This window comes from Echeneis naucrates, chromosome 19 (assembly GCF_900963305.1).
Source record: "Echeneis naucrates chromosome 19, fEcheNa1.1, whole genome shotgun sequence".
In the NCBI taxonomy this organism is placed as follows: Eukaryota; Metazoa; Chordata; class Actinopteri; order Carangiformes; family Echeneidae; genus Echeneis; species Echeneis naucrates.
In genome coordinates, this window is record NC_042529.1 from 3,758,378 (window position 1) to 3,830,466 (window position 72,089).

General features: G+C 41.8%; 1 protein-coding gene across 1 annotated transcript; it reads left to right on the forward strand.

Moving 5' to 3' along the window:
- The first annotated feature begins 15,832 nt into the window (after positions 1–15,832).
- Positions 15,833–44,824, forward strand: LOC115059890 (heparan sulfate glucosamine 3-O-sulfotransferase 3A1-like). The gene is made up of 2 exons (XM_029527636.1): positions 15,833–16,613; positions 42,541–44,824. Exons 1-2 carry the CDS (start codon positions 16,105–16,107, stop codon positions 43,160–43,162), a joined length of 1,131 nt encoding a protein of 376 aa, XP_029383496.1. The 5' UTR covers positions 15,833–16,104; the 3' UTR covers positions 43,163–44,824.
- Positions 44,825–72,089: the final 27,265 nt, after the last annotated feature.

Below are 72,089 nucleotides of genomic sequence, written 5' to 3' on the forward strand. Positions count from 1 at the left end.
AGTGCAGGCGTTGGAGAGGTTGACACTGAAAAATGGATGGGAGAAACAGAACAAACCTACAGTAAAAGACTCAAAGTGAAGTACCCTAAAGTAGCTATTACTTACATTAATTAGGGGCGATTACCCTGATGGAGACAGTCACAGAGGCCCCAAATGCTTTGGAGCTTTTGCCTGATTTCTGTGAACATGGTGAAATAGATTAAGGCAAATATTTATCTCCCTCTAATCCCACAATCATTAAAATGTCATTAGACAAGAATAAAATATTGAAAATCAATGCGAAGGCCATTGTTCATCTGGATCAGCAGAAGCAGTGTAAGCACAGAGACATTTTTATTTTCTAATGCTCCCGCTGAACTCCTGAACCCTCATTATCCATTTCCACTCCGTCCAAAATATCATCCCTCTCTCTGATCATTTACATATGCATCAGACTGGTATTATTTCTATTGTGATTATGAGACCCCTGCCTCACAGCCATTCCAAAGAGCACTTAGGGGTAATTAGGTGTAAAGCTTTGCAGGGGAAAAATGCCTTATATGGGGTGATATCAGGCAGTAGGACACATGATTGTATATTAGTGTGGTTTTCTTCCCGCCCTTGCCCATTACATTCTGTATCCGTCTCCATTTCTCTGTCGTTTCTCAGCCTTCCCTCGTTACTCCTCCGTTGTTGAGGAAGAACAATGTATTTCTTTGAGAGTGCTGATTCAACCTGCCTCCAGTGACCCCTCAATCAGCGAGCGAGACAAAGAGAGCGAGAAAAAGCGGCATAGCATCAGTCAGCAAAGAAAAACAGCACTTACACACACAAGAACAAACATTTCTCTCTGGAAAGACTCAAAATCTACTTAAAGCTCATCTCTGCTGTCTCTTAATCACCCTTTGTCACTAGATAGCGAGTAAAATAAACTGATCTACAGTACATCACTAATCCTTTTGGCATTCAACACACCCTGCACTCGGAGAATAACTGTACACAAGCCAAATAAAGCCATAAAGGGGCAGCAACCTCCCTTTGCTGTGAAAGTAAAAGTAGGCCAGCCACAATGGGTAATATCAACAAAGTTATAGAAATAAGAAAAAAAGAACAAACAGCAGAGGCAGCTTGAGCTGACACCGAGGCTCGGAGATGGGCTGCTAAATAGTTTACGCTAGGAACATGGTGTTTCATTTAGCCAGATAAGCTCGGTTCAGAGGTCTTCGCGTGGGGCTCAGCCTCCCTTTGCTGTCAGTACAAAGCCATGCTCAGAGGAGGATAGGAGGGGAAAAAAAGGCCAAGACAGGCTCTAATTAGCTATGCAAATCCCATGCACTGTCGGATTGAGTTTTGAAATGAAATTGGTCTTTTGGATCTTCTCAGCTTTTTTTTTTTCTTTTTTTTTTTAATCTCTGCCAGTGTGACCAGTTTAAGCAGGAGTGGCTTGAAACAGTGAGGAGAGAGGATGGAGAGGTTTTTTTTTTATTAAAATCAGTGAATCCGAGTCTGACTATAAGACCCTTGTGAGCAGTTATCCAAACAAACAACAAACACACGCACACACTGTCGCTTTACACAACATGTACCTAAACACTGGGCTGTCAGGGAACGGAGGTTTCATCGGTTTTCTGTCCATTACAGCTCAGTGATCCCAAGGGGCTCCTAACCAGACGCCTGAAACTGTTGCTGCTTGCTTCTGCAGAAAAACACAAAGAGGTGGAGGTGTGTACGGTGCGGATCTATGCGGCTTTAAAATCCGTGACTGCTCACATCCCCAAAAACACGGGACCTCAAACCATTTCAGTTATTCTACAACACAATGCGTCACCCAACTACACGGGCTGCACGGAACAACTTAATTTCACAGTCAAAACTATTCTCTTTTGCCAAGAAATCATTAACCTCCAGCAACACAGCTGAAATCCTAGCAGTGGCTGTGGTGAGTTTTAGTGTCCTCAAGGGCCAAGGGTTAAAATTAAAGCATGTAACAAGCCAAAATGTGGCTGTACATTAATAAAAAGCGGCCACCTCAATTTTCCCCCTTTATGCCTAATCCTTAATACTTCAGGGCACTGTCTGAGAAACAAGCCTCACATTGTAATAAAAAAAGCTTAAATCCCGGTGGTTTTGAAAGAGCACGCTGTTGCCCTCTCATAAAAGCTCAAATGTAATTGGACCAGTGCGTGTCTTAACCCCAAAAGATCAAGGGTTAGCAAAGCAGGTACTCATTTGGCATGTCAGGGATTAATTGGCTTAGTACGCTGGTCTAGCACATTATACGTGTCTGGATCAAAGTTCTGTCCTAATACATGATTTGTAATTACGGTTTTTCGAGAATAAGAAAGAGACTAGGAGAGGAGAGAAGAAGCATTTGGACTTGACATTGATGAGTTGGAGCTGTGCATGACACGAGGCAGCCCCAGTGGAAAGCCTTCAGGTTTGTTTAGGAAGAACTGACATCTCGAGGAGTTGCCATATTGCAGCATTTGGAGACGTTCCATCTGTCTGCATCACTACACACTCATGCAAGTAATAAAGATTGATTTAAGTGTAATATAAACTGTTATAAGGCGAGGGCACAATGTAAACACAAGCTAAAATGAAAATATATCCACAGTGTACACAGCATATCTCAATCATAATACACAAATGTGCACTAAAACATCTCCTTTGCCCTTGAAGATGTCAATCCCCTGCCAAGCTGCAACATTGTAAAAGGAAACAAAGAGTGTCTACTTGTATTTAATATAAATATTAAGCACAACAGAGGCTGGCAATTTGTCACAAGGGTTTATCAGAAGGTATCAAACATAACAATGTTATGTATGTTGGTTAAACCATATTTGTAGTTAATTACACATCGGGTCTTGTTTTTGTAGTTCTGGCCATCGTTTCCATTGATAATTATAACACTGCAGTCACCAAAGTCAATGCAAAGGCATTTGACGGGGCAAGAAACAAGCAAAATGTATTCTGTACACCGATTAAACAGAACTAGGGCTGCAACGTTCACTAAAATGCTAGCATCCACATTCTAATGTTCTCACAACAATAATGCCAATCCTTTTTAGCATGTTAGCTAATTAGCATCAAACACAAAGTACAACTAATGCTAAAGGAACGGTTGTGAGGTTTGGATGTGTTGGATTGTAGTATTGGGCAAATGTTGACGTGATGATGACGGCATTTGAGGAAAAGACAGCGATCACCATCGATTAAAGGAATCCACCTTCTGGGTAGTCATAGTCAAAAATGGCAATCCATTAAACCCTCCATCCATTAAGCTGTTGCGATATTAGTCTGGACCAACGTGGTGGGCCAACCAACAACATTGCCATCCATAACGATATGTCACTAGCGTGTCGAAAAAGAGCCTAATTTAAGCTCCGGGCAGCTTTTGGAGCTAAGAGGCCATTTAGCTGAACAAAGCAATCCCACGAGCACTTCGTGTGTGGCAGAATATTGTCTCTGTTGCTACAGTACTTGAGCAACTGAGTTGTAAAATGAGTTATAATCAACGTTAAAAGCACTGCGTGCTGCAATTTCACAATGGGAAATGTAGCCAGAATAATTTACCATGTTGGGATAATATGTGCCTCACCATTTTCAACAGGAATGCAGTAAACAGTACAAATAATACCCCCTCACAGGAGAATACAGAAGAGAGTAATTAGATGTTCGAGAGCAACCCCCAGTGCAGTTATATTTACAATCAGAGGTGATGCACAACCATCCTGAAATAAAAGCCTTAATGTTCTCTCGCCCTGCTCAGTAAGTATATGGCTGCACACAATTTCAAAGGCAAGATGGTAAATCAGCTAGGCTGACAGCTGAGGGTGTGCGTACAAAGGTTCACATTTGCTCTGGAGTGTTTGTGCACGTGTCTATCTGGGTCTGGACTGGGTGTGGCGTCTGTGCCCTGCAGACGAGACGAGGGATTCATCCTGTCTGACTGCGGCTTATCACTGGACTGGCTGTCACCTAATGAGATATTGGCAACCCTGCATTTAAAAGGTGGAGGCCACCAAGATAAACATGCATGCACAGCAGAATGACTGTTGGCTAACTATTGATTTGTCTAGAAGAGTTTGACCGTAGCAAATTCTTAAGTTATAACTGTCCCACGTCGTTTCCTTGATGCTTAGTAGCTGTGCTAAGTTTAAAAAATAATAATAAAGACAGGGATTGTTATCATTGTTTCTGCTCTTCACTTCCACGTTTGCTTTAAATCTTACACACTTTATTGTCACATCCTAGTGCTGGATGCATCAAGGAGCAGCTTACCCCCATCGTGTTGACATTACTCTGAGCTCCCTCTGAGTTTCAAAGCGAGACTACAAACGTTTGGAGCCCAATGAGCCATGTCCTCGCACTAATCTTTCGAATGTCAAGAATGCCCAAACCACAGTGACAATGAGTGACAGTCCACATTTAGAGGATCATCCCCATTAGCCCTCACTCTGCCCGTATCCATCGCCACATTCCTTTGTAGGCAGGATGTCAGGAGGGAGCTGTACTAAATGTGATACATTAGGTGCCAGCGGGTAAACAGAGGCTCCCAAAAATGTTATTAGTGCACTTTACTATGAGATCTAATGGGAGTCCAAATACAGGATAAAGGCTCCAGCATGTGTGTTGCGGTCTTTGGATTACTACATGACATTGAGGGGCATTCTTTCCAAAGACGCAGGCCCGGAAAGATGGATGCCGCCAACTGCGGTGGGATCCCAGTTCATGCAAAAAGCAAGAGACCTAATCTGTGTTTCTTAAATAACGCAAAAATGCATGTGTGTGTGTGTTGTGTCTGTGCTGGTGAAGCTGATGTTTTTCCAGCCCATCTGGAACAGTCACAGTCCCTTCAGTTGCCCTCCGTCCGAGAAGTGGGTGGCTATCCACCACCGTGACGCAATGACAGCAAACATTACCTCTGATTGACAAGGTGGAGTGGGTGCCTTGGCTTGAAATAACAACACCCCAGACTGTGGATCACACTATCTGGGTCTTCATGGGATGAACACATAAATAGTTTAGTCATTTGCTGGATATTACGCAAAAAGAGTCAAACAGTTGTGAATAGGGGACTAATGTCAGTTCTGCTGTGACATAATCAGTTTATGTAAATGTACAATTTATTTTAGCCCCTACCTTTGTTGTTATTAGTGAATGCTGCTGACAAATCAGCTAGCCTTTTCTCCCGCTAAAATCCATATGTCCACCCATCGCCGCCATTAATCACGGCTAACAAATACTAAGTCCTCCCAAAGCCGCCAAGCACGCAAGCCGCCCATGAAAAGCCTCATCCAAACAGACTCCGACATAAACCCCAGGATTTCCCAGGTGTTTGGGAGGCATGACATCACGTTGCCTTTCGTTTGAACACAATGAGGACTTTGAGAGGTGCCGGTGAGAACAGTCGGCAAAACAAGCTCCGAGCCATACATCAACAAAAAGGCCCCTTCTAAATAATATGGAAAGTAGAGATGAGAGCCAAAGCAGTTTGCAAGCAGCTGAACCCAGTTAACGCCTGGAAAAAATTATAGAAACATTTTGACGGGCAGGGAGGGGAAACACCAATGTCTGACAATTTGGAGGGGTGTGTGTGTTTGATGACAGCTGAGGCGAAGGGCATACATATTCAAAGAAACAATGTTCTTCCTCACAGCAAGTCCATGTTAAAGACACGCACTTTTTTTTGTTTTGTTTTTTATTCCAGGACCTTGGAAACAACTGGCTGTTTGTGTACAAGCCGTAAGCTGTCAGTTTTACCTTATTAAAATGTCATTGACTCTTAAACTGCATATTTATGCGGTGTTAACCAGCGCCTGATGGCAGAGCTTGCACATAGTTTTCGTTCTGGCTGGCAGGCTGAGTCAGACAGACTGTGTCACCCAGAGATAAGCTTTATTACACAATGCATGCACGGGGGCCTGTTTGATTGATGCTTCTCCATTATTATTATGTTCTGGCTAGGTAATGTATTCCAGGCTTCCATAAAAGACCAGTTCTAAATTAGTTGTGTCAAATTGTGGCAGCAGAGGTGTTGGCCTTATCTTTACTATCTGTACATTGAAATGAGGTTGCACTGACATTGTGGTTGGGTGGGAGAGAGGGAGGGGTTGCGGGTGCAGGAGGGAGGTGATCGGTGCAGTTGCAGTAGCAAGATGGTCAGCAAATCGGGATCCCGGTAAATTAAAACCATTGAAAGTCTCTCTGTGTGGTTGTAAGGTATTAACTGAAAAAATAAAAAATGAAAACTAACACATACTGACAGAGTTGAGTGCAAGCTGATGTCGTAACGCTAATCTATTTAACTCCTTCTTAACTCAGCATCTCAATCAGACTCATAATTTTTAGTTATAAAGCAGAGGCCTTAATTCTTCTCATGCATCTGTGCTCTCCATCCTCATTATATATGAAGGGGAGTTGACAGAACCTTGGCCAGACTTTCATTTTATCACTCTCTGTCATCCGACGAGCAGTAAAAGTGATATGATAGGTCGTGTTACAACGCCATATTTTATTCCCATTTCCCCTCCTCTGGCAGCTCATCAGAGTGAGAGGGGATCGCTTCTTTTCGCTCAGATGTGAACCTTTGCGGTGAGGTGTGTGAATGGAATGTAGCATTTTGACCAATCTGACAATTGGAGGAAAAAATTGAGAAAGTACGGCACCTACACACAGACACACCAGTGCTCCATCTTTAGCCCGTGTGGGTGGAGGTAGCAATATGTTTGGGACGTGGAGGGGAGCACTCCAGGGAACCATCCACATACCTAACTGTTAGCCCAGATGTAACTCTGTTCTTTGTGTCAGAGCAGTCACATCTGTCTCGGCTCAGCGATCAGTACATGTGGGTGTCTCTGTGTGTATAAATATGCCTGTGTGTCAGTTTCCCAGCATATGTGGCTGTGTACACGAGTCCGTCTGTGTGTACACTATTTGTCTGCATGCTCCCTGGTGCTGATGGATCCCAGTTAATGTTCTGCAGCACAGGGACTCTCATCCCTTAATAGTTTTAGCAGTTTCACCCAGCGAAGTGTCCACCTATCTTCAGGAAAGCCCAGGGTGGTTACAAGTCGAACAGTTGAGCAACATTTATGGCTTTGATGGCTTCGCTTACTCTGCAGTGATTAACTTTAAGTGAATTCGTAGTAAAGATAGACATTAAAGACCGAGTTTCACAGTTGGTTTGCTACCCCAAACCAAAGTGTACATATATATGTGTATATATATATATAAAGTGCTTCAAATGTTGGCTGAATATACAACTCTGATAGACTAATACAATACACCCTCCACCATTATTAGTAGCTGGGCACTAACTATATTTTGGATTCCCCTGTGATTTATTGTGTACTGGGTTTTAATAGAGAACCAGTTATACACATTAGAAAATTAGCTTACTCGCCATTTTAGTAAATTTTTTTAGCCTGCTAAATTGTTTGTATAAAAATAACCCTGGTGAAGTCATTGGGTGATCTCAGCTTGGCATGCAAAACCTGCACTACATCCAGTTCATTAGTCTGAAAGATGTAGGTGCTCACTAAGCAGGCTGCACCCCCAGAATCCTTGTGATCTGATAAACCAGATGAATTTCCTTCCTCTGTGTGAGCCCTAAAAAGTTCTCTTTACATTCATGTGTGGTAATGGGCAATTTTCTCCGCTCAGATTTTTCAAACATTTCAGCGTTCCCATGTTACCACCACCTGTAGGACCTGTAGGACATGCATCCTCATCCGCCTGCACGGGATAAACCAAACAGGAACCCGCTCATAGAACAGCTGCTCTTTAGTTCTCCTCGCACTAAAGCTTCACGGCAGTCAAACAATGCAGCGGCATCAGCTCTTTCCCAAAGGACCCTGGCACCTCAAACGCTGCTGTGACATTTCCCAAAGGGGTTCCAAATCAGCCTCTTCAAACTTTACATCCAACATTTCATGTGCAAGGGTCAAAATGAAATGAGATGACATTTTAACATGAACGCCAAGCAACAGACAAGATCATTTAACGTTACTTACAGCGCAGTTACATCATCCATTTCAAGCTCCAGCAGTGTCACGGTGCATTCATTCATTTCAGCTGAACTACTGATTGTTTTCAGCATCCCTATTTGAGCTTCTTCTTTTTTTTTTTCCTAACAAGCAGCTACAATATGCAAATGTGTAATTTATGAAGAACCTTGCAAATGTATCCACATGAATGGAAATAAAGCTGCTCTTTTCTTCTGAACTCGCAGCTGAAGTCTCAGGCAGCTAATTGACACCACGCAGAAAACACTATATCTAACATTTACGTTTAACCCATTTTTAGGTCAATGAGAGGTTGTGATTCATGGGGAGATTACGTCTGTTTAAAAAGGGAGCAATGAAAGAGTTCTCATATCCAGCATAACTGAAGCACTGCGAGCAGCAACACTTTCATCATCATTCTGACAGACAGACAATTGCTGTATTTTTCCAGGCAAAACAATCATTTTGAAGCAGTGACGACAAAGAGGTTAGAAAAAGACACACAGTGGAAGCCACATGCAAACACAACCTTGTCCCTGCTTTTTGATTATGTGCCGCAGCTAACAAGGTATCATTCACGCTTCAGCTGTTATTATTGAGTCATCCGGGGCAGAGATTTAATTACACTTCTGAGCCGTCTGGTAAAATAAAATAAAGAAAAAGAAATCAACAAATAGCAGAGTGCTCGGATTCTTTCAAGAGGTGCCACGGGGGCCCAGACACTGACATTAACAAATAGTTTTCATTAGATATTTTCCATCTGACCAGGCGGGATCTTCTCTGATGTAAATATTGCCAGAGTGGGATGAGAGGTTAGCGCCTCACCTACAATTGAAGGATGGAAAAAAAAGCCCCCTTATCAGCAGCCAGAGATGGAGTTTATTGTCCGATTGACAAAGAAGAATCACCTCAGAATATAATTTCCTTCTCATCAGCCCTGTTCAGTAATGTAATTTAAAATGTGAGTTAGTGGTCATATGAAATATAACCACCAAACTGTAGCACATCGCTCCCTAAACTTATTAATTGGAACTGTTCTAACGTAACAAAGCGATCCAACTGTTGCCTTTGAGTTATTTTAATCATTACCACCAAACTTTCTAATGGATTGTAGATGCAGGGAATCGTTTGGTTGCTTATCAACACTGCTAACAAATGGCTGTGTATTAGTGTGTCTCATGCGCCTCAGAGTGTCTGCTGGCAACATCAGATGTAACATGATCCGTTTCGACGTCATCCCACACACACTCACAGACACGCTCTCACTGCCAGTCATCTTGGTTCTCATGACCTCTCTGACAGAGGAGAACCACACTGTTTTGTTTTGTGTGTTTTTAGAGTTTGTGGTTTTCAACCTGGGTGCACCTGAGAACAAAAAAAATCATCTTAAATCTGACAGGCATAAAAGGTTTCGAATTGATATCACGGCACATCTCACTAGACGGACCAGGACGGGAGGGAATGTCTGAGGGAAAATGTAAAGGAGATAAATCTTTTTTCCAGTCACTTCAACCATCCAATTTGTCATTAGCAATGGAGCCCTCTCCAGTAAGGCAATATCCGCCATAGCTAGCACCACAGACGTATGTATGGCTGCATCTCTACTCATATACCCTTTAAGGTGGTCCTTAATGGGAAGAAGGGTGGGCCAGGATCTCCAAAAACAGTCTCTCTTAATGCAACACACTGTCTCCTTTCCTGACTGTGACGGCAGCTACACCCATCGTCCTTGGCTTTGCTTTGACCAACAATTATTGTAACTATGCACAATAATCACACAAACTGACAGACCTGTTTGTCTTGGAGACCAATCCACGTCTCACATATCCATCACTGCAAGAAGTCAGGGTTGACTTGCACCTCACTGGCTGAATGACGCACAGACCCAAGCTTGTTCGTGGACGGAGGTTGGAGGTGTCATTGGTGGGGTTTATATCATTCTTTAAATAGGTGAGAGGGAATAAGGCCAGGCGCGACGTAGCAATGCGTGTGCAAGACATGTGCTAACTGTGCAATGTCACGCTCTGAAAAGTAGCTTTAAATGAGTCTGATTGCTATGATATCATCAAAGAGGTGATTTAAGGCCCAGTTGTGGTTGTGCAACATGCCTCAAAACCACAACATCACATATTCAGTGCTAAAGCTAATATAATTTCCATATGGCCCGTGACACTGTAGTTTGTCAGCGGTGGGACATGAAACATGGTCATTTGCCAAAACAAAGATTGCTGCTGCTGTGCGTGTAGTCAACGACATTGGGCCAAGACGATTCACCAGAACACAAGCAGCACAGAAACGTCATACCATTGTTGCAGCCAGGCAGAAAAACACCTGATTCAACAAATGATTGCTTTAATCGATTCTGCTTGGTCTCCATCATCGCATTACGACAGCAAACAGCGTGAAGATATCCAGGCCAGATTGCAGGCCTTAACCCTCAAACCCACACAATTTCAGGCTCAGTTAGCAACATAATTAATTCAAACTCACAGTTGGAAGATCTGTGTTTTGTGATTATGCTGCCCTGTGGTGGCTAAAAAAAAAAAAAAAAAAATAGCCTCTTTGGATGTATGAGCAGATACTTATCTACAGGAAATGGAAGATCAGACTTCCACATATTGCTTTTTAATGAACACAGCGTGTCTCTGTCCAGAAGGGCTCTAATGGGCTTGCATGTGACACATCATCTGCACTGGGCATTTCAGATGCCAATATCAATCCCATATCACCCAACACCATCTCCACACTTTTGGCCTTGCACCAGGCACGACGCAGGTTCAAAAGGTCAACGTGGTGCACATTTGTTCCTGGACATGTGTAATGATGCTATCAACTCTTCCTGCAGATCAGTTATATACAGCGGACACTGAGGGCCAAGTATTAAAAAAGACAAAAAGGTATTTACTTTAAACCGTAAACATACAATATAAGGGGCGCCCCAGCGGCTCACCTGCTACAACGAATATCCTGAAGGCTTACTCCTAACTGCAGCATGTCATCACCCCTGTCTCTCCCTGACCTTCCTGTCCCTGTTCTATTGCAGCCGTCCAAATAAAGGCCAAACAATGGCATCGCTTTCCACTTTGGACACAGCTTTTGCTGAGTAAAGCAGTTAAGTTTAATGCTGAACTCGCCACGTGTCCTCTAGACTCGAAAGTAAACAGCTGTTAATGCTAACTGCAGCTGAACTTACAATGAGCTCCTTTAACCTTGATTAAAACGACCAATTTTTTTAGGTTGGAAAATTGCTTGAGACGTTTTGGATCATTTAAATCAAACTCGACTAAACATATATCTCCAACCTTAGCTTATCTGTGTTTAATCCATTTTTGCTTATTAAATCTTTACAGAATGTTTTCTCAGTCAGTTCTTACTCTGAATGAACAACACACTTTGGTTATTTATCCATGAGACTTTTCTAGATTCGCGTTTTTGTCCATTTACTTTTCACTGTTACAAAGTCACTGGCCCCCACAGTCTTAATGAAGCAGATTATTTTTTTTTCTCCTTTTTTCTCTCAACTTCAACTTTGTTGGTTATTTACTAATGAATATTTAATCTTCGGGAGAAATACTTAATTTGAAACCAAGTGGTCCAGGGCTTTAAGTAAATATTTATCTCACTTTAAAACAATCCAGATTTTTACTTCTCTCGTGAAATTTCCCATGCGATGCATTAAAGTGTTGAGTTTCATACTTTGGCTTGACTCAGTCTCACCATGGCATTACTTTCCAACGGTGCCGAGTGCATTTGGAGATTAATCTGGACAACTGTTCTCCTGTTTGTGATACATCATAGCCAGCCAAATGTGGCATTAACCTTTTTATGCCCACACCAGCTTGTACTTAAACAGTATGATTACTGACCCACAGTGATGGACGTGCAGCGCCGCAAACATCCAACATGAGCAGTGTTTTCCTCCCCACCCCTCCTGCCTGGCTCATAATCAGCTGCATCCTGCTGCCTCTTGGAGGAAGGAATGTGACACAAAGTGTAACTCGCCACACACAAGCTCTGTGTAAGTCATTTCTGAGACAGCAGCACATGATTTGGCATCACGCGTTACTGCACAACAAGTTTGATTAATTTTCACTGAGTTCATGTGCCAGCAGGCATCATCCATAAATTCAGTCTGCTTTTATTTTGAAACATAACCATGTGGCAAAGTCATTTTTTATAGATTTATTTGGCGTAGATTTATGGCATATTTAAAGAAGCTGTAAACATCACCCGCTCATTTAGACACAGACCGAACGCCCCAAATTTGAAAAATAATTGATTAATGGAGTATAATCACTTGTGCGCTTCACTCAAACTGGTTGTGCGTAGACATTTTGAGACTATTTAGAGTAACAGACCACTTCAAATGGGCATTAATCTGATTAAGAGCGCAATTTATTTGGGTTTCCGTGCTCAATAGAGACCCTTCCTGTTGAGCACACGATCTGCCAATGAAGCTGAGGAACCCAACCTCAATGAATGGCCAACAGCTGTGTATATAGAACGAGTACATTTCCTTTGGCAGTGAAAAAAACAACAACAAAAAGAAAAAAAAACACCCTGTTTCAGTAAAACACTGAGTCACCGCTCACACACCATATACATGTGTGCAAATAGTCTTTGAAATTTTCAAGTGTTCAGAAGGATTTAACCTTTTTCTCTATCGTTTTAGCGTGTAAATATGCTATTAAATAGGTGCGAAGCCATCTGGGCAGCGCTGTAGAAATTCAATTACGTATTTTTTAGTTTCCTCAAATTCTTACAAACTGAACTTTCATTGGGCAGCACCGTTTCAATGCAGCTCAAAATGAGATGGTTTTAAGAGACGAACTTCTGGAGCCAAGGGGCTCAGCTTGTGTGGAAACTTGTGACGCTGCTTGCAGTTCAAGCATGGAACATGCCATAAATTATAAACACAATTTCCATGTGTAAATCTTTTTTTTTTTTTTTACTAGCTGCATCTGTTTCCACCCATGTTTGCCCCACAAAAATTTGACAACACTGATAGATATATATACAGAAAAGTTTTGAGCAACTTATGTAATTGTTATTCCATTAAAACAGACCGGCAGCCCAAAGTTGAAGATGAATATCGTCTTGAAAATAAATAAATATACAAATAAGCAGGATTTTATCGCCATAGATTTCAGGTCGAGAAACGTAAAGCCGTAATATTGGTAGTAAAGATGTCTCCTCCAAACTGACAGCTCCCAAACCTCAGTTCATAAACCTGTCTAGAGATTATGTGCATGGCTGAGACACACAGACTAACTACTTGGCCAGCTCAGCAGTGGAAACACACTGCGCTTGACAATATTCTGACTGTTGATGATGCATTTGAGAGCGTAAACGTGCAAGCATAGGTATGGTTCATTCATTTCTACGAAAAAACAATCAGACTCAGACGATCCTTATTTGGCTTCGCCTCGGTGCTTGCTTGCTTTCCCATGGCATGCTCTGAGAATTTATTAAATATGCAAACTAAATGCCACAATATATTCAGACTATGATAAACTGTTTTTGTTTGTTTTCCCTTTCAACTTAAAACCGTGACTCTCCATCCAAGATTCCAAAACAGCTGCGTAAGTGTAACCATAGTGCTGCAATTTGGATAAATAGTGAAGATGAAAGCCGAATTACGTTTTTACATGCCTTCTAGACTGCTTGCACATTTTTCTTAAAGCACCAATGTCTGGGTGTGTAATTACACACTAAATGCTGTTTTCTTGTTTTTTTGTTTTTTGTTCTGTTTTCTTTTTCTTTTTTTTTTCTTTCTGTTAAAGGAAGTATGTGTCGCTGCACAAACATTAAGCCCGACTGAAAATGGGTACATTGCACAAAGCACACCCCAGATTTAGAGTTCCTGCTCAGACGCCACTGAGAACAACAGTGCTATTAAACTAATCAATGGTCTTTATCGGTGGAGCCCAACTTTTCTGGCTGGCAGTATGTCTTAAAATGAAGCAGCGCCTGACCCCTTAAATTTGATATGAACTGTGAGTTGGGAGCAGTCGAGCCAAAGTGATTTTTCTTTCTCACTTTACTTCTTTCAAATAATTTTGAGAAGCCTCAAAGGATAAAATTAGCAGTGGAAAGTAACTTAATATTGCTTCGCATGGAAGCTACTATACCTGTGCTGCTTATATTTCTAACCCAATTCACTTCAGATGTTAATGCACACAACAAAGGTTACTTTCCAGATTAACTTTTCCATTCAAATTCTCTGAAATATGACAAAGATTAAAGTATCCTACTTAACAATATGGAGCAGAGTTACTTATTCAGTTAGCTCCAAATTACCTTACACATGACTGCATCATTGATAACAATCTAATAAATAAAGAGCAATTTTTCTGCATCACACACTTTTCTCTTTTACATTCAAAGTACATTTTACTGATAAGAGATAAATTGTGTGCTTTTGGTTCAGCAGGCTGCCACAAAATAAAAGGTTTCTGTACATTGCACACGACTTCCTTCATGAGTGAGATTTTTGATTAAGCACTTTTATTTGTAACTTTGTACTTTAATACTGTGGTGTTAGGGTTGTTTTTTTTTTATAAGTCAAGGATAAGTACAAATATCCACAATTCCACACCAAACTTTAGTTCTTAAGGGATCTAAAAAAAAAAATAAATAAATAAAAAGACGTGAGGTTTGCATTTTCTCCCTTCACATTAATCATGTCTGACCCCTCAGATTTATCTTGTGGCCTCTTTTTGGAGAGGTCCACACTGACAGGTTGGGAACCACTATGCTGTCACACCTCCTGTATCATTGGAGTATAAAATATATGAACAAATAAATTAAGTGTGTGAACAACAAGGCGAGAAATTTTCAGTATTTACTCTGCCGTTGAAAAGAAAGACTTTTTATTTCTTCAGCAGTAAGATGAGAGGAAGTGTGAAGCGATTCGCTGTGAGGGAATGGTGGGTGTCCTCAGCTATTTGAGGGGGCTGAGCATCTCTCCAGTGTCAGGCAGACAGAGAAAAAGACATGGGGTGTGATTTGTTAAATGCGGGACACCCCCTTGTATTGTTTCGACAACACGGGGGGACATCTGGCACCGGCAATACAGCTCAGTGTTGAGGTCTCCATCTTCTTTCTCGAGCAGTGAGCTGTGCAGCATTGAAGCACTGCCTGCATATTCTCATGCTAATACCCAAAGAGGCAGGAGCAGATGTGAAACATTTGGTTCTGTTCTTGTTCACTTGTAAAGAAATAATGTTCCCCGTTATCATTTCACTTTTTTTCTTGTCTTTCCATGTGTCGTAAAAAAAAAAGAAAGAAAAAAGAGTTCATGGCAGAGGCCATCTTCTTTGGTGGCCTGACTTTAGCTGAAGGCGACGGCTCTTGCTGGAAGTAAGTGGTCTTGTGGGCGAAATCTGAAGATCTGAGGAATAATTCTGGCGTCTCGCAACATGTTGCTGCAGTGAGAATTTTTGAGCGTGGTTCGCTAAACAAACATACATCTAAAATTACCCCTGAGAGCATGACAGCAGCTTCCAATCGCCTGCTCAGTTTGTGTGCGTTTGACTTCATGTATTTTAATGCACGCTGTGCTTCTCGCTGTCTTTGCGCTTTTAACGCCTGATCATAAAAGCATTAAATTAATATATGTAGTGTGTGTATGTCATGTTTCTTTCTACATTTTTTTTAATGACTCACTAATTTTGTTCATGAGAATTCCCTCTAATTTGCCTGATTTGGAGCTGTGCGTCCCGCCTACCTGGAAACTCATTGGTTTCCATCTGCTCCCCTCGTCATCTGATTGGCCAGAAAAAATGCCTGTCAAGTAACCTGCCGTGCCAGACAAGTTTACAACTCCACACACGTGCGGCTGGTCCATCAGGGCTGCTGCCATCCTGCTCAGAGAGACCGGACCTGGGTGGCTTTTCTCACCTGTTCCCAGCAGGTGTTTCCTTCTTCTTCTTCTTCTTCTTCTTCTTTTGTTAATATTATTATTATTATTGGTTTTTGGGTTTTTTGGTGGAGACGTGTTTTCCACCACACACTGTGGATGAACATCCACTCCTTGCCTTCTTCATGGCCGGAGGACTGAACAATGTGTGCCTAGCATGGCCGTGGCTCCAGCTGAGACCACCCAGGGACCGGTATGGCTTTTAGCCGCAGCAGCAGACCGGACCCCCCCGGCCCGGCCCGAGGCATCTCCAGGAAAGCGGCGGTCATGCTGTGCTCCCTCCTCACCTCCCTCTTCCTCCTGCACTGCCTGGCCGGCCCCTGCAGCAGCTCTTCACCGTCACCGGTCGGAGCCTCCTCTTCTTCCTCCACCTTCTCCACCTCCGGCCGGGGCTCGGTGCGCACCAAGCGGCTGGTGAACGGATGGAGCGCCGCCGGAGCCGGAGCCGGCGCGTCGCGCACCTCGCCGGTCCTGCCGCCTCCGGATTTAGTCTCCTCCCGGAAAGTGTCGCCGAGGTTCGCAGGTAAACTCAGTCCGCTCGGGGAGGGCAGCAAGAAGCTGCCCCAGGCGCTCATCATCGGGGTGAAGAAAGGAGGGACCCGGGCTCTGCTGGAGTTCCTCCGGGTCCATCCGGACATCCGAGCCGTCGGAGCGGAGCCGCACTTCTTCGACCGCAACTACGAGAACGGCCTGGAGTGGTACAGGTGACCCAAACTCACTGCTAAAACCAGCAAATTAAAACTGCCATCATCCAACCGAGGTCACCGAGGCTGTTAAATACAGATGAATTCACGGCCCTCTCCAGTTTACTGGAATTAGCCATTAAATCTGGCATGATGAGAAGTTGTGTTTTCCCAACTTTTTCCCTCTCCAGCTGCTTTATCACTGATAAAGACCCGGTCTGGGTCTGTATTTCACATCTCAACCTTTAGAAAAGTAGCCAAATTGCGGCTGGAAGAAGCCCCGTGGACAGCCAGTTGATTTATTAGCCACATTAGGCCTGCTTTCATCAGATCTTATCAGGCTGCCCATTTTGATGCATATTTTAGGGCTGACTGGCTTTAAGTTTCTGTGGTCAGGCCCATGCTGGAATCACCACTTCCCATCTCCATTAATCTGAGAAATAAGACGAGGTTGAATCAGAGCATTTGATATTTTAGACAAGAAATAAATTCAGCTTTCATCTTTGGGGGAGTTTATACCTCATATAAATCAATCTGAAGCTTTTTCTTTCTTTGTATTTTGTTTCATTTAACTTTATTTAATTTATCAAAAAAACTTGCCTTTCTGCTTTAATCTTTTTTGGGGGAAGATTTATTACATTTAATTAATCTTATGTGTTTCATAAAACCTAGAGTTTTAGCATATTAGCTGTGATGAATTATTAATCTGATTATTAACACAGTCTATGGAAATCTGACAGTGCTCCTCAAGTGAACCAAATACATACTGGAGCTTAACTTAATGCTTGCACAAGCTAAATATTAACAAAGTAAAAAATGCCTTATTGACAGGAGTTTAAGGAATATTTTACTGCTGAGTAAGTTGACATAGTTTATGGTATCCAGAGTAAACTGCCCCCAATTGTAATTTAGAAAATCAAAGACTTTATTGATTCCAAAAGTGCCTTTTTAAACAAAGTTTTAAGGAGGGACAGAAGTTTGCAGCGTAGTTAGCGTAGTTGGTAGTTAGTATGCTGAAGTAGCTGTTTCGGTCTGAATTTGTTTTTCTAGAAAACAGTTTTGAGTTCTGCTGACAAAAGTGAAACTCCACATAAACACACATTTATTCTCCTGCAACTTCCCCGTGTCCTCGTGGAAGAGTACGCTACGTTTTCCTCGCTCAAGTTGGATTTGTGATTGATTTCATCTGTCACTGCGAGTTTGTGAGTGAGTGTTGTGTGTTCACATTTCCACAGGCCTGTGGGGAATAATGGCTCTGCCTCTCAGTGGTTCTCTGTCTAATGGGCCATTGCCGACATTGCAGCTCTGTTATTAAGAAGGATTAGGGCCATAATGAAAGGTTACCTGAGTGTCTCAGGAGGTATAATTCACCTTTTGATTGAGTTAACACTACACACAGCACCCACTAAAAGCCCGGGGACAAAACTTTTACTCTCGCTCACCGACAACTCCCTTCAGACCCTTCTGACTCACCCCCTCTCTTCCCCCTCAAACGCTCTGGCTCTCGCCCATCTCCCACTCACACACCTCCCTCTTTGTGCCTCTCTGAGAGTGAACATTCTCTTTTCGCCATCACTCTTTCACACCCTTCTGTTTACCTATTCATCCATTGTGAGGGTTTATATCCATGAGGGTCCCATCTATCCCGAGGAGTTGCCAAGATTCTCTGGAATTTGGACCGTGCCTCCAAGGACAGGCCTCGGTGCCGGTTCCCCTTAATGCCGTCCATTTAAAACAGAAGGACCTTTGAATCGAAAAGAGGGATAAATAACAGTTAAAATACCCCGGCCCACTCTGCAGGAGTTCACCTTGTCAGTTCTTCTCAACAACATCCGAGCGTCTTCCTGTTTAAAGCTTTTGATTGAGTCGCGTTCATTTGAAGTTGTTGGCTCGAGGTCATGTCGACGTGCTGTTGTGTGCTTTAGAAGTGCTTGTAAAAACCAGGAAATGAGTCTAATTGCGTCGCTAAATGTAAGCAGCCCTTTGTCAATATCAATATCTCTGAGTCGCCGTCAGAGGACCGGGAGCCTCACACATATCGGGACATGTGAACGTTTTGAAAACTAATGTGGAGGCTGAGGAACAAACTCCGAAACATTAAGATGCAGCTCCACACATGTCCAGTATATGTTGAATACTGTCCCAGAAAATAAAATAAACAAAACAAAACAAAAAAAGGCTAGATCGCTTGGTGTTTTCACAGAACAAGGACAGATTTTCTGTGACTAATCACTGTGTCCAATTTGCTTGAATTATGCAATTCCTTTCATTAGCAATAATGAATATTTCAAACATTGAAGCTTCCGTCTCGGGAGACTCTTTGTTTATTGTCTGGGCTGATATGTGTCCTTAGCATGAATCACTCGTCTCTGTCCCTATGGGAATGCGTGGAACATATTTTAGCACCTCTAAGCTCTTAATGTGATGTGGCAACATTTCTGGCTCTCTTTTCCAGCCTTTTCCCAGAATTATACTTGTCTGGCTTGTATTGGAATCTTCATTAACTGCCCTAAAAAGTCAGCCGTGCACCCGAAGCTATGATGCAAAAATCTGTAATTTATGGAGAAGGATAAAAGTTGCTGTTTTGACGCCAAGGCTGTCAAAGTATGAAACACTGGTAGCTTTGAACTTCTAGCTTCACTTTTATATTTACAAAAATCATGTTCACCATCTCCATTTATTTAGAAGTTAATAATACCTTCAGCCATTTATTTTACTTTATTTTACATATCAATGGCTTTGTGGGTTTTTTTTTGTTCCCAGTGAAAATATTGAAGATATTGTTCACCATACATGGGCTAAAGTTAAATACAGTCAGTTTTGAAAATTGACAAATGCTGAAACTTTTTTTTTTTTCTAATGCTTTTTTTTTTTTTTTTTGTGGGGGGGGGGGGCAGTTAGAGGTGTATGCTTGTGTACTCTTGGTAAATTCAGGTCTTTTTGCTAAAGAGGAAACCAACACCGAGGCCAAATGCCGAGTCAGTCGGTGTTAGATTTCACTACACGTTTCTCAGCGGTGTATCTGTATAATCACATACAACCTGCTAGGCTTTTGTTGTGGAAATGGACACTCAGGGTGAACAGGGAGGTCAAGCACAAGCACGGTAAACTAAAGCAGAGGTCCATGACATAGAGGAGTCACTATTATGTTTTTTGGACTACTTGGGTTGCTCAACATCCAACTTTCACTTGTCTAGACCCGACCCGATGCAGTTCCTGTTGGAGGTCTATAAACCAGGTGGCTCAAGCGTCACCAGATCCCTAAATGGTTTAATTACTCCTCAAAATAAACATACAGACAATGCACTGCTAATTCTGCCACATGCATATTTATCTAGACACAAACAAACAATCCTATTGCATGCAGAAGTACACACATTCCTTGTTTCCTTTATCTGTGGCGACAGGCATGACACAGACAAGAACTTGGAGAAACAGATAAAAATCCAGGTGTGTGGCAGGTTGTGTATCTGCAAATGAGAGTTGGTGTATTCAACTCAGCTTCCTGTTTAAAGTTTTCCTTGCAGTATGTAATATTTGAAACCACGAGAAAGCATTACGAAATGAGTACACTCGAGCCGAAGAATCACATTAAATTAGGGGTTTCCCTGTCCATAAAACTGGCCTTATTTGAAAGAACGTTCTGTAATGGTAATAAAATAAAGGGTATTAATCATAATAGCAGTGACCCAGCAGAGACTTGTGTCAGAAAGCGGCTCCGTTGTGTAGCCTGAGTCTTATTTCCAAGCCGAACGGCGGTCTGTGTGGCAGGACGGGTTCAGATGTGGCTATACGCAGCAAATCCAAGATTGTCTCTCTGTTTCTCAAATACAATCTGAGACCCAGATGTAAATAACATGGGTCCAGTCTGTGTTCAAATTCCAGAAATGCCACTTTTTCTTTTCTGATTAGCATTTCCCGACATTAGGCTTTTTCAGTTGGTTTGTTGACACAAGCCCCTTTTCTTTTTTTCCCCCCATCGAATAAATTAATCAAATTTGTCAAGTGCACACTGAAAAGTTCCCAAGAATGTCTTCATTGCTGGCTGTGTTTGAGAGGCAAATCTTAAACTGGCTTTGTTTTTTTGCTGCCTGATGTTTTACATGCCACTCTTAGTGTGGAGAGTAAACCAGCGGAACGCATGACACAGCCCTAAATGGGAGAGGCGGCATGATTAAAGTAAAAACCAAAAAGAAAGAACCACTTCAGCTGTGTGTCTTAACTGTTGTTCCTACAATTAACTAAACACATTGTAAATTGTGCGACACACAAAACTGACATGTGTGTATATTTATTGTGCATTTGCACCCAGTGATCTTGACAAAACCAGACACCGGCTGGAACATGAAGCCAAATTTAACAGTGTGTGTACACTATAAGAACATATTTATGTCAGCTACAAACTAAAAGCTCCTCCAGTGTGCTTTAGGCGGTCATTGGTGCTCTTGCATGTAACCCAGCCAGGAATGACATGTTCCTCAGAGTTTTAAATAGAGCCGGTGAGTTGAAAATAGGTTGAGTCTTCACCACCCGCTCCCTTTGCACAGCTCTATACACCAACAACTCTAAAACACTCGGCCATCTGAATTCATGTACAGCACGAGGAACTTCCTGTTATGTTTTTTTTTTCCCCCCTGGTTTTAATTATCTAGCTGTGCAAACCATTAAAAAACTTATCTCCACTGTCTCGCTAAAGAGGCTTTGAAAGGAGCTATTAGTTTTAGCTTTTCTCTACTGCATAGTCTAAAAACAGATTTTACCCATTTCCCCTGATTGATTTATTCTGTTTTCCATTAGAAAATACTAATAAGAAATGGACAATATTTAACGGCTTGAAATGGCTTTTCTAGTGTAGTTAGACTTTTTTGTCTGCAATGGAACTTATTTTGGAAAGATTTATATACAGGAAGGAGTTTCTCAGTGTGCATTTTCTCAAGTGCTTTCCACACTCAGTGATTTTTCTCTGGTCAACTTTGTAATCTATCTGCTCTGTCTAAAAATCCAAAAACATTTGTAAGAGTGCTTCTTCAGAATTTCGATGGCTCCATAATTTTAAGAGTACGACTTCATGTGCAAACGTTGAGGAAGGTTTGTGAAAGGCAGGTGGAGTGGAGAGAGCTGGTGGAGGTGGAGGGGTCATGAGTGGGGTTTTAGAGGGCACACAAACAGCAGGTGTAACGTGATCACCAGAGACCTCCTGAGCATGAGCTCTGAGCTGCACCAGGATTGTGAAAGTGATTATCGTGGGGTATAATTGTAAAACCGGGACACTCACCTCCTGCTGAAGGCATGCAACCCCACCAACGACTGTAGTCACCCCCACCCGCCTCCGCCAACTCCTTGACCTCCGCCACCCCCACCGATATCTTTGCATGCCCTTAGCAGCTGACCCTAAGAGGCCCCATGGAGGGGAGATAGATAGAAGTGCGGGACCTATCCAAAGTAGTGCCTGTCAGCAGCTGCCCTCTGGCATGCTGGGAATCTGCCCCCCGATGGGTGGGTGAGGAAAGGCAGCAGGTGCAGGGTGCTCTGTAGACACCACCTGGATCTCCACCAGATGCTCACACCTGATGCATTCACCTGACACACCTAAAATAAGAGCTGTTTGTTGTCGCCTCGCAGCCAAGCAGGATGAAGGTGGTGTAAATATTTCAGGTGTCAGAGATCACGATCTCCTGGAGCTTTGATGAACACGTGCAGAAAGGGAGTTTGATTGATCACGGGGGGGGCTGCCACAGAATATGCCACCCTCAGAGTTCACAATGCCAACAGATGGTACTGTAACATTAAGATCAGGTTACATTGTTTCTGGGATTCAGTTGTTTGTTCACTTTTGGGTTTCTGTGCAAACTACTCAGCAACCTGTTTCACCCTGTCGTATCTCAGACCCATTTGGCTCAGCAGCTGTCGGTCCTTTTATGAGGTATTAACGGATACATTATGCAGCATTTATTCTGGGATTCAAATTTCAAAAAGAGCGCTTGAGGTCACTTTTTATTATCACAACTGTACAAAAATATATTGTTCTCTAAAGCATCAATGCTCTGTTATCATTTATATCGCTTAATGTTTCTGAAATTGAGATGTTTGACCTTTTCAAGATGTTGATTTTTTTTATCTCTGCAGCTCATTGTTTTATTTTCAGGCGATATACCTGAAGAGCTTGAACAGTTTGTAGCAGTTTTCAAGCAATGCCCACGAACTTCAGTGATTGATTTTCCTTGAACTTCTTGGAAACCTGCCAGCTAATGTTTTCTCATATCACAGCAGTTGTTGCTTCAGGCACGTTACAAGTAGTGGGACTGAAATGAAAAAACAAGAATAACGTTTTCAATTTTTCTCCTGTGCTATATTTCTGTTCCTCTATGTCTCTGTATGTATGTTTTTTTTTTTCTTCTTGGCAGTTCAAGGTTGATGGAGGTTAAGTGTTATCCTTCAACAAACACAGACTGTAACCCTACCATTTGGCACTGGAGAGTCAAGGGGCTTTATACGAGACTTCTTCCTGTGCACTTCATAGAATCAAGCTAAACAAACCGCAAAACAACCTCCAGAATTCATCCATATCAAGACTTTCAGAGCATTTGCCCGACTGCTTTAGGATTTCAGGAACATCCAGCCAAACCCATGTTATTTGGGCACAGAAGGGCTCGGTAAATGATGCATAGATGGAGCATGTACGTGTTACAGCCCTCAGTGGTGCCGATTGGCAGGGTAAAGCAGCGCCTCAGCGTGATGGATATCTCTTTCCCATCTCACAGGCAACAGCTTTATCACAGGACAGGGAACCCTCCGTATTTTCCACGAGTGAGAAAAAGAAAGAGACAGAAATTGGGGGAGAACCATAGTGATGGAAAGCCTGGGAACCAATAAAAATAAGGAAGCCCTCTCCTCTTGGGTACTCCATTTCCTGTTCTAACTGTAGTGTTTTCTTTAGAATACTTCTACTACATGTTTTGGGTTTTTTGTTTTTCTGGCAGACATCTTCACCTCGTTTTTCAAGTTCCTTTAACATTAAAAAACATAATTTAAGTGTTAACTGCTCTAGGAAGTTTCTCTTTCCAGTCTTTTATTTCCATTCACTTAGCAGGAAAGCATTTACTATTTTCAAGGTTTTGTTTTGTTTTATTTTTTTCAGCCAAAAATGGAATAGTTTTCCTTTCTGCCCTTGCGCTTTAAGGCATGGACTCTGACACACTTGCCATTTGTGCTATCTGCAGCTGCCTGTGTGGTGATAGGATGGCACCAAACATCCTTTTTCTGGGGCTCCACTGGGACAGGGCTACTGCCAATTGCCCTGGCAGGGTCTGCCCTGCAGACACGGGCAAAGCCTATGCCAGCAGCACCTCAGGCACAACCTCTATTTGACTGCCCAACCTCTGTCCCCATGCAAAAACCGGAATTACACTTAGCTGTTGCTAAGCTTCAGACACAAGTGTGTGTGTGTCTCTTGGAGTCCATCTCAAATGAGGGATTGGCATTTTTTTGGCGCGGCTGGTAAAGAGGCCAACAAAATATTTCCTTCAGATGTTGTTTTGGAGCTTTCAGCACATCTACATCCAGTGTATTCTGTGTATTCCTGCTCGATGCAGAACAAAGAGTCGCATGGTGGTGCAGAGCGAAATAAAACATGCTGAAGATTAGGGTTTGGCAGCACTATAGACCGCGACCAGAAATCCTGTACAATTTTTTAAAACAGCTAATAATGGAGGTGGTGAATGGAAAGAGAATGAAAGAGTGGCATTTAATCTGCCTTGAGAGCTACTTTATTCAAACAGAAGCGCTGCAGATCCAGTGCATGTGCGGTTTTCAAAGGCTACCTGGTTCCTCAAATACAAATCCAGCTGTTCAAACAAATGCTTTACATAAAGTCTGTTATATTTCTAATAAGAAAGGTTGCATAGCACAAAGAGCCATTCACCGTGTCATATAGCAGGAATTCTCCTCACTAAGTATCAGTAAAAATGTGCCAAGTATTGTATGAACTCATACAGAGTGCAGATTTACCCTCTGTTTCTCTTTCATACAGTCAAACAAGAGTTGTAAAAACCCCAGAAGCTCAATTTTTAACTTCCACTGTCATTTTATCCATTTGGAGAAAAGATGGTGTACAGCTTTTGCTAACTACCCCCCCACACACCTCACACACAAATGTCAGGCTGCTTGATTAAGGAGAAGAATCTGTTAGAAAATGAGTTTGCCACCCCAGACCCGTTTACTGATAGATGGAGTGCAACAGCACAGTCTGCGTCTTTTTACATAAAGATGGAGGAGGGTGATAAAGGGTCGCTGCAGCACAGAGGCTCTGATTGATATGCCCACAGAGGAGTGCAGGGAAGCCACCCAGTAATTCGATTAATCTTAACCTGAACACTAGTAATTGCTACTGTAACTAGGTCTGACTGTACATTAGACAGGAGGGAGATTGCTGTCAGAGAAACATGTCTTTCTAATGGAAGGAGGAAGGAACATCCTCAGTGCTGTGGAGCTACACAAAAGGGCTTTTCCTTTTCACTGTTATCCTTCTTCCTAAAGATGAGAATTTGCATGTTAATAAGGAGAGCAGGGAACCGACTTCCTCCATTTTGGGACCAGCATGAGAGAAGCGTTAGATGAACTACAGCAGGAAAATTATGGATGTAAAATCTAGGAGGAGCTTTTCACTGGCATTCAGTAGACACTTTCACACAGTAAAGTTGAATAAGAGTTCTACATTTTGTGAAACAGACTTATTTTCCTTGCTACTGTTAAACAAGATGATCCATAACCTGCACATCTACTGAAATATGAAACTAAATTTACCTGCTGGTTCTCAGGTGTAGTTTAGCTTTGGGCTTCTGGCTAAAGGTAACATTATCTGTCAACCAACATTTCTAAAGGTCACTAATTAATTAACTAATTAAAACATACTTTAGAGTTTTACTGTTTCCTTTGTACTTTGCACTTCTTAAATAAGCAGCATATGATACATACATTTTTTTTTATGTAGGAGGAGTTTATAGACAGGAGTTCCTAGTGTTGTCAGTCGCTTCATATTTAAGGAAACACACAAAAGTGAAACTATTCCTTTAAGGTTGTCTTAAGGTCTTGTGTTTGAATGGCAAACAGCTGAACATACAAATTTTAAGCTTCACACTCTCTCTCTCACTCACACACACACACACACACACACAGAAACATAAGTGCAGTCCTTATTGGCCTCAATGATCCAACCAGGTCATTGTTTCTTTGCTCTATTGAGTCAAGCTCCCATTGAACTCCAGAACAAATGCTTTTGGATTGTCAGAAATCCTTTGAACACACCCTGAGATATTGATCCTATTGTCTTCTGCAAGAGCACAACAGTGGTGAGAAGGTGTTGGCCTGTGCAGACAGGAAGACAGGACTTTTTATGGGCTGGTTTTTACGCATCCCTCAGAAACAGGACACCTCGAGAACCACAGATAAATCAAGTTTAGAGTAAAATCTATTTTTCCTTTTCACTCCTCTCTCCTGTCAGACCAATTTCTTTCTCATAAACACGTGTAAAGCATCCCTCCCTCCCATCACTGACTTCAAACTGGTCCACCAGGCTCTAGATCCGACACCAGGCATTGTTTGAAAACTGACCTTGTTCTAGCAGTAACTTGTGTTTTCATTCCTGCATTATTTCAGTGGTTTTTATTTCTGCAGCTGGCCTGCTTTGGGTGAGTGTTGGTCCTTTTGGAGGGCGTAGGGCGTATCAACATTGTGGAGCCTGTGGGACTTGACTTGAGCCCAAGTCGTTTTAACCATCAAACATGTGGCAGGGCTGGGCCTCATTATATCATTATGTTGTCAGGGCGATTGTTTATTCTGACATGTTCGATTCACACACAGTCACATCCTCCCCTTGCAGACACATCATCAATAGGGGCGGAGGAAGCCGGTTATTTAGAGCCAACCACCAGCATGGAAAGATGCACAAGATATAACATTCACAGTTGTCTCGTACGGTGCACGCTTTGCCCAGCGCAGCTCCCTCTGCCGCCTCCTTGAACGAACCCCCATCAATTATTAATCCAGTCAATTAGCAGGGCTGCATTATTCACCAGGAAGCTGTGATCACATCCATTAACAGCGCTGCCTTGCCTCATTGTGGCTCTCCCATGCGGCACTGACACAGCCCACTGTCCCATTCATCCTGCGTGCATATTTAACCTCCAGATTGTGTTTCCAGCATGCTTCTGATAACTTTCCTTTTTTTTGGCCACAAACAGAGAATGCCTAACACTTTAATCATGCAGATCTAAGCGAACAAAGAAAAAAAAAAAAAAAAAAGCCACTTCAGTGTGTTAAACCAACGTAAAGGTTTCTAATCGCTGCAATGCTCCAGAATTGATATCATCAATGATACAATGTTTAAAAAAATCTGACTGGACAAATGAAAAACGCCTTCTTTTCGTTTGAAAGGAAGAGGAAGTAATGTTTCTGCTGTCCTCCCACGGTTTCCCAGACCTCGACGGACACAGCAGTGATCCCCAGTTGCTTGTCACTGGGATTTATGGGCCCTCAAATCACTGACCAGCATCACTTCCTGTTTTTCTGTATTTACCGGACACACAGGAGGGCGGCCACACATTTGATAAAAAGTGATTTATTTTCATTTGCTTATCTACTTAATTGATGTCCCCCAGGCCTCCCTGACTGCCATAATTTCATTACACAAACAATTTAGAGAAGTTTGATTAACACAAATGAGAGTTCAGGGCCCCCACTGGTTTGCATGTTGTTCCTACACATCGGGAGTCCCGCTTCTCCACGCACTGACTCCAGCTCAGCCCTCAAACGGTTATTAATAATTGCTCTCTGCTCAGGATTGACAGCACAAAGGGAAAAAAATGCAGTTATTAATCTGTAAATCATAATGAAATGTTGCTGTGCCCATTTCACTTTGATAACAAAAGTGCTTCATGTGAGAACACTTGATTTGTTCTAATCAGCACACTGTAATATAACGTGTTTCACACTTTGCTAAGCTTCAGTTCAGTGGAATGAGCCGAAATGTGGCTGATTTAAAATCCGTACCTTCAACCAGATTCTCATTATGGCCATAGAGATGCAACTGTATTGATTGTGTTGTTTAGGATTCACCACGAGCATTGATTTATGGCCCTTCTGAGACAACTGGGTGTAATTAGGCTCATATTGTCAAGGGTTCACTCTACTATCACCTCAGCTGTAGTGCTGCTCATTGATAATTCTGGGCTTTGTTTGCCCCACCAAGTGTTACGTGACCACTAATGGAGAGGCCAAAACACACACACATAAATATGCATGCACATACATGCACACACAGACTCAGTGTCTGTTTCTGACATACTGTTTATTACATCATATTATTTTCCACTCAGCCCAGCACCAGCAGCAGTGAATATTCTCTTTGACCGCCCTGTTTCTGCTCTTATATTTCATTTTCTCCTTCTTGCATCCAATTGGCTTTTTAAACAGGGTTGGTTCTGGCAAGGCGTAAATCCAGCAGGAGGGATTTCCCCCTTACCCACAAAGCTTTTACTTCTGGCAAATGAGTACCACCGTGTGCATTTATAGCTCTCCCTGATGAACTCTTGGGTGCACATTACAGCAGAAATGGCCCTTTAGAAGAGCTCTTCTGTGCCGGCAGGTGAATGTGCAAGCACGCACATTCAGACACACACAAAGAGATGTACGTGTTTGCACTCAACATATAACACGCTCATGGCACACATAAACAGACATTCGCTCTTATGAAGGACTTTATTAACCCAAGTAGTTGTTTGCAACACTTTTGCGTCACCATTTATTCTGTAGGTTTACTATTACATTAGAGGCCCATAATGTAAATGAAAATGTGATTGAACGTGGTTCATAATAGCCTCCATTCCACTGCCATGAATATGAATGGGATTAATATGCATTTCGTTTTGGTTTGCTTCTTTTCTACCTAAATGTGTTCTCTTGAGTGATCGTGCACACCCAGCCCCTCCTCATCACTGTCTTACACTCTATTTATTTGTTTTCTAATTGTGATTTGGACTGACCGTGTTTATTCATGCCGCAGCCTCTCTCTGTATGTACGGCACATCCGTCATTCAAGCCTGGCAGAGTTTGACTCAATAACGGCGCAAATATCCAGCTATTATCTCGCAGTACTCCCTCAATGTTAATGTGTTTTTGGGACAATTAGATCAATTTGAGACATTGAAAAATAACCCTGCTGATTGATAACATGAATCATCAAACCCATATCTCCTCCCCCTTGAACACCTCATTTGCCGCATCTGTGACAATGTGCCAGGGAACTGCCTACACACAATCACCTGCTCACACAGGAATCAGGTTATGGCACCAGCCCAGTAATCAGCTGAGCTGTTGGTGAGAATCAGAACATTCGTTATTGGAAAGATACGGGAAAACAGCTACGTAGGCTTTGCCTCCATAATGCTGTACATAAATACACCGCAGACCTGCTAATAAAAGAATGAAGTGCAACATCCCTCATGGAGATAACTGTTAATCTATAGCTGTTCAAGTGTAAGAGCCTTTTTAGTCGGTCTTCTAGCTTAAAGCTTAACCATTTCAGCACTCGAGGTAAAGTATAAAAACGAAGCATAAATTGTGCAGAATAACTTTGGCTTAGAACCGTTATTTTGGCTCATGGCTCCTCTCTCCTTTTCCCTGCCACTCATGATTAGGGTTGAGTGATACAGTATGGTTGAAATCCGTGTCTTGATATTAATAAGAATATTTTTGATATTCATTCTTGAGTGCTGGTCACCCTGATGGTGGAGTACTTTAAGACCAAATGAACACCACGTCAGTGTTTACTCCCAGATAAAAATTATGACACATGATGGGGCAGTAGTTCATGAGTTCCATTGGTGAGAGATCACTTCCAGGGATTCTTACTAACTGGTCTAAATGACTACACATATGGTGACTGATATCAGTGGGCTGTTTTAACTCGCTTTACCAAGCCAGGGAACAGAAGAGCAGAGAAGTCAAATAGAAATAAAAGCCAGATATATTTGATTTGGCACATGAGCAAAATCTGTACTGATTTTTAAAATGGGTCATCATTTGCGTTGGTGGTTTTTTGGTGCCAGCAAGCTTCTCTGTTCACTTTCCAGCTTCAACAGAGTACCCTTTTAGCAAGAAAAAAACCCTCCACTGCTCTATACACATAGTCCTAACCCTGACAATGAGGCTTTGCCCTGTAATTACTTTCTATTTCTAAAACCATCCGTCTTTTCTCACAAGAGCTGACAAGCTAAAGCATTAGCACGTTGTCAGCGGCTCGTCAGACACCACAGTTCTCTGTTACACTTCATATTATCTTGCACCCTGAATCCAGCTTCTCAGATGAAGTTACCTCTCTACAGTCTGGGGAGGAAGAGGAGGTGTTTTCCTGTTGTGCAGCCAGTTTAGCTCAACCGTTATGGGGCCTCCTGGTTTCTCACTGGGGGTCTGCTGAATTCTGGGTCACAGCCCAGCCCCAGGCAACCGCTGGCCCTGCATTAGCCATTCGGTGTCGTTTTAGCCCCTGTGACATTCCACGGTGGGTAATTTTTCACCTTTTCTTTCAGCGACAACCTGTTCTTCATCATGCCCCACCTCGCTGGCACTGCTTACAATCACAGAGAGTTTGTGCAACTGGTGCTGATAGCAATGCGACCCCACACACCTCAAACCCACCTGTTCGTTATGCATGGCCCTGCTGCCTCGACAGAAATGAGCTGCACAAAGTTCCATTTACCCTCGGCTATTTATTTAATGGATAATGCAGGGGACGCAAAATGGAAATCAGGCATTCGACCATGTCTTTAACCCTAAATCCTCCCTGCCCGATTTCCCCAACTGCATTCATTCTCATCTCCGGTGTGCATAAATCATTTTGGTAACTAGTTATTACCAAACTCATTATTTATTCTCAAGGATATTTAAGGAGAAACAAAAAAAAAGTCCCATCAAATATTTAAAGCTCCTAGATGTGCGTAAGCGAATATAATCTCCATCTGCCTCTGTGGCACAACAAGCTAGGAGGAAAAATTAAGGCAGAGTGATTGTGTGTGCCGTTTGTAGTAAGTTTATGTCAAAAGAAACGATAAGAAGGAGCATTCATATGTGCTAATCTCTGCCCCCCTCTGCTTCTTCTGTGGTGGCAGGTCGATGCAGAGGGTGCGAGCTTCTCTGTGCCTGCGGCTTGGCACAAAGATGAGGAAAGCAATGTGATGGTGCCAGGCGCTTTGTATTCTGAGCTTGCGAGTAGAAGGATGGAGGGCGGGGTAGGAGGGGAGCAGGAGGAGGGAGAAAATGAAATACGGAAAAGCAGTAGACACAGAGGAAGAGGGCCTGGAGACAGTGTAATCGCTTTTACACTCCCCGATACTGCTGTCCGCCTGATGCTTGACTCTTATCCCCAGCGTTGTCTGCACTCTCCTCTCCCAGTATCTCACATCGTGCCTTTTTTCTCTCCTCCCTCTTACTAAGTCTAAACAGAAACATGAGCTACCAGGCTCCGTATGCGCTGCACATGTCCGGCACTGTTTTTGCTATCTTGTTAGCTTTTTGTTCAGCTACGTAAGCTAAGACTCTTGACTCCATGTGCACCTAAAATTGTTTAAAGTTAACTGTCAAATATTTGGCTTTCATTATGTTACAGCTCTCAAATTTCATGTGGAAATTATGTTTTACTGCCTCTTGCCCTCTGCTGCCGATAGGTCCTGAGACAAAGTACTGTAAGAGAGCAGGAACAGGGGGATGGCAGCTGAAACCAACACCAGCCCACCGCTGTGAGGTAGCACACAATGTCTGAGAGTAGAGCAGAGTGATATTCAGAGTTCACAGTGAAACAATCTGCCAGCCCGTCTCCTCCAGCTCTGTTGGCTTAGACACTACCTGACTAATTTTGGCATCTCTATATGCTTGCATTTGAACAGAACAATGACTCCTTTTCAGAAGTTGTTCTATTTTAGAAAAATCCCAGGCGGTTTACAGTCAGAGCTCTCAGAAGTATGCCAACAAGACTCAGACTTTCAACCTGTCAAGTTTTTTTTTTTAATTGCATGTGTGTCTGTATATGTGTGTGTTTCTGTCTGGTACTGTACAGTTTGTTTTGGAAGACAGTAATGTGACTGTTATTTTGAGTCACATTAATATGCTTACCTGTTTTGTGGATATGAGATCGAAGCACTGTGGAAGATTAAAGCAGACACAGCGGATAAGTTTTAGGATTTGTAGGATGCACACAACATCTTTCCTACAAGCTTTTCATCTTGTGAAAATGAGCATCTAGACAACCACATTCTAATTTATGATGTAGTTAACAACAGCGCACACTTACAGTACAGTCACCGCCACACCCAGCTTTCCCTCATCCTTCCTTCTATCATGAAGCTTTTCTTCTCTCACTCCCTCGACAAAAATGCTAAATATCTACCTGTCTTCAACAGATTAACAGATCCACCTTTTGTTAAAAAAGATGATGTTGTGTATATCTTTATTATTGTGAACAAACTTGATGAAAAGAAGCAGAACCATGAATCGATTAATCTAACTCCTAAGTACTACATCTGTTGCAAAATCCTGATAGATCTTATTCCTTTCTGGAGTAAACCTCCAATTGCTGTTCATAATCTTTTAATGTAACACATCTATGAGGGACGGGGAATGTAGTTTATCTTGAATCAATCTCCTCACACACCAGCCCGCTGCCATAAACACACACTAGTGCACCAGATAGGTGTTAACATACAACTGAAAATGGTCCCCATTGATTCCAGCCATGTGTCATTATTCCATGAATCAACTAAAAGGGGCAAATACATTATTTTTTGTACTATTTTATGGGAATAAAAATGGCATTGTCTTTACTGTAAATGCTAACCAGGCCACTAAGTGACTCATTTTTAAAGGCGCTCCCGACTGGATGTTAATCAACTGTCCTGGAGAAACACAAACCTACTGCTTTGTCTCGTACAACATAATAGAGAACAGATGTAGGCAAAAAAAAAAAAAGACCTTCAGGATTAAAGATGGCTAAGAACTGATGATAGCTCAGAGTTTGAAATAAGCTACAGTTCATCATAGTCCCTGCTGCCTCCGTGTTTATAGCACAGTAGGTTAACGATACAACACTTGATAAGGACATACTTTACTCCACGTTGACTAAAAGAAACACTGGTTTTCACTGAACATGATGACAAACACACAATGATTGCACTGGATGCCTCTTTTCACTGAATAAATTACTGCTAAGTGAATCAACAGCAGCATTTATGCTCATCCCTGAGAGTTTGAAAACCAAATGCTCTTTGTGATGTGTATGAGAGCACCCTCTCGAGTCCACTCACGTTTCTTTGCACTGATAACTATAATGATAGCATCCTCTTTGGGGTTTACAAGACTGTGTTGAAAAGGCTGCATTTTGGAATACTTATTGGGTCACAGAGGAAAAGCTGAGGACTAAAGTAGAGCAGAATAATATTCCTGTCCTCACAATAACTGAGAGGAATACAAGAGTGTCTGCACGACAGCATGTTCTCATTGGAGCTGGGTCATGACCAAAGAGTCCAAAAGTGACGGGAAAAATTATATGATAGTACAGTAGGCAGGGGAAAGGAGACCATGTCAAATTATAGTGTTTGTTGGTGAATTCAATACCATCACCATGTTGAAAATGAAGAATGTTGAGGAAAAGTACAGCCCATTTACTTTCAGCTTGCAATGGGGCAAGGAGAGGGAGGGATTGTCTTTTTGCCAGCCCATCATTTTATAAATGTGTTCGTGGAATGAACAGAAGCTGGGCTTAATTTATCAAACTCTAGCCTTTATATATATTAATCACAAGCTTTAATGTCTCTTTTTTTTTTTTTTTTGTCTTTTATTCTGAGCTCTAATGCACGAGTTGCTTCTTCTCTCAACAAGCAAGAGGGTGATGTGCACACACTGGCGATGTGTGCCAGCAGAAATGCGGCTCATAACAGATATCTTTTTAGCGACGGTCTATATGGCATATTCAGCAGCTGCCTGAAATGTTTATATTGAATGTTTCCGCAGCTTGGAAATCACCATGGTAATGGGCCCAAAGACAAAAGCCCTAGCCTTTTGTCATGGGTAATTATCGCAGAGCAGTCCCTTCAAAGCCTTCCATTTGGCTCTGAACAAATTCACATTTAATTTTACTCTCAAGCATTTGACACACAGCTTCTTTTTTATATATTTTTGTATTCAAATCAGGCTTAAATGTAAAATTTAAATACCCATTGAAATGGGTTTGAGTCAAGTGGTTCTCTGTGACCCCCCCCCCTCCCAGATTATTTCAAATCAAGACACTATAGAGAGAGGATGAGGAGAGCTATAGAAAGACCACTTCAAATTTCCTAATGAAGCCACCTTCACTATATAAACGAACATTAAAAAGGCACAATACAATGAAAATGAGCTTTGGTATTAAACCCAAGTTTAGGTGTCTTATCTCCTGCGAGCTCTTGAGACCTTAAAAACTGACTTGGCAGAAAGAAAAATAGCTGTGAGCTTTCGTCAAAGCTGATCCCACTGAAGTTGCCATCTCCACATGCTTCATCTCTCACTCCATGTAACTCTGAACAAATGGGTCAGGGAAATATGAAAAAGTAATGTGCTGTGTCTGAGAATCCACTCATGGAACGGACACATACAGTACACCCGGTGAGAAGACATTAGATACAATACAGACCCCTCTTTGGGTTATATTTAGTGGTTAGATCTTCTAGTAATTTGGTTTAATGGAACATGAATCACTAAATACAAAAATATAGCCTCTCCTCTGCTGGCTGCTTTCAGCTTGTGTGGGTTTTTTCAGACTCCCCAGGAAATAATCACAATCGGTTCCACATCTCGGCTAATTCGGACGCAGGCTTTCGCTTGGCTTACCCTTACCACGTTTTACAGCCACTGCTGAAATGCATCCAAGTGATCACGTGCCAGTGTAGCTGCACTTTTCCATGTGAAAATACAGGTATAAATGCACGGAAGCATTGGGGTCAGATGAACATTCACTTGCTCAAACCACCAGGGAAGGCGTAAAATTGAACTATTTTGAGCCACGTAGGTATTTTTATTCTTCACCCAAATCACTCTATTAACAAAAACGTTCCAGCTACCTTTAGGTAATAGGGGGAGACTATGTTGACTTAATACAGACGTCTGTGTTCCCCAAAGAACAAAAATTTTGTTCCCCCCAGCACCTCCATGAGGTTGACTGCCGGCGCTGGAGGCAATATGCTCTCAGGATATCTGTCCATCCATCTCCCTGTGAATGTGATATCTCAGTAACACCTTGAAAGAAGAGCTTCACGTGACGCAAACATTAAAAGTCATGGATGAAGACAATAGATGTTGGTGGTCAAAAGGTCAGAGGTCAAGCTCACAACATTTGGTCCAAACATTCTCAGGATTCAAGGATGAACTGATTAGAGTTTTATAGACAGAGGTCAGAAGTGAAAGGTCAACTTCAGAGTGATCTGACATACCTCGTTTCGATGGGCAACTATTGCCAAAAGATTTGACCACCTATTTGGGCAATTATTCATATTAGAATGCAGTTATTTCTGAAATCTGTCAGCACAGCAACAAAAAATAAAGCAGAGGATCAGAGTGGTTGTTCAGAAAAGGTTAAAAAAAAAAAAAAAAAGCCAGACTGAAACACATTCTGAGGTCAAACCTCAAATGCAGGTAATAATCCCTCACTTTTTTTTAACACCCACATGATTTTCCAGAATTATCCTACTATGACATGAAGTTGCCTAATCGTAGATGAACCAGTAGTAAATGGGATATTTCTGACTGTGTCTGTTTTCGTTCATTTTTCTATATTTGCTCTCCCTCTCTGTCCTTCATCGCTCTCACCATCTCAACCACTCCACGCCTCACCTCAACTCCTCTCTGCTGTGCTGATATGCAACGGGCTCTGCTACTTGATGTCTTAAAGGTTTCACATGGCTTGAATGTGTCCTGCATCCTTTTTTTACTGCCCTCAGTCACTCTTCCACAACAGTTACACAGAGTGAATAATTCACAAGCAAGTTGCCATAAAGATAAAGCTTACCCCCCTCCTTCATGCAATAAACCAGAGACTTACGCTGAGAATCAGGAAAAAAAAAAAGAATAGGATTCTGTTAAAAACTCTGCTGATAAATTTATAAGAACATCCTGCAAAGCTAACTCTATAAATTTTTTACTAAATCACATAGCAGTTGTTATATAGGAAAAAAATAGAGTTCCAGTAGTGAGGTAGGTGTCCAGCTGGCAGATTTATTTGTACAAGATTTTATGTTAAAAGAAAAAACTTGGTGCACAGCGTGATATAATATTTTTCTTGTGCTCAATTTATACTCAGTTCACTCAGTAACAAATCGCATAGGTCTGATTAGTATTTTCTGTCCAGACGTTATTTATGAGCTCTCTAATATTTGAGTGCATATGAAAAAATTGAGATTTTCCAAATGTAGCCAGACTTTCAACTGAGATAAATTGCAATGGCACCAGGCCAGCACTAAGTTTTCAATCCTCGCACTGGAGGCCAGAAGTGTGTGTTTGAATACTTTCACAAGCTAGTAGCCTGACTGAGTCATGAGGATAGACAACACAACTTTGTGAGGCTTTGTACAATTTCACTTGTTGACTTCCTCCAGTCGACTCTTATGTTGTTGATTAACTTTATTGTTTCTCTCTTCATCTTAGCCTGGAGGAGGACATCAGGCTGTATCCGCCACAAAGTTTCCCACTTGTCCTTTCCTTTTTTCTTTCTTTTTGTTTTTTTACAATGTTGTTTTATTAAAGATTGAGGTTTAATTTCAAACTCCCTTTCTTCCTTCTCCAAATCACATTTCCAGCTCCTCTCCACCACCAAACATATAAAAATCCCTCACATCCTTCTCAAATGAAACAAACTAATCATCAATCTAACAATAAATTTTTCATAATTTGAAAGCTGGCGTTTTTTTAATTTCTTTGTTATCTCACGTCCCCAGTGTCGTGAAGAGTTTCCTACTTACTCTTTATCAAAAGCTTGTCATTTCCCAGAGGAAAACAGTAGACTGTGTTCTCCCATGTTGTTTTCCAAGAATAGACGGCTCTCTTATCTAGTAATTGTATGTCTCTCAAAATTGCTTCCGACCCCCTACAGTTCCCTTGTACCACTCGAGATTCACTTTGTATGAGCCCACCCTGGATCATTGCTACTAATTTACAAATGGCTGGAGAATAGGCTTTTGGTTCACATATAAAATATCTACTGTAAGCTCTACACAGAGCATTCCTTTTTCTTTTTTAGCCGATGCCTTCATGGAAAATTATGGCTGAATGACATGCAAAAAAAATATATTCTTTTTATTTTTGTCAGATATTATGTTCGTGATGAGACACAATTTTCCATTTCATTTTCACTGGGTAAAATATACTTGATAATGATGTTAATTTTTTTTTGAGGGAGGGGACTGTACCATGCAGGCATCCTTTTTGTCGGGAGAATGTGATTGACAGGGGCGTCTCTATAGCTCTACCAATGCTCTGTTGTGAAACACGTTATCTCGATTACAGAAATTGCGTATTGGCCATATTTTGATATTTCAGATGAATTCACCAAATAATTTCCATCCAAATGGGTTTAAATCAAAACAAAGCCTAAAATGATGACAGAGGTTAAATCAATTTAAACACAATTTCCATCCTTTATGGCTCATGACCAAAAAAGCATTGCAGTGCTTTTAAGTTTAATTTTGTCCATTTAAGCAATAATTGAAAAACAAACCGAGCCTAAGAGAAATTTAGCCCATCTAAGCTTTTACTTGAACCAAAGGCCACATTTGATTTCAGTGATTCACACAACTACACTCAGGGAACCAGAACAGAGCTCTTTCACAGAAGACATTTTGGCTTCTCATAGCAGGAAAACCACACTGGCAATGTCACACACCGATTGTCCTTGGTTTGATTTGATGTCCTAACAGCACAAAACACAAGATACTCAGTTTTTGTTATGGAAGCTGTGCGATTCAGATGGCAGTAATCCTGTGTCACCATTTTGGAGGTGTAGTTAACTGTCCAGGAGGAGCGAGGATTTAGAGCTGGTGTGCAGACAAAAGTGACAGTGCAGTGGATTATAAATCCAACAAAAGAGGGGGAAAAAGGTGATGCGTGCTCATCACGGAGGACCGAGACTGTCAGGGTCATAAAACAGCCAACTGTTCTGATCAGGACGATCAGCTGGGAAGCTCACATCTGCTATCTCCAAATTATAAATAGTCTGCTTCCTCACCAGCAGGCCTCAGCTGATCAACCACACTCTGCCCACCGTAGGAAAAAGGATTCTTACTGAAGGAGGTCAGATAGAGTTTATAGGAAACATCTAATTTTGTCATTCATTCGTGTTTCCATGAGAATCCCAGAGTAATTTGCAGAGGCTCCAACACACAAAGTTCCCACTTCATATGTTTCCTCTTGCGTGCAGCAGTGCTGCTGGCGATCACAGCCCGCAGGGCAGGTAAAGGCCTGTGTTGTTGCACAAGGTTGACAGAGCAGTAAAACTCTGAGTTCAGAAGAGAGGGCTTTCACTTCACCACACTGCAGCCATTACTCTAAATCACCCCCCTCCACCCCCCTTCCCTCCTGTCTCTCTGACCTCCGCCAGTATCCAGTGACCTGGAAAATGTCTGGTGAGTCCAAGCCATCGAGAGCGGCTCTGGCCCTCGCTTCGCCTGCAAACAGCAGAAATATTGAGCCAATTACAAGATTATTATCTGGTGGTAAGGGCAGGGGAACACTGTGGGAGAGTATTTACGCCTCCTTGGGCTCCCTGCTGGAAGAGAAAAAAATGAATCAAAGGTTTGAGGGGGAGAAGTGGACAGAACTCATGCCCACTTGCCTCTATGTCTTTCAATTGCCAAACACTGGCTCTGGTCCAAGGCCCTTTCTAAAAGATCCAGGATAACAACAGGAAGTGGTCCATTCAGAGCTGATCGCTTTTTTTTTTTTTTTTTTTTTTCTTAAACTCTTCCCTAATCCATATGTCATGCTTTCTTATTATGCATGCTCCTGGTTTACAATAAATAAGACCTCATGGCGCATTCATACTTTCTTTGGCATTTTTAAAACTGGCAGACTTCAGTCACAGCCTATACATGAGGGCTGAGTTGAGTTGGTTTGCAAGTGGAATTCATTCAGTAGGGAAATGAAAGCAGCGATGCATCAGGCCCTTTATTCCGATGTGGTTACTTTATAGATGAGCCTACAAAGGACGCATTGAGTGATGTAAAGCACGTTACTGTGTACATTGGATTTGGTTTTTTAAGAGGCAATAGAGTTTCCTGAATGAGTTCTGGCATCCCTTTTCCAGCTAGTTGGTTCCATATGAGAGGGATGACGAGCAATTACAACATGTGCTATGTTTTGTCATTTGCACACGCTGTTTGTTTGTGACAGTCCAAACGTCCTAGTCGTCCTAAATGCTTTTCTTGTTTGTCTCCACTACTTAACAACATGTCAAAGCAGGGGATTAGAATTAAAGGTAGGCCAGAGTTCACGTGCTGTTTCTTTCTATTTCAGTTTGGGTCTGCCTCTTGTTTCATGAGTGGATCCCGCTGCCTGCGTTTCATGCATCAGTGTGCTCAGGGAGCCGTATTTTAGCAGTGCAATGAAGACATCAAAGCAAAATCTGGAACAGTAGTAAATCTCAAGCACTTGGACAGTTTGTCATCTGTTACATCACCTACCCAGCCAATAAAGTTTCATTAGAAAGCACAGCATGCTTTAGTAGTAGAATGGAAAGAAATACCCTAGAGTGGTTCACTCTCTTTGAAACCAAGCATTTCTTGTGTCTTTGCCAAGCTAAAACTTAAATGCTGAAAACTGAAATTCTTTGTTTGTATATTGATGAACGTTAGTCATTGATTGACAGAAAATGAATTAGCACCAGGACTGCGTCAAACAGTAATTTTCCTTTGCATTCATTGCACTGGTTATATTTGAATGAATTATTGAGTCTGTCAAATATCAGAAACCAGGGGAAAAACTGTCATTTCCAAAACTGACATCATTAAAATAGTAGTCCAATCCAAAACAACCTAAGACTTTAGGAACTTGTAATTTTTCACTTATTTTTGGCATTTTTCCTATTCAAGGAAAAATTAAGCTGTAGTTACACATTATAGTCTGCTCTTGGGACTTGGGACGCAGTGCTGCATGCATGCAGGAGTTGTATGAGGCCTCTTGTTGCTCCAGAAGAAAGGCCTGAAGACTACAGATTTATAGATGAAGGCTGAATTTGTAATTCAAAAAATTTGAACTTGGCTAGACATCGATATCAGACTTCTCATTGCTGATTGAGGTCAACAGTTTAAAGTTGCATGGAGTCCAACATTGTCGGAGGAGTGTATCAGTACAAGACTTGAAAATATTTGAAGGTCTAGTATAAATGTTTAAATGTCATCAAACAGAACACAGGGGATCTTTTTCTTATGATGACATGATAGTCATGAAATTTACATCAAGCTGAATACCCAAGCACTTGCATACTTCCAAACAGTCCTGCCCTTGTGTTGTACACCAACATACAAACTGCCCCCTGCCCTCGCAGGGCGCACGTTGCCACACCACCACTCTGAGTGCACCGCCTACAAAACACGTTCATCACATGCCATCAAATATGAATGCTTCCTTTGGTATGTGTTCATCTCTTTTTCATAGCACAATAATGTTGTCTTTTGATTCATCAAATTCTGTTTCTGTAAGGAGTTTTAGATGTCTAGTGGTTCCTAAATTAGCATGTTGTCAGCATAGGTGGGAAGACTACCTGTACAATCAGAAACAGAAATCACCCTTTGATCAAAAGTAGCTGTTCATGTATTTTACTACTGACTTGCCAGCTTAGCAGCCGCTGCCTTCCCCAAAGACAGCAGGCTGGTTTTAAAGCTCCATTATATAGCAAGTCCTCAGTCTGGACTCACGGGGCAGTGGTGCAGAGCTAATGTAAGAGGAAAGGAGTCCGTGTTCCGACACAGCTGTAGGAGAGGTCACAGACACTGAGAGGATTGCGGGGGACGGGGGTTAGGTTATGGTCAACGTTGCCATCGGATGTTGACACATCAGTGCACCTGCGTTGCTGCTCTTGCTCTTATCGACCACTTCCTGCATGCCCCCCCCACCCCCTCCTGTGCTAACCCTGTGATCTCTTCCACACTGAGAGAGTCCACTCAGGAGGCTCAACCACATAAACTGCATGTGTTTTAACATTTGTCTGCAGATATTGACTTGTGGCTTTCACTTCGTGTGCTAAGCGCACCCAGCAGCTACTTTAAATTCTGAAACAGCTGATGTGTCAAAGACACACGTGCTGCTCTCTTTCTCTAATAACATGACAATGATTTTAATAATCTATAACCAGTCATTTGTGTTCCTAAATATTGCTCAAACTGAATCATGGAATAGTGTGTGCTGGATGATGTATTTTATAGTTAGATTTTGTTGTTTTATTTATAGGACTTGGTGAATCCAGCGCTTGCATTCATCATGACAGCTGGTGTCTTTGGGAAGTGCACTCTGGTTGTGTAAAGCTTGGCCACAGCGAGCATCACGGTGCCCTGCGTCTCATTTCACTCTGTGTATGTTAAACGGAGCATGATTGTTTGCCAGCCATTTTGCAAGGCAGAAGGACAGCACCCGTCACGTCGGAAAAAGACACACACTTGTAAGCAGAAGTTGCACTTTGATCGCACAGCAGACGGCGGTGCTGGGCATTGTGCTATCACATAAAAAGATTGGAGTCTCAAGTCCTCTCCGGTCTTCAGAAATTTCAGCAGACCTCCCTTCTTTAGGGTCTCAGTAGTTCTGTCACGAGCAGAAAACAGCGTCTACCCTGGGAGCAGGCAGGGCCACTTTGTCAGCGCCAGTCCTCGCTTTAAGCAGCACCAGCCAAGCAGATGAATAATTGACGCCTGCATTCTGTACTTTGGTGAATTTTAAAGCTGTATTCTGCAGAGGCTTTAATGGCAGGGGGAGGGCACGTTAATCATTCATGAGCCGCTTTTACCCACTTTGCTTAGAGTCACTGTCCTGAAGGCGGGTGGGCAGAGGGAAAGTAGAGAAAGAGGACTGAGAGCGAAGAGGTGGCATGGCCGAATGGAGTAGCTTGTTTCCCATCCCTTTTGTGGAACCAAAAAGGGCTCAGCCAAAGGCGTCGATGAGGAAGGTTTTAGGTTTATTTTCATGGAAGGGAACACATTTAAAATGGGGTCCAAGCCTGTCATGTGTTCAGATTGCTCAAGTAGAAGTACACCAAGAAACTGGACAATCCTCTACTCATGTTTTAAATAAAAGCCATTCTTACACTCAAACTGTGTGTCCAGCTGTGGGAAAATGTTCCTCCATTATTTGTTGCGAAAGACAAAAGGAAAGGATAGTAATCAATTATGCTGAGGGGGCCTTTCAGTTCTCCTATCAATATTTCATAGCCAGTAGTACCATAATATGGGCATGGAGATTGACAATCTTCTTTTAGCACCATGTCAGAGTAAAGAATACTACCCTTTCAAATGTACCCAGGGGGGGCCCCTGATCTTGGTTTCATAAGCCCTCAGGCTACATCAACACTCGAGGTACCATCTGCATACCATCATCTCAAGTATGTCTTCACATCTACAGACGAGTCTGAGTGTGATGCTGAGCCAAAAACTGCAAATGAACATTTGGTCACGCCTGATAGACATCAAATAAATAACTTTGTGCAAACATGCCATTACCAGTGTTGTTCTTGATTGATTGGAATCAGAGTTTTGAGGACTTTGCCCGAGTTCATCCAGTTGTAATGTTTATTGTAATAAGAGAGTACGACTGTGTCAGTTGCTTGGTGTGTTTCAGTCAGAGGTGAAGGTCAAATAAATATCCCACTTCCTTTTTTTCCCTCCTTTTTCATTAGGGAGCTGATGCCCAAGACCCTGGAGGGCCAGATCACCATGGAGAAAACACCCAGCTACTTTGTAACCAGAGAGGCTCCAGCCCGAATCTCCGCCATGTCCCGGGACACCAAGCTGATCGTGGTAGTGAGGGACCCCGTCACCAGGGCTATCTCAGACTACACGCAGACTCTGTCTAAGAAGCCCGACATTCCCTCTTTCGAGAGCCTCACCTTCAAAAACAGAACTACGGGGCTCATCGACACTTCGTGGAGCGCCATCCAGATCGGCATCTACGCCAAGCACCTGGACAACTGGCTGCAGTACTTCCCCATGGACCAGATCCTGTTTGTGAGCGGCGAGCGCCTGATCAGCGACCCGGCCGGAGAGCTGGGCCGCGTGCAGGACTTCCTGGGGCTCAAGAGGATCATCACGGACAAACACTTCTACTTCAACCAGACCAAGGGTTTCCCGTGTCTCAAGAAGGCCGAGGGCAGCAGCAAGCCCCACTGCCTGGGTAAAACCAAAGGGAGGACCCATCCGAACATTGACCCCGAGGTGGTGCAGAGGCTACGGGACTTCTACAGACCCTTCAACTTGAAGTTCTACCAGATGACAGGACGTTTTTTTGGCTGGGATGACTGAATGTGTTGCCTGACACTGAAGCCAGTGGGGATACTACCATAGACTATTAAGGTCACTCTGGGAGGAAAAAGGGATTTTGAGAGCAAAGTTAAGTTTGAGAGTTAAACAATTTCAAGAAGAAAGTCAAAAGAGAAATAGTTATCATTTTAATTGAAAAATAATTTGTTTAATATCCTCAATTGGGCAGCCAAAGCACATTTTACCTAAAAATAATAAATGTATTCCCATAGATTTATAATTAATTATTTTAAGATGTCTTAATTTTTTGTTTTTACTTTGACAAAATTGTGCCTTTTATTTTCCCTTTCTTGTTCAAAATTTCTACCTATTTCTCTTAATATATGTAATACTTATATATTTCAAAGTTAAGACTTTTTTAGAAACTGATAAAGTAATAATTTTTGTTGTATTTTGAGAATATTACATCGTCAACATTACAGTTGGTTATTACCTGAATAGTGAAATTAATGTAAATACTACATTTTCTGTGTGTTTAACCTTGCATTTTTTTATATAATATTCGGATGTTTTCTAAAAGTTTTGATTTTAGCCTGCTCATTTTCTGACTTTTAGGAAATATGACAACTTCACTCTCAAAATCTTTTTTTCCCCAAACAGTGTCCATATTATTCTGTTGTAGGAATAAAGCGTCAGCACTAACCCGAAGCAATATGTGGCTGTTCCAGGAGAGAAAGAGGCCCAGACTCTCCTCAGTGGCACCCCAGATATGCAATCTTTCAACGTTACATTTCTCATCATCAGAGCTGCCTCTAATCCACAAAATCATGGAGGTTTTCCCTCTAAGAAAAGACTGAGTTGTTCAAGGACTTGCGTCACGTGTCCCTGCACTATCTATAGAAGTGTGAAGTTGTAGACTGTGAGACGGTACTATTTTATGCAGTGCTTCTTTAAGAAGATGGGTGAAATCACAGCGTTCAGGGGCTTTTGATAAAAGCTCAGTGATTTAATGCCATATTTTAAAACATACATAGCTGCTTTCAAATTTTCTAGCAAAAAAGAATATGAAAAGATAAAAATATATGTATTTTTGAAATGTATTTATTCAAGAGGAACACAAGCAGTATGTATGTATTTTGAATAACTCCTCAGTGATTATTTTATTAATATTATGCTCCCCATGACTTTTAGAGTTTTGTTTGTTTTATACTGAACACTAAAACATATTATCCTCAATTTAATTTCAGATCATCCACTCTAATGCATATCTACTATACATGGGCAAGTGTGGGAATGCTCGTCTCTACGTAGCTTTCAGTTCCAGAGCTGTGACTTTGTTATTTCAAGGGTTGTTCCCCCACCTTCAGTTAATGAAGTTACAGGCAAAGATAGCACTCCCTATTATTCAAACAACAGCAACTCCGTTGGAGGAAAGAGACCTCCAAAGGGCCTTTCCAAGCTGTGACTCAAATTTCCACAACATGCCTCCATGTGAATTGAATACACTTGATGTCACTGGACTTCCTTTCCTCTAGGCAACATGTATGTGGAAGTCTTTTTTAAACCCAGGGAGCATGAGAACAATGGTTGAGCTGTGTTCCTAATTTCTGTCTACTTGTATTGTGAGCCACTTTCTAAAAGCAGATGTTCCTCAAAAGACACAAAGTACAGTGTTTGTTTTATTTTTTGGGTGTGAGCATCAGAAAGAACCTAATATAGATTTTTTAATTTTTTTTTTTTTTTTGCTGTTCTGACTGTTGTTTATTTCAAGTTGTTGAGAATTTTAAGGCACTCATAGAATTAAAGCTGTTATATGAACGGCCGTTGGATATTTTTCTCATCACTACGATACTTCAAAATGATGTCATGCTGGTATGCATAAGTGCATTGAGATACAGTATTCACATGGTGAAAAGATTAAAGTCATTACAGTGCAGCTCAAATGTCTGAAGAGCTCAGCTTCCCACAGAGTCATAACAACACTGCCTCACTGCTTTCCTATCTCCTCTCTTACACCTTCACATATTGTCTCTGCTTATCTCCGTCCAGCCTCCAGGCCAAAGTGTCATTGGAGGCATTTAGAGGTTTTATAAAGGACTCACAATCAGAAAGTCTTACTTTGGGTCCTCTGGAAGCTTCTTGGCAACTTTTAGACTCAGACGCATTTCAAGGAAGCTGGAGTAAATTCCTTTGTCTTTTGGTCTTACAATGTTGTTATTGCTAATATCTGTAATTAATCACAACATACAAAAATACTCAATCAAATCCAATTGTCAGATAGTTTACTATTTGAGCTGGATGCTTTAATTACACATTTTCACGGACAATACGCTTTATGATCTGCTCCGACAAAACAGTTATATAATGTTGAGGTTTGCACAGAAAAACATTTTAATAATTCATTTCAACATTGTAACACGTTGATGTCATCCCTAAAACTGCAGCGTCACCAAATGCACTTCTGAAAACGTACCTGCAGAGAGCTGATCCTTACAATTCGGTTTTATTAATGTTGCAGTCCACTCCTTACAAACTAACAACTTCCTCTTAGGCCAAACTTTCTGAGATGAAATTTCTCCAAACATCAGCTGACTGATCATTTGTGGACTGCGATCAGTTCAAAGTGAATGCTGCATGAACATCTGTCTGGATGAAATTTGGCTAGACTCTAACATCAGCACCCATTCAAACAAAGATGAATCTGATCAGTGTCCAGCTTTAAGGACGTAATAGGTATATAGGTATATACTCTGTGGTGCTGGTGAAAGTGCCAATTGTGTATATTTTGACTTTTAACCAACACTTTTTTGGCCTGTGAAGTTATTTGCTTTAGTTATTCTACTGGATGATCTGTCATTTGGCCGAACACAGCCAGCCCCATTTTAGCTTACGTTGCATTTTAGTCTGGATGGACAGGAACAGCCTTTTGGGAACAATGACTCAGACCCCCACTGTCACTTTTTGATTCCGTCTTGACTCTGGTCACACCGCTCTAATATGTCACCAAATCTGCTTTGCCCCAACTCCAATTCATCACCACGGCAGCAGTATACTCAGCAACAGTTTGGCCTTAATATCGATCCAAGCAAAGATATTCTACAAATTTTACTTGTTGTCATTCCTCACCTGTAGTATTTTCTGTAACTAAACAACCACCTGTGACCATTTCTAGTTTCCTCTCTTCACCCAATATCAATATATTTTTATTTCCTCCTGCACTGCACCTGAATGTTTTTCTTTGCTGAGGGAGTTTCCTCCTGCAGTCTGCTGGCGTCTATGACAAGCCCTTAGTAGAAACCACAACAAGAGGAGGAAATGAGCTTCCAGATTTTCAAAACTTAATCAAGCTGGCCGTCAGCGTGCTAAAATAATGTGACGTTAACAATCTGCACAGAGTCGTGGGAGCAGAGGGAAGCAGCGACAAGATGTCCATTTGTTGACTTGTTCAATTTGCTTGTTATTCCATCCTGAGAGGGTCAGCAGGGCCTCTTCAGCAACACTTACTCACAGTAATAAACAGAGACAGTTTTCATCCTCCCTCTCGATTCTCTGAAGAGCAGCTAACTATGAAAGAGAAACTGTAATGGCAACATCTGCTGCGGGACAGCATACAGACCACCCCTGTCAGGAAGAATTCAGCTCAGTACCGATGGCACGGACCTGTGGAGAACTTGAAGTCTGTCTATTGAAAAACAGCTTACCGCATGCGGTGGGGTTTTTTTGGGAATGGGGCGAGCTGCTGCAGAAAGACAGGCATTTCTGTTAGCCCTTGCAAATCTCTTTGATCAGCTCTTTCTTTCTTCTTAAATACCCCTTTTTGTTCATTCCATCAGTGTGCCATCGCTCTCCCCTGCAAACACACACATATAGACGCAGCAGCACCTGGGTGAAGTCACGTGCACAATTAGCTTCCATCCACCTTCTTAACTACTAAAACCTCCGCTTATCCAGACACCCTACTCCACACACGCACCTCTGAGCCTGTTTTTGCACATATAGAGGTTACAGGCGTGCGGAGAAAGATGGGTGGGCTGTACAATAACAACCATCAACACTGTGTATGCATGTGAGGTGCCCTGGGCATCATAGAGGCCATGTAAAATGATGAAGTAAAGGGATCAGAGAGGTTGCTTTGAAGAGGACTGCAGCAGTGATAGCATATCCTCACACCCAGGACCGTTTGTGGGTCTCTCTCGGTGCACACGCGATCACCGGCTCTTGAAATGCATATGTAGCTTCAGAGTGTCATCTTAACACACAAATCACTCACACACACATATGTTGACCCAACTGGTTTTCACATATGAACACAGTCACCACCCACTTTTGCCCCGCGGAGGGACATGGAGGGGATCAGACTTGTGTTTTCTCTGAGTCCCAGCAGAGAAGCCCTTAATCCTCGCCCTAGTCTGAGCAAATATCTCCACAAGGCACGCTCCACACACAGCCTTAATCAAAACAGCCGAGGGGGGGACTGAGTCGCACTTTCAATTTCAAGTTTGCTTCATCTGTCATGTACTCTCTTGTATCTTAAAGAGGATCGTCAAATGTCAAAGGAGCATTTCATGTCTTATCTAGTGCCAGATGTAACCAGGATACCTGTGTTTTCTACTCAGTCCCTAAGCAGGTACACAAACACGCACTTACAATAAACACACAACATCTGCAAAAACACTGTGATTCGTTATACGGTTTCAGCCTCTTGTTCTCTATGTAGCAGGCGTATTCTGACAGTCTTAGTTTCTATATTTCATTTTGAACCACAACGCTGATTTTCCTGGTTGTGACAGAACAGAGAGATTGTGGCCTGCAAAAAGACGCACAGACAGAAATGGTCAGTTACACTGCAGGAATTGTTGGGTTTTAAGTTTAAAGACATTCTCAGGAAAATGACCAATTGTTTGTTCGTGATGAAAAGACATTTCACCAATGGATTGCATGCTAGTAATAAAATGAAGGCTGGTCTTTGAACTGTCGGTTCTGTGCCCATAGTACAGCAGACAACACACAAAATTAGCAATTAAGATTGTCTGGGAGCAGGACTCCTTCCAGACATGTGTGTTTTGACTTCGAAGTTTTCACGCATCTCCCCTTATGGAGAACCTTCTTCAAAAGAGCTGCTGCCTTTCAAGAAGTGATAATTGATTCTGACGCATGATTAAAGACGTGTTCACGTTAAACTCAGATTTTCCTTTCCCTGGATGAAAAGCAGGGTGACAGAGCTCTAAACAAGATGGCCAGCGGTCCAAACGTTCTCAAGGGAGAAGTCTGCCTGAAAGGTCTGCTGCTCGGTGCTGGAACCTTTTAGTCACACAATCACAGAGTGCATCTGCACTCTGTGATTGTGAGTGCAGACTGGAGTTGGGTTTGGAGGGCTGTATGAATGTATTGTGCACGTCCAAAAAAAGTTAGGGAGTTTACTCTTCAACGAACTGGTACAGAAAAGGCAGCAATATTACTTCACTGGTTGACTCAGAGATGAACACAGTTGCCAAATAATTTGTGGTGCTGCTCAAATTTAAGGACTTGATCATATTATCATTACATTTAAATCACATTCAAGGCAGTTAAACTTTCTTTAAAGTACTTATTTGCATTCTTTCCCAAAATTTAGATGGTAAGATTGATACCACTGTCATGTCTGCGCTATCATGTCTGAACTGAATACAAAGCTAAATTATCTTAGCTTCAAATTTAGACTAGGTAGGGAGAAATGGCAAGCCTGGCTCTGTCTAAAGTTCAAATATCTACCTACTAACAAGGGCTCAAGCTCTTGATTTAAAGTGTGGTGGGGCATTATGGGACATTTGCTTATTCGCTTTCATACAACGACTTAGACGAAGATTGATGCCACTTCCATGGTTGTAAATTCTTGCCCTCTAAATACGAAGCCAAAGCCTGGAGGCAATTAGCTTGGCTTCACATAAAGACTGGAGGCAAGAGGAAACAGCCAGCCTGACTGTCCAAAATTTAGATTTTAAAAAGTACTGACCAATAGCTCTTGAGTTTGTTAGTTTAATCTGCGATAATCCGTTATTTGTCAGGAAACTTTTACAGCACATAACTCCCCCAAAAACCACAAACTGTCATTTTAACTGTAACGTTACACTTGCCAAGTTGTCTATTCCTTCAATATTTTCCATTTGAGCTGTGGTGGACTCTGATGTTTATTTATTTTTTTCCCCATATTTTGTAATCTACCAGAATATGAAAATCCCTTCATGTGTTTTGCGTTTTTAACTCTTCACTCATGTGGAATCACTTGATTTGAATGACTGTGTCATTTCTTGCAACATTGTTCACATACAATGAAAATTCGCTTTAAGAAAATAGACTGCACTGTTCCATCTGCCTTTATTTGAGACAGACGGAAACAGTTGGGTAAAGAGCAAAAGTTGTTTTAGAGAAAAATTAGCCTGTGTGGCCTGCAACAAACAGATCTAAATAAATCATCACACACTTATTCCCATTCACTGCACAGTTTCTGTTTGCCTTATGAATAAATGAACTAGCCCCTGTTTACCGCCCACTGATTACAGACATTGGCCCATCATGCTCCGAGGTCCTCATGCACACACAGGACACATTATTACTGGAAAGCTCACAAAGCTCTTTGCGTCTACTTGCCTCTCCCTCAACACTCCCACTGACCCACAGATAGAATGACGAACAATCACATTAAAACAAAAACATAGATCAACTCATGTTCACAGGTGCATCTTTAACTTCTCTTGTTGTAGATTTACAGAGAAAAACACCAAATTCCAAACCCGCAGACTACAGCCCCAAGCGAAGAGGAGGTGGTGAATAATTGACAGCGCAACACAGTGCTGAGCGAAGGGACAGCATGCAAACACCACTGAAGAAAAGTCAAGGCTCCAACAAGTAATTATTTATCACCCAAGGCTATAGCAGTGGAGGCAAAGTGTTGCTGCAGAGAGGGACAATATGACCGGCCAAGCACTATGAGGTGTTACAGACGGATTTAATATTACAGCTCAGGCTGGGTCACGGCACACTTGGGGTTGATGAAGAGATAGAGAGCAGGCGATGGGAAATCTGAGCCGGAGTGAATTTAGTGAATTTGTCCCTTTAGTTAATCGCTTCCCAACCTGCTTTTGGAAAAGTGAGGAGGCTGAAAATGACAAATAAGACTGTGTGTTTATCCAACACAGCTCCATCCAACTTTTTTTTTTTTTTTTGGGGGGGGGGGTGTCATACCCCTGACAAATGCGAGGGCCTTCCAGGCCATTGTGTGAAGTGTGTGTGAGCTTTAGCTGCTACTATCAGTGGCCCTTGAACTCATAAATATGACAGCAATGGCAGTTAGCTTGTTTCCCTTTTTCAGGGAGTATGTAGCCATGGAGGATTGAGTATATTCAGGTGATGGATTTCTTTCTGGGGATGCCACAGTATTCAGCAGGGTTATATGGAGGATCACACATGCTGTCAAGTGTTTCGCCACACACTGACTGCTGTAAGGTACACTGGAGTGTGACGTATTGCTGTCCAGGATGCCGTCGGGCCTTTAAAAAAATAACAGTCATAAACCACATGGATGTATCGCGACACGGTGTTGCTCTTTTCCCCTCGTATTTGGTATCAGCTCGGTATTTTTCTTAGACCGAAAACCTCAATGAGGTTAAAACAGTTTTGAAGCAACTCTGGGCCACAGCAATACCTCACAAACCCATCATATTAATTTGCAAAAGTTAAAATGCTTTTTGGCAAAGATCTGGGATTCAAGTAACACTTGGACTGCCTCTGGTTTGGTTGTGTAGTCCAGCAAAGTTTTGGCCATGTTCGCTGGTGGGAGGCCAGTGAGAGTTGCCTTTTTTGACATTGTAAAGACGCTTTTAAAGCAGCTTCCACCTTCATTTTCTTAAACACAAACATGGCTATTTGCTGCTGCCACCTGAGTTGATGATAGTTCATCATCTTCAGCTTTCTGTGTGGCCATGGAGACCACTGGACAACAAACCAACAATTTCACTGGTGTCTCAGTTTCCTGAATTATATATACCTCCTCACTGCGAGAGAAAAAATACATGAATAAAGACAAACAGTCCGCAAAGAATATCGGCTTCAACGTTTGATTATGCAGTAAGGGAAAGTAATACAAGTTCAACCATTTCCTCCAAACTACAATACACTCTATTTAGCTGCAGTTAGACAAGAGAAGATAAATATTGGCCTGTAGCGGGATCAGGGAGTTGTTCACAGACAGCAACATGTGCCATTAAGGCAGCACCGTTTACCCTCTAGCTGTGAGAAGGAGTGCACTCAGTGCGAATACATTTTCAAATTGTGAAGAATCAAACAAAAAGGTTTTTCTGATTTGTCTGAAGGCCTTAAATCTTCCTGGAATAGGGCTGCGTAGGATTGTTTCAGCTGCATAATATGTTCCCAGAAAGACAGTAATATGAGGGCCCTGATAGCTGTGTGGTTATGGCGCCAAGTCCCCAGTTTGATTCCTAGCCGGCCAGACTCTGCATATCATTCCCCTCCTTTCTGTCCCATTTCCTGTCACTCCCCACTGTCCTATAAATAATAGGCAAAATGCCCAAAAAATAATTTGAATTAAAAAAAAAAAGCAATGCATGACTGTACTGAAAAGTAGGAGCAAGAAAGGGATATCATTGGCATTTGCATCTGTAGCCGTGTGTGTATGTTGCATAGTTTATGCGTGTGTCAGGTAAATGATCCAGGTGCATGGCAGCAGAGGGGCTCGGGTGTCCTCTTACAGGCGGCAGCTGGTGAGCGAAGCCTGGCCGAGGTCACCCTCAGGGACCCTGCCCCCTCATCATCGACTCCCGGGCTCCAGTCCACACTTGTCCTGTCATCGTCATCTGATCTCAGATCTGCACGCTCGGGAACAGCAGCTCTGCTGAGCGACAATGGAGCCCTTTTAATTATCCGGGACGGTGTCCGCGCTCAGGCGATGATGGCTGAAATGTATTTGCCCCAGTCATGAGACAAGCACTGCAGGCATTCAGGCATGCAGCCTCAGAGGCACGGTGATAATTGATCACATTGTAAAGACTTGTATGCGATACAAAGGCTATGTAGGTGAGTGGAGATGCTTTTAGTCTCAAAGCTTCATGCAGTGGACATATTTAAAAATAAAATTCATCATCAGAAAAAGTAAAAATGCACAAGCATGAAATGAATATTGCTGCAAAAAACTGTGTATTACAAAATGTAGAATTATTAGTTATAGCATTTAAAGTAGATTTTTTTCTTCTCCTGTACTGTAACTGAACCAGGAAAGCAGGAAGAAAAGGGTGCTTGGACACTCCAGTAATACAGCACAGTACACAATGCTCCTCCCCTGGGAACGGCTGTGCTCTTTGTTTAACTGTCTTCTCTTTTCTGTAGAGAATCACCATCATGCCAGGGTTTTCTTTCTTTTTGTTTTTCACCACATCTTTATGTTCTCTTGCAGCAAATATGACCCAAGGCCTCGCATCTCAGCTCACAGAGTCCCGTACCTAGTCACTTTACTGTCAGGGCCCCTAACAAGACAGCGCAACCACAACTTAACATTCAGAGTGGGTTGAGGTTTTAGAGGCAAGGCCGCTTAAACCCTCCTGCTTCGCTTTCCTGATCTCGCCCACGTCCACTCTGACACTTACCATCTTACTTTTGAATTTTTTATATCTGATGCTAGATAAAGTTAGAGCCCAGAGACACAAGACAATCGTGGCAATTTTATTTCAAGGCGGCGATGAACAGTCCAAAGGTATCAGATCAGCCGTAGGAGCCCAATAGCTTGATCATTAACCAGAAAAACAGATTTACTGTTTATCTGTATTCGTACCCTCACATCTAATTTTTATTGGGTACATTACAGTCAGCCAGGAGGAGATTTGTATAATGTTTTGTTTTGTTTTTTTTTTGGGGTATTTTCAACTGTCTAGCTCTCCATCTGTTCAAAGGTCAATATGGTGAAGACGGCCTTGTAAGTGTCAATGGCGTAAATCTGTCAAAGTCTCTGCAAAAAAATAAATCAATCAAATAAACCTGGGAAGATTTACTTCAACTGTCTCAGCAAAGGCATTAAAAGAATATTATTTTGCTGAAGCATTTCATTGTAAATGCAATAAACATTCCCGTTGTACCCTGTCTCCTGTGTTTTTCTTCTTTCTGACTCTTTTCACCTCCTATTACAGATCGGGGTGTGTACCATAAAGCGCCACACGAACCAGAACTGTTAACTGCTGTCACACAAGCTAGCACTCAAGGACATATTGCTGTTGCTAATAATGAGAAACAGGGTTAATTTGTTTGGCCTCATTTCCTTTGCTGACAAATTTTCCCTATTAAGATAACAACATACAGATAGTATGACACACAAATGAAAGGATTCAGTTGGTTATTATTAAAGCTACAAAAGGTCACGACCTGGAGAATAAACGGTTGGACAGACATTCTTTTACTGCAATCAGCGGTGTGTCCATACCAGAGTGAGGGGTTCAGGAGGATACAGTATGTGGGACAAATTAAACAGACTTTATGTTCTGGGTTTTAAAGCATGGCCTCTTCAGCTCACCAAGGAAATTGAGTTTGTGACCGAAAAAATGCACTTTCCTCTTAACCCCCTGACCAGCCGTCACAGACACACAAACTTTCTCTTTGAAGGCTAAACGGGCAGAAACGAGGGAGGATAGGCTGTTCTGGGGAGTTATGGAAGCCCTGATCCTATTACCCACCCCCCTGAAAAATGTGTCTGCAGGGCCCGGGAGCTTTTAACCTTTCGCTGCTCTGTGCTTTGATTCAGAGAACAGCGGTCTTCTAGTGGAGTAGTTTTTTTTTTTTTTGTTTTCCTCAGTACTACGCTGGCCACGACAAACCGTTGGGCCTACGCTTTTTTGGCCATGAGGTGAGTTTGACACCATCTTCCTGTGTAAGTGGAGGGATTCCCTTTGTTCAAGGAAGAGGAAGGAGAAATGAACCAGGGGTCCCTTTTACAGCAAAATAAGTGGAAGAGGAAAGCCTGCAGTTAAATTTTCGCTCAAGCACTGTATATAACCGGCAGAAATAATCATATGGTGTAAGACTGATCCATCCTACAGGAAACTTTGCTCCAATAGACATAGCAGTTGTTTTAGTTATAGTGAGTCGTACACCTGCAAAACACATTTTCTCATCATAGTTAGCTTTGGAAGTGTCAAAACATCACAGACAAAAACTCATGAACTTGCATGGTTGGTTGGATCTCTGAGACAAAGAGTTTCAGACAAAAACAACAAGACGCCTCAGTTCAGACGTCGAACAGGGATTCAGTAATGTCTCGTGCAATTACGAGGCCGAGAGACGCACAAACAAGCATACATGCAGACGCAGACAAATTCACAAACATGTTTATTTGATAAGATTTCCAAATGGTTCATTTCACTCAGGACTTCAGAGAGCACGAGAATGTTTCCAAACAAAGATGTCTCGTCAGTCAGTAATCTGGCACAGAAGTGCGACATGTTTGTGGGACACAGACGTATTTGTTCATATTTATTTTATCAAGCGTGTACACTAGAACTACAAATCAAGAAAATTAGGGACACGAGATAAAAAATCTTAATAAATAGCTGAACTAAAATCTAGTGATTTTCTTTTCCTAGGATGCTGATGCCGCATCACCGATTAAAATGTGATAACTACAAGATGCTTAATCTAGATTATGCAAAATTCAGGGAGTTAATAGGGACGGACACGACATTCAACCACAGTTTAGCAAGTATTGCGTGACTATACACAATCGTTTGGTTGCTGCGCTATCGACTTGTGTGGCGGTTCATAACTTGCCATGCACCTCATCTAACGTGTTGGCTCAAATACCACAGAGAAGCTCTGAAAACAGGCATTAAAGCAGCCTAAATCCCCCCAAGTAGCTGTGTGCTTAGCGTGGTCTCTGAAAGGTATCCAGCCATTTATGTGAAACCTAAGCACTTCTTGATCAAAGGCTTTCAGAAGACTGCGAGGTGAATGAGGAGCCTTGTACAATTCTCACTTGATTACTTTTTTTTTTTTTTTTTCCACACAGCACAAATGCAAGAGAGAGAGAAACCGTGTGTGTGTGTTCGTGTGTGAGCATGTGTGTGCACGTGAGTGTGTGTGTGCGTTTCGTCTCTCTAAAGACAGGAATCTTTCACCAGGGAGAGCGGATTAACACATCAAATCCAGCCCTTCAATCAATAGGGAGGTAATAGAGCGATAGAAAATATCTGCACACCGCCAGCCAGCACAGTGAATTTAAGTAGCTTTCTCTTTTGCACAACCTGATTTACACACTGTGTTACAATCTGACAAAATAAAACAAGTAGATGTTTGGGTTTATTTTTATTAGGTCCAAATGCATGATTATGACGTTTGAATAAATAGGATAAGATCAGAAGGAGAATATTTATCTAAAAAGTTAAAAAGAGTGTTCATTATTATTTTTAACGCTTTATTTTTAAAGTTTTACATAACTGCTATGCCGTCCCTACAAATGTGAGCCAAAAACAGTTCTGAAGACATTCTTCATCATTTTATCTTCTGACATGAAAGCTGAAGCCGCTCCCAACAGTAGCTGCAACGCGGTAAGTTTGTGTTTGCACAAACTTGACCCCTGACCTCTTCCTGTGGGCTCACGACCCTTCTCACTGACCCATCAACAAACTAATTTGTCAACAGTGACCTTCCAGGCCTGAACCAGTGTCTGCGGCCGCTCCACTACACTCTGCAGACAGCCCTCTCTTCAGTCAATAAGAGAACTTTGTAAATACTTAAACAAGAGAAAAAAGAACAGTCTTCAGTGCCGTGCCATAAATATTAATGCTCACCGCTGCCTCTGTTTTATGCATGTTTGATCCCAAAAGTTAATGTGCTGTTTAACATTAAACTTGTGCTACACTCAGCGCTTTCTATAGCATACTACCACACTGCTGACAGAAGAAGCCCCATTATTTCCATAAAATGGATAATTGAGATGATTACACATACTGTGGATTTTCATATCTTCCATGTGAAGGAAAGTGGACACGTCATATTTTACAGGAAAAACCTGATCGCCAACCTTTTTCACTTGAGAACCAGTGAGAGTAAACATGTTTATGAGCAGTGACTATTTCCTCCCAACAGCAAGTTTAATATCAGCTAATGAGATAGAACTTTCATACCTGCTGTACAAAGCATGATATTTTAGTTTATATTAGAAAAGAAATGATCTTGACTTACTGATCATCCTCGGGCCTCTCTTCGTTGTTAACTGTGGGGGGAAAAAAAATTGTTTCAATATAATAATTTCCGCTTCATAAATAATGATACATTTAAACTCTCAATAAATGGTTTACAGCACACTAATGTATTCATGAGCAGACAGACGGACATTTGTTAAAGAAATAATATTGTTAAGACAGACGGTGATTGACTATTTAATGACAGCTGTATGAGCTGTCTGCATAGTTCATATTTATATCAAGTGCTCATTTATGAAATTAATTACCTGCATATATTACATTCATTAATCAACTATTTACAGAGTCATGAGTATGACAACAGAGTAAACAGCAGTGCCATCAAGTTTTTCTCCTTGCTCTTGGAGGAATATGTTGGATCTCTTTAACAACTCCATAAAGAGTTTGGTCTAGACCTGCTTGATGTGTAAAGTGCCTTGATGTAACTTTCTTATGATTTGGTGCTATATAAATAAATTTGATTTGATTGGACCAATCTACAAGAATAAACTGTACACCATAAAATGCATTCACGTGGGTGATTATATATAACTGCAGCTTTAATCAAGAGCCGCTCTACATATCTTGCCTATTACCTTCAGGTAGTTGGACGCAGTAATATCACAGCTTTGAGGTATGTGATGAGTTTATGTTTAAAAGAAAAGACAGGAATGAGGGCAGGGGCTCAAATCCATGATTGGCACAGAGGAGTAAACTGAATGTATGATTGGCACGTGTAGTTAATGACTGATGCTGGATCCTGCAGTGTGACCACGATCCACCTCATCGAGTCCCAGCGTGAGACCAGCTGTGGAAACAGTTTGCTCCGCAGTGTTTCCACATCTCCTATGACCTAACATATTAGCAGCACCGTCTTTATGAATCAACGGCCATGCATGAGAGCAAGGAAAAGAAATCCAAGAAGTACTGTTCAGGTTGTGTGAGGAGAAAGCTGAAGATTTAATGTGCCTTTTCTTCGCTCTCTCTTCATCATCTCCCTTCCTGCACTTTTTCTTTATCAAATTTCCCCCTCACTTCCTCCGTCTCCCTCCGTCCTGCTCCTCGCCTAAAGAATACTGCCAATAAAATCCTCAATCAGCCCAATGAATCTCTCACTTTTCCCTAATTTCCACCACCAGAGGAACATGGCATACCTGCAGTGATGGCAGGTCAAACACGTCAAGACGGCCTGCAGGAAAACCAGCTTGTGTATACTTAGTGAGGTGGAAATGACTCAGGCTTTAAGCTGATGACTCGTCACCTCCATTTTGCTCTGTCTATGGTCAAACTGGAACCGATTTCAGAAGCCAGAGAGGTGGTGTAAGCTGTTACCCAACACAGTGTACCTACTGTACATAAACACAGCTACATGTAACTTTCAGCATAATGAGTTACTCCTGGTGCCCGGCGCCTCTTTGGCATCCGTCACCGCTTTTCACAGCAGATGGAGAGCGCCTGCATTAATGCTGATGGCGCTGTGAATCTCTGAGGTCTCGTTCCTCTCGTTCACTCTTTTCAAGTACCGTGAACAAAAGCAGCATTTCAAAATTGTCAAAGCTGCAGAGGGGACTGTGTGAAAATGTGATAAGACAAGAACGGCTGCACTGGGCACCAGAGCACAAAGGAGATTCTGGAAGGTAGAAAGACAAACCTCTCTGGGCTCGACTCTTAACAGATTACATTTGTGAGGTGTGTCAAGAACTAACTTGGGCAGAAATTAAACATATTACATTTTATTAAAAGAGATCCGATTCAAAGAACTGAAGTGCACTCACGCCTGGTTTTATACAAATAATTTGAGGTGTGCTGAAAATTCATTAATATCGCTTTATGATGCGTTTTAAGAGATAGCTTCAGAAAATTGATAGTTGTCTCGGACCTTTGTGATCGATAGTGCATAGAAGAGGCTTGTTTTTGACCAAGTTATTTTGATTTATATCAACTGTCTTGTTTTTACAGCAAATCCAGCAAGAAGAATGAAATAAAATATAAGCCTGGAGCACAGACAAATGATTAAAAAACAGACCCTCCATTGTGCTCTAAAATTTCAGACATCCAATATGTCAGCAAAACAACGACCTTCATATAGTCCCTGAGCTCTCCAAATCTAAAGCTGTATCATTTCATCAAACAAGTTCCCACCTGTACTTAAAAAGGTATTTGAATTCATTTGTGCTGGAACTTTTTCAAACTGGGAACTCATTTCAGGATGAGACTCTAAAGTTATTGCAGAGTGTCAGCTAATGGTTAAACTGCACAGAAAGTGGAAAAGTGAACATATGGATACGGAGGTCAAGGGAAGGCAAGAAGAACATTAAGAGGCATTAAAAAGGTGCCGCTTTGAACGTGTTTCTGGATGGAGGAGAGTCAGAGCAGGCTGAGAGGCAGGGCTCTGGCACAAGCACACAATCCATTTGTTCATGGCACAGGCGTTAATGGTTGAGCGACTCTGAGCCAAAAAACATAAGGGACCGCTTTAATCAAAACTTGCATGCATTACCTCCACAGATCTAGGCAAACATTTGCAGTAGGTGGGCAGGAGGTGAGCAAAAGTCAGTTTGGTCTCCTGAGCTGGGGGATGATGGGGGTGTAACTCTCAAAACAGCTCAGTTCCCTGTGCCTGGACCACATGTCAGGGGAAATGTGGAACGTGTGCAGTATCGGAGTGGTGGCAGGCAATAGAGGTTCGAACACGGAGGTAGGATTAGGGCTGTCAATAGACCACAGTGTGGCTGATCCTGTCAGAGCTGTGCCAGGGGTTAAAGACCAGGAAATCAGTCTCACGGCACACACACAAACTTAATGCTGTGTGGGCGCAGGCTCTTGCCGACCTTTCTCTTGAGGCTGATGAGGTGTCTTAGCTGATTAATGCCACACAGAACTTTGGAGGTCATTTCCAGGACTTTAATTAGGCCAGGCACTAACTAAATCACACTTACACAAGTGAGTTCCCAGTTGAGTATCTTCAATTGGTCTCAAATGAAGGCCAGGAAACCTGATTACTTTGTTTACTTGAGGAGCAGCCCCACATGTAAAGGTCAAGGGGGGATAATGGAGAATCACTACTGTAGATACAGGAGATTCAAGACAAAATGAAAAGTTATGCAGGCTCTTTGGTAGTTGTGAGAAAAACTGAGGTTGTTTGGGAGACTCATGCTAAGGTCAGACACACCCAAATCAGATTAACAAGCTAAATTCAAGTAATTGGACCAACTCAATGTAGAGGTTGATCCCATTACAACAATGACCCCTCCTCCCTAAAACCTACAGGAACTGGCTTTTTTTTTTATGGCCTCTAATTAATTGACCATCAAATCTGCCCACCAGCACAGCTGTGACAAGTTATCTTATTTGCTGATTCATAGCTCTTCCTGTTTGCAGAGCTTTGTTCAAATAAGCCGGGCTTGGTGTTTTCATTACATCACAGAGGAAAGGTGAGGGGTCTGTCTCACCCAAGGCAAGTGGAAGCAGCTCCTACAGGGAATGTGGTGAAGAAATTTGTGGTTTTCATCAACTCTGTTGTTTGTTAAACTAAAGTCATGAAATGCCAACGGTGTGTACAGTTGGGTAAAATGGCAGAAAAAAACTGGTGATTCTCTTTTCACAAGTCACTCAATGATAAAATAGTTGATAGATTAACTGATAAAATCTAATCTAGTAACAACAAATACATACTCATTGCATGAGTCCATATAAATCAATGAAAGCTGTCAAGATTCCTATTTCATTCTCGTTTAAGCCTCTCCATCTGTCTGCAAGATGAAGCTATCAAGGTAAATTCAGGTTGAAGCCCAGGGTTTCAGTCCTATATCACTTCAGTAATTGATGCTAAACAGCTATATCTCTATCAGTAGATTGAGGTCACTGAGTGTAAAAGTCCCGCCCTCTGGCCAATCAAGTTTTTTAGAAAATGACATCACCTTCCCAGGACAACCCCATTATGCTCAGAGCAGATAGTCAGAGGATCCCCAGAGGAGCAAGAGTTTTCAGAGACCGCCAAAACTCATTTGGTCCCTCAGGGGAGTTTCTATATGAGAGATATAGATTAATCAGGCCAGGCCATAACAGACAGCTATATATGTATATATATGATATCTGAATCGGGGGAGTATTGCGTAGGTTTATTAGTGTCAGATATGTGTCTGCATGATGGGCCAGTCAGATATGAGAACGTTGCTATGCTATTCTAATTTACTCATTTACACAGTTGGCATTCTTTTTCAGCTTTTACTTTGTTCTTAAATTCTTCAAGCTAATTGAGGATAATATTTTCATCAGCGAGTTAAACTGCTCTGCCGGTGACTTGTCCATGTTCCCTATTGGTCAGATGTTGATAGCTCCACCCATTCCCATTTCCCTCATTAGTTCACCTGTGTCTTTTCCCGCCAAGTTTTCAGTGTTTCCAAGTGACTTCCATCTCATAAGTCTGTTTGCTCCTGATACCTGCCTGCATTTGAATGTCCACTTTGAAATTCATCAAAACACTGTGTGTTGAAACAATGTCATATTACAGACTGTGGAGACAACTGAGCTATGATTTAACGCTGACTTTTGACATTTATTGCACTCGTGGAGCCCAGGAAATGCAGGAGAGATTTGACAGTGAATGACAGCCAACAGAAATCAGGAAAGAGTGAAAAGAAAATTTTGTCCAATTGGAGCCGACTGATGCTGTTGATGGGCTGTGTTAGTCAGCACGGCTACGAGCAGACTGATGAATGAAAGCTGCTGCCAGGCAACACATTGGATTAAACCATGCGAGTGATGAATTTGGCCAAATTGACAGCGCCTCCCTCTCCTTCTCCCTTTCTGCCTCTGTCTCCATCCTACGCCCACACATCAAGTTCATCAAGTCCCATCAAAGCTCTGTGCGGTCAGAGGGAACATGTTTTCTTTCCTGCTTTCACCATTTTATGAGAAACCGCAACCTATTTCCCATGTCTAATCTGTCTCTCTTTCTCTCCTCCCTGCCTCCTTTTTCCTGTTTCTCCTGTTCGAGCTATCCTCCTCTGTCACTGATGGCATAACGCTCCACGTATCTGGCTAATGTTTTAAATGTGCAGTTAAATACCCATCCTCTGGTTAAAGCTGTTGCTCTCTGGGAGAAGACATTCATTATTTACATAGAAAGAGAGGCTTGGGAGAAGACCGAGAAGAGAGGGAGCAGCAGGCAACAACAACACATTAGTCTGATCACCAAGGGATACTCCATCTTGTTGAGGAGTAGTGTTTCATAATACACATTGCGGGATGTTTTAATGCAACTCAGAGGAAAATGCATTTGGAATGGTTTGTGTGTTGTTGGAAGTGGGTGGTCTGTGATGGATAAAGTGGGGGGGGGAGGAAAAACTGCAAACCTTCAAAGAACTGCTGCAGGGCTGAGGCTTTAAATGTCACTTTCTTGGTCCAACATTTTGAAGGAATTGGTGCAGATTACATGAGAAATAAAGCAGCTCCCCTCTGCCCAGAGATTTCCTGTTAGATGACGGACAGGTTCAAGTTTGTGCCCCCTGTGTAAATAATCACACTTTGAAGGGGCCTCTTGAAATGCAACAGGGCTGAATTATGCCACAGTTACATCACAGGTCATAATAAATGAAACTATACTGAACTATTGCAGCAAAAGCTATAACCTTAGATTTTATGTTAATTCACGGATACATTTTTCTATGGGTAATTCCCTAAATGTTTGATAGAAATCAATAGGATGTCAAAACAAACTAGTCCGTCCCTCTTTGGGTTACCTGGGTTCACTGAGCCGATCATGGGCAAACATTGGTAACGGGGATAAAAACTGGCAATTGATTAGCTGTAAACTGTAGGTTCTCCCATCTGCACACTGTGAGTGAGTGTATTTGTGTCAAGGCTCTTAATTTCGATTGTGAAAACCGAGATGAGACTGAAAACCACGTGATAAGCTTCTGAAGGCAGCAGTACATGATCACACACTTGGGATAGAATAGGACATAGTAGAAAAAAAGGGTAGATTAATCTAAAGCCCCTTTTTATCATTGTCAGCATTTTGAGCAATTTCAGCAGTCTAGATTAAGTATGCAGGAAATAAAATCCACACATTTTGGGGCATTTTTTTTCATGAACAAGCCTTTAAGGGGTCAAAAAAGCAAAGAAATTAATGATGATGCCTTTTTGACCAAAATCAGTGTTTAGATGTGCTTTCTAATATTTTTGTTTTATTTTCTGTCTCCACTGCAATTTGGACACTTCCTCTCAGTGTGACTGCAGATCTGCAAAGATGGTACAAGGACTCTGATATGCAGAATGGGTTTCCATAATGATCCACCCAGCTGGTTTACCAGCTTCACTGAAGCAGGAAACCTTACTTAACCCCACAGATCTCTCTTCTTGAATACCAATATGACCAAAAAGGGATGGTGCCCTGACAGGTAGGGTATGTGAAATAGCAAAAGTGTTGTGGCAAGGCAAACAAAGCCGTGTGGTGACAGGGCGTCCTATAACATTTTGCTTGTAAAACTGTTTTTCCTCTCCTTACAGCCGAAGGTTAACCACCATATGCCCGTCCTACACTTGTTTTCCCGCCTACTCCTGGAATGCCAATAAAAAGCCATCACATTTTTTGCCTGTGCTCAGTATCCCGTGTTTTGGAAGCGACGAGGAGAGAGGGCCCACTGAGATCTCTTTCACTAACAGATGGAAACTTGAGGGTCCATTAGGCTCAGAATCACGCTTCAGCAGGTTTAGTCAAGAATGCTGCAGAATCTATTGATTCTTCTGTGAAAAGAAAATTACAATCCAGACATCTAGTTTACAATTCTTAGGAGCTTGTCAGGAAAAGCCATCCTATTTATATGATAGCGCCTTGCCAAGACCTGTTTCCTCATTTCCCAGATATTGTGGCCGTGGCTTGAGGGGGTAAAGATGATGGATGCGTTGCACATTTGCCACCTGTACCTTCACGGACAAGGCGGTTAATCTGTTTCATCTGTTAAAGCACACACAATTAAGTTTTTTGGCTTTTGCCTCCAAAGGTGGGCTGTTGGGGATCCAGTTTGTCCCTCATACCCTGTTGTGGACCCCAACAGGTCTGAATCAACCTCATGCCCTGACTCTCCCACTCCTGCTGGCTGTGAGCGGGTAATGGGGAGGTAATGGGGCAGAAACTGAGAATCTGTCTGTTAGGTAGAAGTAGCAATGAGGAGGGGTGCAGATGTGATCACAACTCAAGCAGTGCAGCTGCATTCTGAAGGGTTCAGTGTGTTTCAAATCAGCCAGTATGTATGTACGTACTGTCCAAACCTGTCAAAAGGCAAAAGTGTTTAGAGCTGTTCAAAACTGTCACGCTCAAAGACGAGCTGAAAAGCGTTTTTTGTCAAGAAGGGTGAGGCGCAAAGGGAGAAAAATGAACACACTGTCAGTGAAGACTTTTGAGCAGTCTTTCAAAGCATTTATGGTTTTGTATTCAAAAAATGATGGAGGTTGTTATGTAAAGAAATGGAGGAAAGGAGAACCAACAACAAATTCAACTGCTGTAACCTCAAGATCTGTTGCTACCACTTTTGTTCTTTTTGTCTCTGCAATGTTTATATAAATAGACTACTTCTCCAGACACTACATCAAATAAAAACTAATTAATGCAAGAGTGGCATTTTAAAGTTTTAGTCACTTCAGCCATCAAGATTTTGGATTTAGCCCCTGTGAATGAAGGTCAGACAGTCGTATGACGATCCCTGAATCTGTTTTTGAACTTTTCTCAACAGAATGCACTGACTCCCAAAGACACGAGGAGAACAGGTGGATTCAACACGCTCACTGTCTACTTTGGGCTCGGCCATGGTTGAGTGATTAGCCCGCAATATCACTGGATACCTACTGTGACATAAATCTGGACTGCTTTTGGCTAAATGTGGACTTAAAATGGCTTCAGGCCTTTTACTGTGACTTGATTCAATTTGATTCAACATAAATGGAGAAAAGGCAAATGGAAACTTTAGCCAGTGCTTTTCAGAGTGAAATGAGAAATAAAGTTAAACTATATTGTGATGACACTAATCCTAAACTGATCATAAAAAGAGAGCATAAAATTGGTGCAAATCAAATTCCTTTTGTTTCTGTCTTTGGATGGTTTAGATTACCTAATTTGCTCCTCCCTTTGGTGAACTTCACTTCTTGCCCTCGCATGTTTAACTGTTTTAATTATCTTCCTGGGTGTTAGATCTCACCGGCATCTCACAGTGCAGAACTAAATCAGCAGATGTGTTGAAAACAAAATGACCTAAACATCCATTTCTTCGGCTGTAGTGCTGCATTTTCAAGTTATTCTGGAGAAAACAGACTTTCTTTGCCTAGAACAAGACATGTTTTTTTCAGACATTCTCACGCAGTTTGGGTATGTTAGTATGTTAGTGCCTCGGAGGAAAAAACTCAGAAAACTACCACCATAGTGGAAGATGTTAGAGCGCGGTGAGGCAAGGACAAACTGGGTAGCAATCTGAGCAAGGACAGCAGCTTGTTTGAGAATCCTATCGGCTGTTGGAACTCCTGCATGAGCTGCTGCTGTGAGAGAGATAATAGTTTTGTCCCTCCTCCAGGCTCCCTGTCTGCTTCTGGTAAAGCAGACTGGCCCATTTAAAAGACAGGAGGAAAGGTTGGGGGGCGGGGGGGGGGGAGTTGAAAAGATTGGAAAGAGGGAGAGGGGAGAAGAGGAGGGGGGATGCTGAGATTCTGGCCTCAGGCGCTGAGCAATGTCAAACCGCCATGATTCATGTGCTGGCAGTTGGGAGGCAGTATTTCATGCCTGGTTTTGTGGTGGCGGTTGTTGTATCAACCTGTGCACACTGTTCATTTTCATGCATGTGTGCGACTGTAGTTGCCAACTCAGAGGTCGAGGTTACTATAGGATGTAGCAATTATGAACCGACATGTCTGTCTCATCACGGCTCACCTCTCGGCCTGTCAGTCTCACGTCTCTTTGCGGTTGCACTTGAGTAGTTAAAATAATGAAAAAGGCCGGGAGAAATTGATTTGATGTGGGAGTACCAATCCAAGATGACTTGCTGGAACAGCGCAAGAATAATTAGACAGACGTTCAATGAAGACAGACTGAGATAAACAGAAATTTTGTGGGAAAAATTAGCAGCTGTGCCAGAATAGTTGGGTTCAGTATTAATCAGATACTAAAACAAACTGTTGCAAGGACATCTCTGAACAGATTTAGTGCCTCTTTATTTACTCTATAGCTGCTGAGAGTGGATCACAAGTAAGACAAGTTGAGTGGTGCATCTCCAGTCACCAGTCATCCATGTGCTCTATTGCAGTTTAATAGCATACAATCAATTAGTCATTAATGAAACTTAAAATACAACCATTACTGATTCATGGCCATCGTCTCTATGGCAGTAAGTTTCAGTCCTGTTCTTCTGCACTGAATCAAATTTGTATTGGGTGTGTGTAGTGCTGCAGAGTGGCCAGCATACAACATACCTGTGGTGTTTCTTGTCACTGAAAAGTACAGGGCGGTGCGGCAGCTCCAAAACAGAGAGGTTAGAGCGGGCTGGAGTCCAAAACTGAGGCTAACTCTCACTCACTGGCACCGAGCTTTGGATTTCTAGTACTGCATGTGGAAATGCTTCATGACTTGGAGATCACTGTGTTAAAAAAAAAAAAAAAAGACAGAGTGAGAGAGAAATGAAACAAACAGTGGCAAAAAGGCAGCCTCTGCACAAGGATAAAGGAGCTGGGACAAAGCACATTACTCTTCATTTCTGTCACATCCAACTTGCCAGCAACCATACGGTGGAAAAACAACAAGCCACAGAATTATGATGAATGCAGTCAAAAGGGGAAAGCGGCTGCTAACTCGTAACAAGCTGCATGAATACGACCCTTAAATTCAGTTTCAATCAAGGAAGCAGAGCATTTCATATTGGATTAAATTACTGCTGTTGCCAAATTGATCAAATTTCCTGTAAGATACTTTGCATTGCTCGCATCATTTTCTTCTTCTGGTGAAACTAGCAGATGTGATAGCATGTCGTGCCTGATTTTACATTTTTAAACACATACTTAATAAGCTTATGGCTGACCTCTAAAGCAGGTACTTCTCTCCAGCTTGACCTCTTCCCCATAACAGAGCCCACACCCAGGACTATGAAAGGCCCTTAGTGGTGCTCAGGGTTATCATCAAGTCCATCCAGCACTCTCAAGGCTAATATCAATGTCTCAGGAGTGTGCAGATAACCATCATTTTCCTCCCTCTAAACCCTCCTGTTGGTCCCCAGAGTGGAGGCTCAGCTGTCTCCCAAAGCCTGTTTTTACTTCTCCCCTTTGCTGTTGTCACAACATTTTCATTACATTGCAGCCTAAGCCCTTAATAACCCCCCTCTAAGACTAAACATGAGGTCAAACAGGGTGTTGCCTGGACAAAAAGCATGAAGGCAACTGGGGAGCTTGTTCACAGTTACCTTCTTAAAAGCCTCCATGCCTCTAATGAAATTATTTGCTCCGAAATAATTCCAAGCTAGAGAGAACTTAGAATTTTTATCAAGTGAAATATTGGTTTCCCCGTTACATCAACAATAAATAACTCCTCTGCCTGTGCATTCTCACACGTTGCCACTTCAAAAACCCCTTAAACTATAGATGCTATGAGTGCTGACGACTGTAAAAGCCCATATGTGACCCTGGAGACACTAAACATATTACTTACACTCACCAATACCAGCTACCACTTCAGGTAACTGTTACTGAGGAGAGTCCTTTCACAATAAAATTAACTGTCTCTACAACTTACATATGGTGCTGAAACAAAGACAAGGACATAAAGGTCTCCGATTTTATTCTCTGTATCTATTTATTCTGTCATTTTTGTTTTATTTGAAGAAAATAAATACAAATCGCAAGAAATTGGAAACATCATGTATAAATAATGGGAGGAGGACATTAGCTTCTGCCTAAGCTCACATTTTGGATCTTAAGATCACAGTATTTGTTGGCATGTCTGTTGGATATTGGTCTGAATATATTTCAAAAAGTAACCGTAGTCCTTTTGTGTTGCATTAAGTAGTTAGTTTAGCTATCAGATTATGTCTTGGTATTTGGTAAAATAAATATGTCAGAATTCGAGAATGTTCTGGAGAACCTGCTGTCTGAGAAAAGAAGTTCAAGGAATAAGGTCCTTCAAACCAATAGTTTTAAATGTGTTTGTCGACACTCCGACTTGATTTAGACTTTTCTTCGCTTCAAAGTTGTTTTGGTTTTGGAAAGCTTTAGTGAGTTAGCATTCTTCCACTTTGAAAAGTTTTGCATCCTAATAAAAAAAAAAAAAAAAAAGGCAACAGTTCGCAGATATTTTGAGGACTGGCTGCATTTGTGTTTATTCGTGAATTTCTACAGACTTCATGAATAATATAAGAAAAAAGAAAATTCACCCCCCGAAAAAATAAAATGTCATCAATCTTAAAAATGTTCAAGCACAAACCTTTCTGAAAACCAGTACTCTCAATTGGCTGGAGGCGGCATTCATTGTACAGTGCATAATGACATACGCAGAAGGAACAACCCCACAAAAATGTTTTTGAGTAAAACAGATAAGATACAAAAGACACCAGCAGAAAGCGGATTAATGTAGGTTTGAGAAGACAACAGAATTGCCGGCATGATATTATAGTAAAGCTTATTATGTCAGTTTGTCCAGAGCGAGAAAAAAAACTTCTATATGGGCAGCTGCTGTAAATCTTTGGACGACTCACTTCACAAAAAATTAACAGTGGTGATCCTGGATGACCTGGATGACCAGCATTGACGCGTTTGTTAACTTATGCTAAAAGCCACATAATCAGAACCATGAATGAAATATTCAAAAGTCAAACATGTCAGCAAAGTAAATTCTGCAGGATTCAAATTTCAAGATTTTAAACGTGGTACTCAGTTGCCAATGTTTCCAATTAATTTTATGACATTGATCTGCATCTATACACAAGTGGATGCATTTTTCTGTTCGCTGATGGTTAGTACTTTGTGTTATGACAGATAGTTGAACACCGAGTGATAGCCGTGTACATAAACCTTGTAAAACCAATGGCTTAAAGGGGAAAATGCCAAGGTTTGAAGTACTATGTTTCGTTGCCAGTCAGATCAGAGTAACTGAGAAGTACAGGGTGACCGGAACATTTTCCCCAGATCAGTCTTCACACAATTAGGAGCTCAGTAATTATCAACATAAACTCTAGACACGGCTGCTAATGTTGCTCGGTGGCGGGAAGGGATTTGGCTACTGCTGTCTAACTCGGTCTCTAATGGTGTCAGTTTATTTCTTGAGTCTGGTGTACGTGGCTGCTGGATGTGCTGCTGCCAGCTCTGTGGTGCTGAGGTCAGCAGAGAGATGAGCTATAGCTTAGCTCAGACTTGGGTGTGATTTTTGTGTGCGTTTCCTGGGTTTTCCACTGAAGTCTCAATGAAATGATTGATGGCTATGAAGCGCAAGCGCAGGGCTGAGGCTTGTTTCACAGCCCACAGGCTTCTGACTCTGATTAACTTGTTTACGCAGACACTGGGTGTTGGCGGGCGGAGACATGGAGTTTGGATAGAGGAAAAGATGAACAGAGTATGTCTTCATTAACACTTATTCCAATGATCCATTCTCCGTTTGGGGCATGTAATACAACAAATTTTGGTGAGTGACGCTGAAAAACCATTTCACAAAGGCAGCATTTAGGGTTTTCAAACAATCAGCCTTCTTATTTGAAATACTGCAACATGACTGCTGAATGAACAATAAAGATCAAGAGTTAAAATAATGTTGGTGTAAAACACGAAGCTTTGATGATGACATTCAGCTTTAATTGTTAGGTATTTGTGTACAATCCTTGGCTAAGACTGACGCCCTTTGGTACCAAATATTGTCTTGCAGTCTGGGATTTGCAGATGAGATAAACCAAAGCTTGCATCGCCACCCACAAAATGGGCTTTGCAGTTTCCAATCACATTTTTCCAGTCATTATGACACAGCTCTTCTCTTGCCCTCTAAATGATCAAAAGCCCCCATGAGAAGCTCAACACAAAATTCTCACCATTTGCGAACCAAAGTAAACTTATTAAAGTGAAACTTACAGTAGGCTGCGGTAGGCTTTTCCCTTGTATCAACTGTCAACACTCGGGGGAATTTGGTCAGCGATTAAAGTAGACACCAACTATGTATTCTTGTATTATGTTGTATACCCAAATCCATCAAAATTATACAACACTGTGGTGCCATAAGTGGAGGCATTTTAACAACTTCAAAACCACTTGCAATAGTGAATTCACAGAGATTTTTGTGGCAACTGCAGTTTTTAAACTTCAGAGTCCCAATATTTCCTTTATTGCTCTCAAAATATTATTCCTTGGATATTTATCACAATGCCCTTGAGCATTTCTTAATGCCGATAAGAATTCTTCATTGGCATAAAAAACGATAAGAAATACCTTAGGGCACCTGCTGCCAGGGGAAAAAAAAAAAAAAAAAACTCCCACATGGAACTTTCTGAATAGCCTTTCGTACCTGTTAACATCCCCTACCAGTCCTCTGCCACAATTTGATCACCTTTCAGTATAAACGTCCTTCTTGGCCCTGCTGGGCCGAGGCAGCAGATGTTACGTTGGCCCGTTCACGCAGACATGCTTGATCCAAGATGATTGGCCATAATTATAGGCTGTAAGCTGATAGTGGGGGAATAGACAGCCTATTGAGATGTCAGTCCTCCCAGTGTTTATGAATGCATTCAGACACTGTCACGGCTACAGCCTCAGCAGCATGAGAGTTGATGGAGTGAAGGGACATAGCTGCGATTTTAATAGGAACACCTGGAGAAGTGGACCGGGTTGAACAGTGAAAGGTTTGTAGGGCTGTGTATGAGTGTGTCCGGTGTGCGGGTTGGAAAGGGACAGTGTTAAGATGGTCTCTGTTGGGACATATTTGGGAATGTAAGAATTTTTCTGGCACCATTTTATAGAATTTGAGGTGTTTGTTTGGTAAACAAGTGTTTCACATTTTCAAAATATGCCTCCATTCATCTGTTACATAAATAGTTAATGCTAGAAAAAAGTTTACATAGCAAAAATATAGTGGAACAGGTAGCCTGGCTCTGTCTTAAATATAAAATTCTCCTTCAGCACCTCTATCTCAGTTATTAGCAGATTGCTTCTTGTTAAATATAAATATTAAAAAATTTATAATTTGTTGCTTGGACACTAAAGGAGATTTTTTTTTAATTTGATAAAAAATGCGCTGCTTGATGAGTTACTGATAAATGAATTTTCTTTTTCAGCTTTTGACAGGGCCTGCCTATCTATTTCCTCTGATGCCAGTCTTGATGCAAAGCAAAGCTAACCAATCTCTTGCAGTGGCTTCATATTTTACAGACAAATATAAGAGTGGGATAATGTTTTCATCTAACAAAACGAAAAATGAAGCATTTCCTAAAAAGTCCAACTTTTTCTTGAACTGCTTTCTAATGAGTCCTACTGTGAAGGTTTCACTTGAATAAAGTGTTACTAAAACTGGCTGGGCTTATGTGTGCATGAGCAAATGTCATTTATTTTAATGAGCTTTGGTCCCAGCGGGGGAGGAGGGGGGCAGTTTGAAATCTGCTGCAGGGGGCCATCAACTATTAGTCATCAGCCCAGCGAATAAATCACTAGCTTGTTGCACTGTCCCTTTGGACTCCAACACAACAAATTTTAGCAAATGACTTTAACAACTTGTACACTGTGACAGAAAAAAGGAGTAACTAGGGAGTAAAAGGATGAGAGAAGAGGAGAAAATCAGAGGGCTGTTTGTAAGGAGGCACCTAATTGTCTACTGCAGCATGTAATGACAAGCTTACTTCACATTAATCTTTCATTATTAAGAGCTATTTCTGTCGTGATGCAGAAGGCAAACAGATTCATCCTCAGGACGGCGCTGAATTGGGAGGGAAACAGCGCTCAGTCCGCTAACTAAACAGGAAAGAAATGAGAAGAAAAAAGTGGAAATAGTGTTAAGTGGCAAAGTTTAATTAAAGTGAGTAGTTCTGAAGAATTTTGGCCATATTGTTCTATTCAGCAGTGAAAAGACTGTCTAAAATATTTAATAACAACAGTTAATGCAAGGTGCTTGAAGCTGTGTCATTCACTTAAATTAATACATTTTTATTTGACCAATTTAACGTATTCATCCAGTAAACATTCAACAAAATATTTCAGTTGGATGAGACGTGAACACAACAGTCTTAAGAGCACCAACTACAGATTGTCATTTATATTTCATGAAGAACTGTCTCCCTAATTGCCTTTGTTCTTTACCAAGTCAAGTTCTGATGAATTTCAGCTGTTTCACACGGCATTTTACCTTTGAGAACACTGCCCCCTATCTTCGAAACCAATACAGCAACACATCCTGCGTGTGCATCTCAAAGAACTCTGCTACAGAACAAATGTGATAGATGACGAAGGAGAGAAGGAAGCGTAAGTGAAATTTTTTAATTAAAACCCATTGCTTCATTTTGTATGTATTACATATTGCACCAGCCCATTCATCAGCTGGTGTGAATCAGTGAAACATTGAAATTGCCATGAATGGTTGAGAATGAGCGAGCTGGGCACAGCGCCAAGACAGGTCGGATGTGGAGATGAGGGGGAGAGGATCAAGAGTGGGTAAATACATACAGAGAGAGATACACGTCTGTGCGGATTTGACTCCATCCTCCTAATAACCCCACTGGATAAAATATGGTTTGACTGGAGATGATTACCTCTTTATC

Excerpts from the sequence above, each read along its gene's own strand:
- LOC115059890 (XM_029527636.1), top strand. The coding sequence starts at position 16,105 with ATGGCTTTTAGCCGCAGCAGCAGACCGGACCCCCCCGGCCCGGCCCGA. Across the intron at positions 16,614-42,540 it reads AACGGCCTGGAGTGGTACAG|GGAGCTGATGCCCAAGACCC; the intron begins GTGACCCAAACT and ends CTTTTTCATTAG.